This window comes from Ursus arctos, chromosome X, assembly GCF_023065955.2.
Source record: "Ursus arctos isolate Adak ecotype North America chromosome X, UrsArc2.0, whole genome shotgun sequence".
In the NCBI taxonomy this organism is placed as follows: Eukaryota; Metazoa; Chordata; class Mammalia; order Carnivora; family Ursidae; genus Ursus; species Ursus arctos.
In genome coordinates this window covers 9,732,772-9,804,860 of record NC_079873.1, presented here as the reverse complement: position 1 = coordinate 9,804,860, position 72,089 = coordinate 9,732,772, and the positions used below count along the sequence as shown (strand labels likewise).

At 41.4% G+C, this 72,089-nt stretch overlaps 3 long non-coding RNA genes and 1 pseudogene across 3 annotated transcripts; 1 reads left to right on the top strand and 3 right to left on the bottom strand.

Moving 5' to 3' along the window:
* Positions 1–28,167: 28,167 nt before the first annotated feature.
* LOC113240726 (uncharacterized) lies at positions 28,168–35,764 on the bottom strand. The gene is made up of 3 exons (XR_003311269.4): positions 29,530–35,764; positions 28,649–29,200; positions 28,168–28,365 (listed from the first exon to the last, which is right to left on the bottom strand). It is a non-coding gene; the product is annotated as an uncharacterized LOC113240726 (long non-coding RNA).
* A 2,706-nt stretch (positions 35,765–38,470) lies between these two features.
* On the bottom strand, positions 38,471–42,975 carry LOC130543108 (uncharacterized). Its single transcript, XR_008958205.1, has 4 exons — positions 41,746–42,975; positions 39,586–41,359; positions 39,415–39,477; positions 38,471–38,939 (listed from the first exon to the last, which is right to left on the bottom strand). It is a non-coding gene; the product is annotated as an uncharacterized LOC130543108 (long non-coding RNA).
* A 482-nt stretch (positions 42,976–43,457) lies between these two features.
* LOC113240800 (40S ribosomal protein S18-like) lies at positions 43,458–46,087 on the top strand (annotated as a pseudogene).
* Positions 46,088–52,490: 6,403 nt separating this feature from the next.
* On the bottom strand, positions 52,491–58,278 carry LOC125281238 (uncharacterized). The gene is made up of 3 exons (XR_007188377.2): positions 56,603–58,278; positions 55,373–55,437; positions 52,491–54,540 (listed from the first exon to the last, which is right to left on the bottom strand). It is a non-coding gene; the product is annotated as an uncharacterized LOC125281238 (long non-coding RNA).
* Positions 58,279–72,089: the final 13,811 nt, after the last annotated feature.

Genomic DNA, 72,089 nt, shown 5'->3' with positions numbered 1-72,089 from the left:
CCCCCCAAAACCTCACCGATATCCCAAAACCACATCAATAATGTCGGCTTGTAGGGTACTTAAAGTGCTGGCGGTACAGAGCCCGGGCAAGGTCTACACTCGCATCTAAGAAGCATGGAGGGGCGCCTGGTCGCTCAGTCCGTTGAGCATCTGATTGGGCTCCGGTCATGATCTCAGGGTCGTGAGAGCAACCCCACGTCTGGCTCTGCACTCAGCACGGAGTCAGCTTGGCATTCTCTCCGTGTCCCTCTGCCCCTACCCGTCCCCCTCGCTTGCACTCTCTCTCTCTCAAAATAAATAAATAAAAATAAAATCGATTAATTAAAAAGTATGCAAAACGTATATAACTTTACAGAAGTCTCTTCGACTAAGGGGATATGATTCATAGCGCACAGCCACATTTCTAAAACACCAGAATCATCCACCCCCGCAGCGTCAACTCATCACAGGGTGACAGCTCTGCACCCCGCCCCCCCCAACTCTTGAACCGCTTACCTGAAGCTCCCTGGCTCTTTTCTGCCTCAGAGTCGGTTCTTTTCGTGGTGGTTTCTTCCTGAGAGCAGCCCCAGGCTTTCTCCACAGAAACCCGCCCGGCCTTTCCTTCGTCCTGAGCGCTTCCTTTGCTTCTCCAGGTAGGAAGCGGGACGGCCCTGAGGGCTCGTTTACCTTCATAGCGCCTTCATATTTATGTACTCTGAGTATTTCGTCTGTCAGAATGCCTTAAGGGAATTCTCTCACTCCCTTGAGCAAAACTCCTTCTAAAATGATTTTTTTCACACGATACCGAAAGTTCTCCTTAAGTTTTTCTCCAAAGCAGGCTCAGCAAATGTTTTCCGTAAAGGACCTGATGGTAAATATGTCCGGCATTGCGAACGGTTATAAGGTCCCTTCGCACCCACTCGGCTCCGCCATTGTAGCAGGAAAGCAGCCACGGGCGATATGTAAATGAAGGGCGGGCGATATGTAAATGAAGGGCGGTTATGTGCCAATAAAACTTTATTTGCAAACAAAAACAAACAAAAACAAAAAAACCAACAATGCTTCTCAACTGTGGCTCTGCATCTGTATCACGTGAGGAGCCTTTTAAATTCCTGGCTCCCAGGCCACACCCCAGACCAATGAAATTAGGATCTGGGGGTGGGGGGGACCCAAGCTTCAGTATTTCACAATTCCTCAGGTGAGTCCAATGTGCAGCCAAGGTTGAAAACACCTGCTCTGATACTTCTCGGGAGCGAGCCAGCTGGAAATCGATCAGTCCTACATTCTAACCCAGAGCCCATGATTCATCTGGTCCTGAATAGGTGGCAGGGGTGCATAGGTAGGGAAATCCTCACATCTTGGGGTGACCAGACGGGGTCTCCTGTGAGCAGCCCTATCACTTTACCCCAGTGTGCCCTAAATATGTGCTCATTTTCCATTTGTGCTTTGACACAAAAGGTTGGGAAGCAGTGACTTAGGAAATAAGCAGCCACAAATGCAAACACTGTTAAAGTTATTGAAATTCCTTGCACAGGAATAAGTGGAGTATTTTTTTGGATAAAGCTAAATTTAACTATTCACTCTCTTTTAAACTGAGAAATATCAAATGCATTCAGCTGACACTTTCTCTTGGTTGTACATGCTACATTTAAAACTGTGATTTTAACAGGATTGTCTCTCTAGTGAGATTAAAAGGAACTTTGTATTTTCTGCAAGTAAATCAGAAATTCATTCCTGAGTCCACGGCTGTGCTTTTAAAATCTTCCAGAGTATGTCGGCCAGGACTAGATTAGACTAATACTTCCCTATTTTAATTGGAACCCAGGTTCAAGTAGATGAAAATGCCATTTTAAGCCATTCTAAAGTCCAATTGTCCATGACCATTTTACTTGAAGTACATCAATTTCTAGAGGCAAATTGTCCGTGGCTAAGACTTCATTGTACCTGATTTACTGCTTCCCTGCTGTCATTTAAGAAAACCCTGTAGGTGGCCTTGATGGAAACAATCAGGAGACAAATTAGCGGCTTTTTCCTTCCTTGGCAAGACTTGGACTGTCGTGTACTTTCAAGTGTCTTCAAAACATTGACCTAACAAGAAAGCACTTCGCTCAGATTTCAGAGCTAGCAAAGACACCTTAACCAGTACTGAGCTAGGATTATGAGGATCAAGGAAACAGAAAATCCCAGTGCACATCCTTTTCTCCCTCCTTTTGCTCTTCGTGGAGCTCATGTTGGCTCGTGGATGTTGGGTTGAGTCTCTGCAAAGCCAGCTCCTTGCCTCACGTATGTCTCATGAGTAGCTCATGCCACATACGCTCCCAAGGCCCCACTGGGTTGATTCCAAAAAAGGTTATATGAGTTTGTTGCAGCAGGGTTCAAGGGCTAGTAAGGATCCTTGGAGAAAAGAGAGCAAGTAAAAGGTCTTTTTAACATCTCAAAAGCTTCTTTGGAGAATTTCTCACATGGGCTATGACTCAAGGTGGTCCTCTCCGAATTTTCAGTTCTTTCTGTGGCAGCTCTAGGAGGAACATAAGAACAGTGACCTGTTTTGAGGGTTAGCAGGGCCTCAAAGCTAGGGTAGCAAAGAAATTAATATTATTGTGAGAAAACATTATTGGTACCTATAAAATTGAGGGAGGGGATGTGATGGAGATTGGGGAAGGAGATAAAGTCCTCTCACTTGTTAGCAACCTCTTCCCCCTCCCTTTGCAGTAGCTCTGCTATTGAGTCCTTTTGGATTCCCAGCCTGAGTGATCTTGTGTAGGCCTAGAATCAGGCTGGGAATCTTACAGTGGTTAGCTCTGACTTGAGTGAAGAGTTGGATAGAAATGGGAGTAGGAAAAATACGTATGCTGCAGTGGGTAACAGGTTCCATTAGTGTCTTTACCCAGACTTTTCTAGAAGACCCACTTTCTTTTGTTTGCTTAATCAAGGCCCATGTTTCCTACTAACTTCTGTCTTTACCATAAATCATTCCACAACTGTCCCAGGCCTCACTAATTGGCCCTCTTTAGGCTTTCATTTTTATTCCTGAAATGAAAACAGTTACTCTACTTAGAGAAGAAGCGAACACTCTGATTTATCTATTCTCATTTTCCCCCTGGGCTAATCCCTGCGACACCTTTGTGAAACCCCCAAGCCTTCAAAATGAAAACAAAAACCAAATTTGGAAATCACTGGCCTCTACCATTTTTCTGGCATGTAACATAGTATACTTTGTGTTGTGTTTTGTCTATGGATTTTCTGTATATCAGAAGTAATATATATTCATAATAAAAATTTGGAAGAGGGGCATCTGGGTGGCTCAGTTGGTTAAGCATCCAACTCTTGATTTCGGCTCAGGTCATGATCTCAGTGTTGTGAGACCGAGCCCCTCATCAGGCTCCACACTGGGCATGAAGCCTGCTTATGATTTTCTCTCTCCCTCTGCTCCTCCCCCGTGTGTGCATGTGTGCTCTTGCTGTCTCTCTAAAAAAAAAAAAAGGAAAGATACAGATATACAAAAAGAAAAAAATGAAAGTCAGTGTAATCCTCAGACTCTGAGATGAACACTAAAACATTTTGGACTTTATCGTTTCGATCATTAATCATGAATCTGTATGAGTATCTAGGCTCATATTGTACGTACTGTTTTAAAACTAGACTTTTTTTTAACCTAACAATTTGATATGAATCACTTCCATGTCACTAATTACTTTTATTAGAGATTATGTTTTCATCTTTAACAGCTTTATTGAGATATAATTGACATACAGTTAACCACACATATTTAAAGGGTACATTCTGGTAGATTTTAACATATGTATACACCCATGAAACCATTACTGCAATCAAGATAATAAACCCCCACAATTTCATAGTGCCTCTTTGTAATCCCATTTACCCCTTTCTACACCCCCTTTCCCCCCAGGTAACTACTGGTCTGTTTTCTGTTATTACAGATTAGTTTGCATTTTCTAGAATTTTCTATAAATAAACTCAAACACTGTGTATTCTTTTGTCTGGGTTCTTTCACCCAGCATACTTATTCTGAGGCTCATTTTGTTGTGTATGTCAATAGTTAAATTAATATTTAATCTAGCAATACTATTGCTGATAAGTATTCTATTATATGGATATACCACAATTTGTTTATTCACACATATGCTAATGGACATTTGGATTGTTCCAGTATGGGGCTATAACAAATCTGCTATGAGCATGCATGTACAAGTCTTTGTATGGTCATAGTCTTTCTTGTTGCTTGGGTCCAAGGTAATTTTAATGGCTGCATAATATTCCATTGTCTGATTGTATCATAGTTAATTTAACCCCTATTTTTGATGTTTAGATTGACTTTTTTAAAGATTTTATTTATTTATTTGACAGAGAGAGAGACAGCCAGCGAGAGAAGGAACACAAGCAGGGGGAGTGGGAGAGGAAGAAGCAGGCTCCCAGCAAAGGAGCCTGATGTGGGGCTCGATCCCAGAATGCTGGGATCATGCCCTGAGCCGAAGGCAGACACTTAACAACTGAGCCACCCAGGCGCCCCTACATTGACTTTTGATTTGAGTTCCCTGAAAGCAAGTTCTGAAATAAGGATTTGGGTTCTGGTAATTTATTTGAGAGATGATCCCAGGAAACAGAAGAGAAGGGGGACACAGAGTGAATCACGGAAAGGAGCAAAGCTAAAAAAGGTGCGTTAGTGAGCTGCTGATCACTGTGGGCAATTGAAACTCAATCCCATGGGGTCCTTTTTAGGAATCATGTAGAATAGTTCCCCAAATGGCTTCACTGGAGGAAGAAGTTGAGGCATTCATACTCTACCTCTTTCTCCCATTGGTGGAGGGTGGTTTCCTAGAAATACTAATTATCCCTCGGTTCTTTGCTATGTCTGATAGAATGGCCTTCTTATGGCATCTAAGAAAGTCCTGAAGCAGAAAAGCCTTGAGCCCCCAACGTGAGCCTGGGTGGGAGGCTGGGACAGTACATGGAACTGTCCACCAGAGGTGTGCTAAGAGCAAGGGTCTGAGGAGGGTGGCATGGAGCATACCTGTGTCTGCTTCAGTGGTTTCTTATCTTGCTGTTACATAGCATCAAACATCTTTCCACTCACACTTTGATGTATACCCTTGATCATTTCCTTTAGATAAGTCCATAGATAAGGAGTTGCTAGATCAAAGGGGATGTCCATTTGAAAGGATTGATCTTGGTCACCACATTACTCCCTGCAAAGGCCTCAGTTTACTTTCTCACAGGTTATTCATCAGATGTGGGGGTTGGAAATGAGCACATTTAAAGCACAAAGATTTGTTCATGGTGATGGGACGTCAGGCCTCCAAAAAGTGGCCTGCCACTAATTCTTGAATCATTTTTCCCAGTCTCCCCCTTGCACTGTAACTTCTAGAGTTGTGAGGTGATTGCCACTTTGGTGTTCACAAGTACTGGGCCCTGGGCAGTGTCTTCCTCAAGACACTGGTTTGGTGTTGGGTCCATACTTGTCCCTGCACCTGATCTCTGTCCTCTATGTCTCTGGCCTAGTTCCTTGTGCTTTACCTGACAGCCTGTCTTGATTGAAGCCCACCATGTAGTCAGGATGTGTAGGACTCCTTGACTGTTGGTAATCCCAGAACTCAGGCCAGTTGGCTATAGACTTAATTATGTCTGGTGTGGCTCAAGAGGCTGCCTCAAGACCCTAAATCTTAATTAAGACACGTGGGAAGAGTTGTTGTTGTTTTTGGGAGAGAGAGAGAGAGAGAGGGAGGGAGAGAGAGAGAGATGCTGGCATTTCATTTTGGACACAGAACATGACTGCATATCCCAAGCCATGACCCAATTGTGTCTCAGAGCTTGTGGGCTCTTCTCTGTCCTGGCTATCACCTGTTGGCCTGGCACTGCCTGTGGCCATGACACTTGGCGCTTGCCTTTCCTGACAGCTGTGCTCCAGCAGACGGTGTCAGCTAGCCTCATCACCCAGCTGTCTACACTGACATTTGATCACTTGAAGCTCTTCATTTGCTTCCATGTGCACATTTTGCCCTCTGTCAGCTCACCACCCAGCAGTTGTTTACAAATCTGTGAGCAGCCAGTCCCCTGACATACAAGCTTAGCTTCCCAGAGCTGACCACAATTATCCCTGCTTCAACACCCCCAGATGGCTATATTTCAGGACTTAATATGACTTACTCTTTGGCTCACTCTCAGGTAAAGGAGGTGAAGTGGTGAGTGGAGATAATTCATGGGAAGAAGATAGAAGTGGGGCCAAATCTAGAAGCTTCTGAAGAGGATGGACGGTACTTATTTGAGAAAATCAATAGTCCTGATATCAGAGACTGAGCCTACAGGGATCCCAAACATCTCCTCTTCCAAATAATCTTTCCTTAATGAACAGCAATTTTACATTTTCAAATTGTACTTTTTTTGGGGGTGGGGGGAGGACCATCACACAGACTGTGATGACAGATCCACATTCTATAGACCATGATGTGGGCTACCAAGAGAAACTGAAATTGTCTATAAGAGCATGGCCAGTAAATATGGTACTGCTGTGAGGAAAGACTATGAAAGAAGAGGTATAAAGAAAGAGAAAGAAAATTGACTTCCTTAAAAAAAAAACTGTTATTACCAATGAAGAGTCCAGAGAGAAGACAACTGTACAAAAATCTATAGCTGTTCATTAAACCAGCAGTGCCCAATAAGAAACTATAGTGGAGCCTACAGAGGAGGCCAATGCCTCACACTCTAAACATGTAGAATTACTGAATACATTCTAACAAACACACTTCTAAAATAATAGAGGAATTCAAAAAGAAGAATGTGAAATCCACAGATACCAGAAAGAGGAATCTCCAAACCAATAAAAAATAGCATAAACAATATAAGTAGCAAGAAGAAACTTGCTATATGTGACTAATAAAGATATGAACATCATTAGAAATCAGGAAAATTCACATCAAAACAAAAATGAGATTATAACCAACAGATTAATAGACATCTTTGACAATACCAACCAGAGGCAAGGATTTAGAAAAGAGAATAGAATTGGTTGCTTATGGGAGAGTGCTTCCCAAACTATTTGTGGTGAAGGATCAGGTTCTTTTATCCCTTCTTCTGATAAAAATGTATTATATTACTGACCATGTTCCACATCCAGTCATAATTACACCATATATATTTTTTCACAATATGTTAAAAATTTTTACATTTTTATACTTATCTCCAATGTTTCTTAAGAAACTTTTCCTAAAATATATTTTCACAGTGTAAAGCTTTTGATATCATACTCTGAAAACCATAAAACACTGAAGAAAGAAATTAAAGATGACACAAAGAAATGGAAAGATATTCCACACTCATGGATTGGCGGAATAAATATTGTTAAAATGTCTACACTAGGGACACCTGGGTGGTTCAGTCAGTCAAGAATCTACCTTCAGCTTGGGTCATGATCCCCGGGGTCCTGGGATCAAGCCCCACATACGGCTCCCTCTCAGCAGGGAGTCTGCTTCTCCCTCTCCCTCTGCCTGCCGCTCCTACTGATTGTGCTCTCTTTCTCCCAAATAAATAAATAAAATCTTAGAAAAAAACCCAACAGTCTAGGATCTTAATAAATAATAAAGATGACATTTAAAAAAGTCTACACTATCCAAAGTAATCTACATATTCAACACGATCCTTATCAAAATATCAACAACATTTTTCACTAGAACAATCGTAAGATTTGTATGGAAGACCCTGAACAAAAAGACCCTGAACAGCCAACGCAATGTTGAAAAAGAAAAGGAAAGCTGGAGGTATCACAATTCCAGACTTCAAGTTATATTACAAAGCTGTAGTAATCAAAACAGTATGGTACTGGCACAAAAATGGACACATAGATCAATAGAACAGAACAGAAAACCCAGAAATAAACCCATGATTATATGGTCAATTAATCTTTGACAAAGTAGGAAAGAATATACAATGGAAAAAAGACAGTCTCTTTAACAAATGATGTTTAAAAAACTAGACAGCAACATGCAAAAGAATGAAGTGGGACCATTTTCTACCACCATAAACAAAAATAAATTCAAAATGGTTTAAAGATCTAAATGTGAGACCTGAAACCATAAAAATCCTAGAAAAGAGCACAGGCAGTAATGTCTCTGAACACAGAACATTTTTCTAGATGGGTCCCCTGAGGCAAGGGAAATAAAGCAAAAGTAAACTATTGGGACTACCTCAAGATAAAAAGCTTCTTCACAGCAAAGGAAACAACCAACAAAACTAAAAGGCAACCTACAGGGTGGGAGAAGATATTTGCAAATGACATCCAATAAAGGGTTAGTATCCAAAATATATAAAGAACTTAACAACTCAACACCCCAAATACCAAATAATCCAATTAAAAACGAGCAGAAGACATGAACAGACATTTTTCCAAAGACAACACAGATGGTCAACAGACAGACGCTCAGCATCACTCCTCATCAGGGAAATGCAAATGAAAACTACAATGAGATAGCACCTCACACCTGTCAGAATGGCTAAAATCAAAACATAACATACAACAGATGTTGGCAAGGATGTGGAGAAAGGGGGACCCTCATGCACTGTTGGTGGGAATGCAAACTGGTGCAGCCGCTGTGGAAAACAGTATGGAGGTACCTCGAAAAGTTAAAAATAGAACTACCAGACAATTCAGCAATCGCTACTGGGTATTTACCCAAAGAGTATAAAAACACTAATTCGAAGGGATACGTGCACCCCGATGTTTATAGCAGCATTATTTACAATAGCCAAACTATGGAAGCAGCCCTGTGTCCACTGATTGATGAATGGAGAAAGAAGATGTGGTATATATACACAACGGAATATTACTCAGCCATTAAAAAGAATGAGATCTTGCCATTTGCAATGATATGGATGGAGCTAGAGAGTACGATGCTAAGTGAAATGAGTCAGTCCGAGAAAGACAAACACCATATGATCTCACTCATATGTGGAATTTAAGAAACAAAACAAACAAGCAAAGGGAAAAAAAGAGAGAGGGAGAAAGCTTTTGATATCATATAATCAATATTCTCCAGGGGCACCTGAGTTGCTCAGTTAAGCATCAGACTCTTGATTTTGGCTCAGGTCATGATCTCATTGTTGTGAGACTGAGCCCCGCGTTGGGCTCATGTGCAGTGCAGAGCCTGTTTGTCCCTCTCCCTCTGCTCCTCCCCATGCTCGCACTCTCTCTCTCTAAAATAAATAAATAAAATCTAAAAAAAAAAAAATCTCCAAATGGACTCTTTCCATCATTCTTTTTTGTTTTAGCATTATTATTTAAAAATAATCAGGTTTTTTTTATTCCAATATTTTTGTAAAATATAAAATCACGTGCTTAGATATCATGGAAATATCAAATTATGATAAACATTTGTAAATACTTACTCTCAAGTTCTCTTTTTATCTCATTATGGACCAGTAAGTAACTGTTCATGAAACAGACTATGAATTCATAGACAAAGGAGTGGTTGAAAGCATCTCTTAAAATTAAACTAAATTTTAAAAATATATGCTTACTTTATACTTCAACAACATATTTCTAGAAATCTATCCTAAATATATGTTGGTTCAAGATACAAGGAAACAAGCTGGAAGTCTGTATTAATAGGGGAAAGGATGTTTATAGAACAGCCATATGGTGGAGTATTATAGAGCTATTGAAAAGAACAAGCAATATGTATATGTATTGAGTTGGAAAGTAGTTACAAAAATGGACGTTATTCAAAGATGTGCATATATCTGAAAGGCACAGAACACGAGTATAGAAATACGTATATTTATATGTATGTGCATGCATAGGCACACACCCGACCCCCACCCCAAATGGTTAATGGTGTTCACCTCTTGTGACAAGACTGGTGGGAAACTCGGATCTCAAATACTTTATTTTATAACAAGTGAATTGTTCTGCTTAGAATATTTCTCAGTCTGTCAAGTGGAAACCAGCTGACACGATTGCTGCAATTTCCATTTATCGCTGAGTATGTCATCAAGGACAGACAGTAGCATGTGAGGAAAACCCAACTGTCTGCTCAGGGCTGAAGTAGAAACCCCAGGCTTCTGGGAGAGCAGAATTGTGTAGACACGCGGCCAGATCCAGAGACAAGCAGCCCCAGTCTGTTTAGGACTCCCCAGAATCCAGTACAAGTCAGATTCTCTCTGACCCTGACCAAGTTCCCTGCTCTGTGCCAGGGGCTGTGGAGACCAGACCCAGAGTATCAGACATGTTTGCACAGAATGCTGTCTTCACAAGTTGCTTACCAACAACCTAGAGAATCCAGATAAAATACAAATGAAGTCATTTCATCAGCACCTTGCATTATTTGACAAAGAACCAAAATAGGAAGCAGGATGCCATTAAAATCAGAAAGAAAACAAGGATCTCAGGGGGCCTGGGTGGCTCAGTTAGTTAAGCATCTGCCTTCAGCTCAGGTCCTGATCCCGGGGTCCTGGGGTGGAGCCCCGTGTTGGGCTCCCTGGAGTCTGCTTCTCCCTCTGCCTCCTGCTTCCCCTGCTTGTGCTCTCTTTCTCTCAATCAAATAAATAAATAATCTTTAAAAATTTTTTAAAAAAAGAAAAAGAAAACAAGGATCTCTACACCATTGTTAGTTAATCCAATTCTAGAACAGCTACAGGAACATTGTTACTGAAAATGAGAAGACAAGGGGCGCCTGGCTGGCTCAGTGGGGGGAGCAGGCGACTCTTGATCGGGGGGCTTGTGAGTTTGAGCCCCGCGCTGGGTGTGGAGGTTACTGAAAAAAACTAATAAATAGAAAGAAAAGAAAATGAGAAAACAAAATGTATTATCTGGAGTTAATGCCTATTGAGAAACCCCACGATAACTAAAAAGTGGTTATCTTTATGGAAGTTTAGTAAAATGCCTGGTTAAGGTTAAATGTAAAAATGTAACCAGTTTTCCTGTTCTCCCCAAAGTAACTAGTCAAAAAAATACGCTATGTTGGGGGAACAACACTCTACCTCAAAAAATCCAGATATAACCTTAATTTAAAAAGTGAATCTATGTAAGGAGAGTTACAAAATTTACTGAGAGGGTTCAAAGAAAACATGAATAAATTAACATATAGCCCATGTAACAGGAGAGAAGACTGAATATTATAGAGGTATGTGTTTTCCAAATTAGCATACTGATTTATAGTTTTTAAAAGATTTTATTTATTCATGGGGGGGGACAGAGAGAGAGCAAGAGAGAACACAAGCAGGGGGAGGGGCAGAAAGAGAGGGAGAAGCGGGCTTCCCACTGAGCAGAGATCCTGATGCGGGGCTCAATCCCAGGACCCTGGGACCATGACCTGAGCAGAAGGCAGATGCTTAACCAGCTGAGCCACCCAGGCGCCCCACATTAGCATACTGATTTAACACAACTCCAAGAGTAATTAAATGAGCTTCTTTGCTAGGTATAAAAGCATACTGTAAATTTTAAAAAAATTATGTCAGTGGACCCTGGTTCAATACTTCCTTTAGAAAGAGATGCATTATTGCATTGTTCTACTTTTGTGTGCGTGTACACACACACACGCACACAAAGACACATTTAAAGAATGACAGAAGTGGGAACATGGTGACACTAGCATGAAAATGCATATATTCATCAATGGAAACAAAGTGATTATAGAGAAACAGTCCCGATCTATTTGAGAAGATAATATATAATAAAGAAAGCATCACAAACTAATGGTCAAGAGACTATTCACCAAAGAGTTAACAAGAACTGACTATCTCTGGGGCAAGTGTTAAATTTAGATTTCACACCATACAAAGAACAGAATGCAAATACTTTTAAGAATTGCAAAAAATCATGGAGAAATGTTGATAGTCGAATATTGGAGTGGGGAAGGACCTTGTAAGCATAAGTCAGAGAGGGAAGCTAAAAGGGATAAGATTATTATACAATAAGGAAACCAGGTTATTTCCTTAAGAAAATAAGAAAGGGAACGATACTAGAATTAAAATAAAGAACTTAATAAAAAAATAAGAAAAGGACTAAAATTATTACATTTAACTACATAAAAATATAAAATTTACTTATGTCAAAAAGATTATATACACAACCATATAATATTTCAAGTGGGGTTTCTCTTAGCACTGAATAAATACTTTAACGTTTAGAATTCTATTAATGTTAGATATCATATTTAAAGATTAGAGTGTAAGAAGCATTTTTCCAATTAATACAAGAATTCAGCAGAAGTAATGGGACGAAAGCTTCTAGCAGACCAGTAATGGAAGGGAATTTCTTTCCCTGACAAGGTGTATCAGTTACCAGCCTTTGTAGCAGATATCGACTTCACTGGAAACTTTGGAATCATTCCCATTTCCATCAGGATCGATCCCATTTCCATCACGGGCCAATTTTGTATTGGAAGCTCTAGATAAGTCAAAACAATAAGAGGTTTAAGAATTTTTAAAAAGAAGATAAAACAGTCTTTATTTGGGGCGCCTGGGTGGCTCAGTCAGTTAAGCGTCTGCCTTCGGCTCAGGTCATGATCCCCGGGTCCTGGGTTCGAGCCCTGCATCAGGCTCTCTGTTCAGCAGCGAGCCTGCTTCTCCCTCTCCCTTTGCCTGCTGCTCTCCCTGCTTGTGTTCTCTCTTTTCCTCTTTCTCTCTGCCAAATAAATAAATAAGATCTTTAAAAAAACAAAACAAAACACCCCACCAGTCTTTATTTGTAAGCAATATGATTATCTCCATAGAAAACTCAAGAGAATCTATAACAAACTTTTAGAATGATAAGGTCTGGCCAGCCTGTGTTGGTTCATAACCCTCTCAGGAGCTTCCCGGCTGTGAACTGAAACCAGCTTCCCCTCTTGGAGGGCGAGAGAAACAGACAAGGCAGGCCACTCCGTTGGTAGGTGGCAGTTTTAATAAGCAGAGGGAACTTACATACAAGGCTTGTCCTAGGCTGCGCACCCATCCGCCAACTCTTAAAAGTTTATAAAGAGGCCTTAACTGGGTTTAGTCATGTATGCTGTGCAGGTGTTCTCACTATCACATCACTGTCTCAGGCCCATGTCCTCAGAGCAGCCTGTGGGAGCGCGAAAGGCAAATGGAACCCCCATTCTCAGGACGGGGAGGGGACAAGGAGCATACAAATGCCTGGGTCCAGCTCCTAGATCAATCCGTGGTCACATCTTTTCAATGATGTCCCTCAGTGCTGTGTTGAATACAATATCAACACATTAACATTGTTAGTATTGCTACTCACAGTAATGACCAATGGGAAACGTTGTAGAATAGAGTTCTTGTTTATCATAGCAACCAAAACTACAAAATACCTAAGAATAAATTTGCACAAAATGTGAAGAATCTGTTATGGAGAAAATTACAAAATAGCACTATAGGATATGAAAGATGATCCAGATATATGCAGAGATCGCAGGTTCCCAGCAGTAAAGATCAAGAACATGGCACTTGTGGACGCCTGGGTGGCTCAGTCAGTTAAATGTCTGCCTTCGGCTCAGGTTGTGATCTCAGGGTCCTGGGATCGAGCCCCGAGGTGGGCTTCCTGCTCAGCGGGGTGTCTGCTTCTCCCTCTGCCTCTGATCCTACTCCCTCTCGTGCTCTCTCTCTCTAATAAATAAATAAAATCTTAAGAAAAAAAAAAAGAACATGGCACTTGTCTCCAAATTAATCTATAAATGCAATGGAGTTAAAAGAAAAGTCTCAACAGGCTTTTCCATTGAATTTGACAAGCTGACCCTAACCTTTGTGCAGGAGAGAAAAGAGACCATGCTAGTCAGAATTCTCCAGAGAAGCAGGATCAATGAGATACAAAACCAGATTTATTATGAGGAATTGGGAATTGACTCACAGGACTGTGGAGGCTGAGAAGTCCTACAATCTGCTGTCTACAAGCTGGAAACCTGGGAAAGCTGGTGGCGTCATTCCAGCGCCGAGAGCCAGGGAGCCGGCGGCATAAATCCCGTGCAAAGCCTGGAGAAGATGGGCGGATGTTCCAGCTCAAACACGCAGGCAGGAAGGGAACAAATGCTCCCTTCTTCTGCCTTTTGTTCCATTTAGGCCCTCAGTGGATTAGATGATGCCCACCCAGAAATAATGTTTAATCTGGGCACCCCATGGCTCAGTCAAGTTGACCCAAAAAATTAACCATCACAATAGCTAGGACACAGCCAGAGAGCTTGTTCTGCCATATATCGAGATTTCTTAAAGAGATATAGTAATGTAGACAGTATGCTGTTTCAGTCGAACAAAACAGACCCAGGCATATACAGAGACTCTGCAGGACAGAGAAGACCCTACAAATTAGTGTGGAAAGTATGAACTCGTTAACAAGTGAGTCTGGAGAAATTAGTTATCCTTCTGGAAAGAAAATTAAGTCACTATCTTACACCTCACAAAAATAAATTCCAGACAGACTATCTAAATGTCAAAAGAAACCATGGGAACTTCTGGGAAAAAATTAAGGAAAATCACTTTATAATCTTGACTCTTAGGAAGATTCCATAGACAAGCCCAAGAAAACAAAACCTTTAATTAAGGAAAAGGTAGACAAATATAACTACACTAAAGTTATACACCTAAAGGCAAGAACAAAAAAACACCTTAAAATTTAAAAGACAAATCTTAGAAAGAAGATATCTGCAATGCACATAATCAACAAATGTTAGTATTTAAAATATGTGGACAAAAAAAGGATGAAGACCCCAAAATGGGCAAAATATATAAAGACCCCAAAATAGGCAAAACATACCAAGAAGCAAATTCACAAGAAGCAACCTGAATGTCAAATAAGTAAAAAGTGGCTCTATTTCTCTAGTTATCAGGAAAACACCATCTTACGGCCAAAAGATTGGGAAAATGAAGAAGGAGGAACTGTCCTACGTTGCTAGGGTAGGTGTGACTTGATAAATCATGATGGAATGGAATTTCTCACTCTACCCTTGTGGCTCCGTAACCTAGACAACTCTGACCTGTGCACAGGGACTCGCGCACCACATTGGCCTTTACAGCATCGTTCGTGATGGCGACAAATGGGAAGAGTACATGACATCGACAGAAGAACAGGTAAGTAGTCATACTGTGTTCGGAATATCATAGAGCAGTTCAAAAGAGGGAGCTAGAGCAGCAAGGGTAAGACTCATCAAACGATGAATGAAAAGGCAAGCTGCTGGATGACACGGATATGACACCATTTTCAAAACTATAGTCTTAACACAGATACGGGCTCATATGGTGGTAGCGTACAATGTCTAGAAGATTGATACGGGATAAGATACAGAGTAAAAACATCTTTAGAAAACTTCACTATTCTTATTTACCATAATATAAATTCTGAGCTAAAAACTGTGTATTTGCTATGCAAACACAGTTTCAAACATGTGTGCTTTCCCCTTCCCGGTGCCCAGCTCCAAACAAAATGCAGCTTCTAAGTCTGTCCTGGATTGATGTGCTGGGGCCGCCAGCACACGCGGCTTTCCAAACGCCAAGGGAACACAAGTGGTTAGGAAGCTCTGAGGCTGTCCTCCATCAGCGGCCAGAATTCTAACCGGAGAACTGCGAGCTCAACGGTACATGGAACAAAGCTACTTCTATTCTGTGTATGTTGTGCGCATAAAGCCTCTTGGACACGGTTAATGCATAGCTTCCATCTGGCATTTTTCATATTATATAAAATTGTTATGTCAGCAACAGATGGTGGAGCTAAGTGTTAGGAGATTTTACTGATGCCCAATTATCAGGTTTGCAAATCTGAACATGAAACAGTTCACAGGTCTGTGGAACAGCGTGAGCTGCTAGATTTTCTCCTGTTGAGCTGCCTTACCAAGTATTAGCTCTTGTCTGTTTCTCCTGTCCTCCTTTCTAACAGACCTTGATTTCGTTCCGACATCCTCATCTGAGCTTCTGAGCTGATTCCTCCACCATGAGTCCAGTGAGCGCTTCACACTTATTTTCAGCAAATTGAAGAAGGACTTACAATGGTTGTGTGAGTGAAGTGTTTATATCTCCTCTCTGTCTTGCGTGATCCGACCAAAGAAGATGCTAGATGTGATCTAGTCCAGCAGGCATCTAGTGATCGCGAGGAAACGTTAGCTTGTGGATGAAGCTGGTGCCGAGGACGTGGAAAGGGGAAGCAGAGAGAGCCGGAGCCTAACGTTGTTGAGCTGTCGAGTACCTGTCAATTGCCCAATTTCTGGACATGGTGTTTTGTCAGATGAAATATTCCCTCATTGTTCAAGTTTGTGTGAGCTTGGCTTTCTTTTACTTAGAGCCCAAAGCATCCTAATAGGAGATGGAGAAACTTTCATATTCATTAATTTAGAAGTCTCCTGCTATAAAATGTGTGAAATACAATGAAAAGGAACCACAGACATGGGTCAAGAGCATTTGAACTCCTGCTTCCCCACTTGGAGGTCCCTCCACTGCCATGCACTGACAAGGCAGGAGCGCCGAAATCCAGCCTAGGACAGCACACTGATTTGTAGGTCTTACATTTCTTTAGTACCTTATGGTTTTTAAAATACTTCCATATATGATTGTTTTATCAACTGTGTGAGGTAAGCTGCTTAAGCACTTTTAAAATCTTTTTAAAAGATTTAATTTATTTGAGAGAGAGCGCAAGCGAGCACGAGTGGGTGGAGGGGCACAGGGAGAGGGAGAAGCAAACTCCCCACTGAGCGGGAAGCCCAGCAAAGCAGGGCTCGATCCCAGGACCCCAGAATCATGACCCGAGCCGAAGTCAGATGCTTAACCAACTGAGCCACCCAGACGCCCCTGTTTAGGCATTTCTTAAAAGTAGAATTTCAGGGGAGTTCAGTAACATTATCAAGGGCATACAAGTAAGAAACAGATCTCCTACATTTAGGACCATTGAATTTTCTGCTGACTCCTGACAACTGTTCAAATATTATGTATGAATGTGTTTGCAGAACTACCATGCCAGCACTTAATCATGTGATGATAAATGTTTTGGAAACTGTAAGGGTCAGGATGGGATAGGTTATGCTTACAGTAATAAATTCCTCCAAATCTCAGTAGCTTCTAACAGCAAAGGATTATTTCTCCTCATCGGGAACAGCTGGGTGGGCAACACCTCTGGTTGTCCTCACTCCAGGCCCCAGACTGACGGAGCTTCTCTCTCTGAATTGTGGCTAGTCATCACGGCAGAGGGAAATGCGCTGAGAAAACCACAGGCTGACTCTAAAACCTGGGCCTAGAAGTCACACAAGTTGGGTCCACTCGTGTTCCATTGGCCACAGCAAATTCTATGGCCAAGCCTGCTGTTAATGGGGTGGGGAAGGATGACCTAGGGAGTGCTGGTGACTACGAACACAGGAGACTTCCCATATTTCAAATGAACTTCTGTTCTAATTCTGCATCCCGACATCCCAGAACACTCGGCCTTGGGAATGCACAGTTCACGGGGCTGTGATGTCACTCAGGATCAGACGTAACCCATGACTGATGTAGGAAAATGTCTCTCAAAGCATGTCCTCAAGATCACTAGTTGTGTGAGACACCCCGAAAGAACGGCTTGTGTGGTCTCATGATTTGGGAAAATGCTACATACCAGCTTCTCCCTTGTAACTTGGCAGTAGGTAGTAGTGTGTTCAAGTCTCTGAGAAGTCCTGCAAAATGCTTTCCAAATCTATTTCATCATAGAGCTTTTCATTTTCTTTCATAACTTTGTTCTGCATAACACCTACTGGCATCCCACAGCACTCCTGTTCCCTGACTACTCTTTGCTGCAGTGAACCAGGGCTTGGGGTCAGGTCTCCAGGGTTTTAGGTCCACTTCTTTTCCCAAATAGCAGTGAGAACTTGGCACATCATTCATCATTCTCTTAATTTCCACATTTGTTACACGGAAATAATGTTAGCCTGTGAGCCTCTAGTGAGATCATTAATGTGAAAACATCCTGAATGATTATAGTGTGTTATGTATGCAAGGACCCAGCCTTGGACAAACACGTCAAGATCCGTCTTTATCCGAGTCCTGACTCTTCTTTTTGCACTGCTCGCGAGCCTGTCTTTGGGCCCATGTCCGACTCGGGATAAACCCACACAGGTGCTTGATCTGAGCTGCCGTCCGTCTTTACAGGCGGGCTGTAAGCATGGAGCTCTCTTCCCCATGATGGTTAACAGATATGAGCCAGAATTGAAATAATATATAGGAAAGTACTTTATAAACTGTGAAGTGCCGTACAGATTCATCAGTTTATGAATGATACATTTCCCCTTATTTTATATTAGCTCTTTTCAAGATTTTGTTAAACAGTAAGTTGCCTTTCAAATGTTACATTTATTTTCGGGTTGGATAAGGAGTTCTCTTGGGACGTTTTGAAACTATATGTGCATGTGGGCACAGGCACGTTCTCATTCAGTTACTCTCACAGCAAACGCATGTTGAGGGGCGATTTATATGTATCTATTTTATGTACCTGGTTTTATCGCCCTCTAAATCTGAAATGGATTATAAATATCCACAAGGTGCCATAAAAGGTAAATAATTGGATTAAAAGGGGAGAAAAACTTAATTAGGGATGGAAGAGTGGAAACCGTCCAGAAGCTATTCGGCTCCACCAATAGGTTCCGTAACGTCCTGCCCTACTTTTTTAGCCTTTGGACACAAGCTTGATTTTGGGCTCTCAAGGCCAATACAAAGATTAAAACACACTCCAGTACAGATTTCCTTCCAGCAAAGCTAGAAAGTGAATGATGATTTGCTATATTCTGAGTTTTAAATGTTCACAAAGAATTTAAATTTGTTCCAAAACTGCAAGCTAAACAAAATATTTGTGAAAGCTGAATCTAGCCTGTGGGGTCCCAAGTTTGCAATCTCAAAGGCATTCACTGCAGGAGGGTGGCTTCCCTTCAGGGGGAGGCGAGGAGGCTGGGGTCCCTCTGTGAAATGGATGCAGCACAAAATCTGGGGGATGGGCGTGCTATGGACGGACTGTGCCCTCCTCAACTTCACACGCTGAAGCCCTGATCCCCAGTGTGCTTGTATTTGGAGACAGGCTTTCAGGAGGTAAGTAAGGTTACACGAGGTCATAAGGGCAGAGTCCTAATGCAATGGAATGGGGTCGGTGGCTTGTGTAGAAGAGGAAGGTCACCGTCCACACGCAGGCACCAAAGAAAGGCCATGTGAGGACACCAAGGGAAGGAGGCCATCAACAAGCCAGGAAGAACGCAATTACCAGAACCTGACCACGCTGGCACCCTGATCTAGGACTTCCAGCTTCCAGAACTGTGAGAACATCTATTTTGATTGTTCAAGCCAGCCAATCTAAGGCACCTCGTTATGGCGGCCAGAGCCGACTAACGCAGGGAGCTCAAATTTCCTGGCCCCTGTGAGGCATGGACGGCTGAGCTCAGGGCAGCCACACTAATGACACGTTTACCTCCTCAGTATTCTCCAGATAGGTTTTGGCAGGAAATGAAGAGAGAAAAAGACTTAGGAGGGGTCTCCAATTTAAAGGCTGGGATCCCGGATGAAGTGACACAGGGCTGGTCAAGATGAGCATCAATGAGCTCCTGGATTCCAGAAGATACAAGGCGCGAGGGCTCGCGTCCCTAACACATCTGCTGCTGAAGGTGTGTTGGCATAAATTGGAAGAAACTTAGCAACCTGCGTTTTTGCGTAACAGCCTTTGAAGGGCCCAATTTCCGGGCACGTCCTTCTCGTGGTTTCAAACAAGCGCAGGAGATTGTGTAAGTGATCTGTGAGAGAAACGTGTGATCCGAGAGATCTGCCGGACAGGAAAGCGATAGGAGTTCTGTAACTGCTAACGGGGAGGCAGGGCTTCTGCCGCTCTCCTTCTACGTGCGCCTCCCACGTGGGTATAAAGGGAAGCCTCACACCCTCTGACAGGAACCGTGGCTCTTTTTGTGAGTAATGTCAGCTGATTCTCAAGCTACTTGAAGAGCGGACATACTATGTGATCAGTTTGTGCGGCTGGGACTGAGTCTTTGCGGAGAGCAACTCAAGAGTTGCTCTCAGATGAGTTCCACTGAGGACACAATCAGGATTTGATAACGAATGAAAATTCGTCCATGCAAAATAAAGATACCATTTGGGAGGCTTCTAACATAGTTTCATGTTGTATGACCAGACTTTTCATACTTAAACGAACTTACCCCAACCTACACTCCAAGGCCGTCTCCCTCCTCTCTCCCCCCTTCACTTTTGGCCAGTCATGTGGCTGTCCAAATACACCTGCAAATACTACCAGATATGTTCCCGGATATGTGGAGACAGCATGTCATCGTATTTAAAACGAAGAACTCTAGATCTAGGCTTGTGGGTTCAAAGCCCAGCTATGAGAGTTCCTGTTACTTTGGGCAAGTGACTTAATACCTTTGTGGCTTAATTTCTTGATCTGCGAGGTGGAGATGGCATTAATAGGACTTACCTTGCAAGGATGCTATGAAGATAAAATGAGTTGATACTTGTAAAACTTTTGGAATGTTGCCCAGTGGATAAGTCCTATGTGCTTATTAAATAAAATGCCTCATCTTTGTATGCAATTTTCTTTCTGCTTAGGTGCTTATCTTCCACTTCAGCAGCCCCCTCCCTACTCCAATGGCTTTTTAAAAAAAAAAAAAAACAGATTTATTGAGGCATAATGGACATGCACATATTCAAAGTTTTGACATATGTGTGCATTCATGAACACATCACCATAATCAAAGTAATGAACATATCCATCACCCCTAAAGGTTTCTCATGCCCCTTCTAATTCTTTTCTTCCCTCCCTGCACCTCCTTCCCCTGCAACTGCTAGTCTGTTTCCTGTCTCTAAAGATTTGTTTGAATTATCTAGAGTTTTTTAAAAATGCAATCTTAACAGGTAGACTTCGGTGTCTGGCTTCTTTCACTTAGCGTAACGTTTCTGAGCTTCACCCATGCTGTTACTATCATCAGGAGCTAGTTCTTCTTTACTGCTAAGCAGTACTCCATTGTATGGATATACCACAACTTATCAACTACCTGTTGACAAACATTGGGATTTTGTCTACTTTGTAACAATTGTTTTTCTAGTGCTTTGAACAGGGCCTGGTGCAGAATAAGTACTCAATAAATAATTTAAGACAAATAAACAAAAGAATGGTCTGGCATGCTTCAACTTGTCCTTGAAGCTCAAGTTATTGCCGAAATGAATATTATGCAACCATGATATGCTATGTTTTCAAAGAATATTTGATCAAACGTAAAAATGCAGATTGCTGGTAAGATAGGAGGCAAAAAAGGCAAAGCCTCAGAGTGCATAAAGCAGAGTATGCATGGAGAAGGATTCTAATAAGAAATGACGGCTATGTCTTTGCCTTTACATTGAACGCTTTCCTTTTCCAAATTTTTGACAATGAAGAGATAAAATGCTCTTATTTTCAAAAGTATAATTATAAAGAATAACTTGCTTACATGTTCCTTCCTCCATGAAGCCTTTGCCATCTCTCCCAGGCGGGATCAATTGTTTCTTCTGTGAAGGACAAATCTCAACGGCTTATAACCAGAAGATCTTCTCACTCTTGGGTCTGCAGGTTGGCTAGGCGGGGTGCTTTGCTTCAGGCTGGGGTTGACTGGGTTGCTCTCATTCCTGGCCTACATCACCTTCTCATGACACGGCCTTCTCCTGGAAGAAGTGAGAGCAAACACATGATGCCCTTCAGAGCTGAGGTTCAGAACTGGCTCAGAATCCTTCACGTTCACATTCCATGGCCAAAATGAGACACACAGCCAAGCTCACACCAATGGGGCTGAGAGTAATCCTTCCCATGAAGATTAGAAGGGATGGGAGACTAAGAATTTGCCAAACAGTAATTCCATCTACCACATTATAAGGAACAAAACGCTGCTTTCGGGGTCTTTTGAACCCGGCTTTGGAAGCTGACTTGACCACTTAAGAGCTATGTGCTTTAGGAGAATTTATTTAGCTCCCCTTTTGTTAACTGGAGCTAATAAAATGCTTGGAAGAGAGGGGCGGTGAGCTTTCAGTGTAATGAGTCGGGGGTGGCCACAGAGGTGCACCAGCCAGAGCTCCTTCCAGAGAACCTGTTGCCAGGAACATAAGTGTTTCACAGCACTGGCTGCTGCCCTCTGGGTCCTTCACCCGCCTGCACTGCAGCCATGCTCCCCCTAGGCTACAGGCCGCCAGCAGCGAAGCCCAGCAGAGAAACTCTTTCAGGCCCATGGCCGGAGGATGAGGGACTCCTGTGAGAGGACACTTGAACTTGGAGATGGCCCATCAATCCGGAAACATTCCTGCCTGCACTGCAATGCCACCTGAGGCTCTTCCTCCTCAATCCCTCTCCTCCTCCTCCTCCTCCTTTCCCTTTCTGTGTGCCAGATGCACACTGCAGTGGGGAGACCCGCTGCCCTTTGTCCCACACAGGGACTCCCCCCAGGACGACTCTGGCACAGCTCACTCCTCATTTTGTCTTGCCCTTTGCTTCTTGGTGGATCCAGACTGAGATGCTTCCCAGTGCCTAAGAACAAGTAGGAAGTCAACACGTTTTGTTTCTAGATGACTGTTTCTTCTGCTTACTGTCAAGATTTTTGGCGTGGATCTCATCTACAGCCAGCATCACACTTCAGATAGTCGTGTTTTAATTGTGGGAAAACGCGTAGGACAGAACGTCTGCAATTTTAACCATTTGTAAGTGTAAAATTCAGTAACAATTACCTTCACGAAGTTGTACGACCATCACTATCAGCTGTTTCTAAAACTTTTCCATCGCCCCAGAGACTCTGTAACCATGAAGCGCTAACTCCCCTCGTCCCCTCCCCCAGTTCCTGGAAACCTCTCCTCTACTTCGAGTGTCAGAGAGCTGTTTTTATTACCTATCTCCCTGCTTAACTGAACTCAAAGAGAGGAATTTTATTCTGTAACGAGCACTTGTATTGCAGGTCATGTACTAAAGCTTGACTACAGTGGAATGAGAAATATAAACAGGCATGGTTCCCACAGCTTTCTTAACTCCAATGTAATTTTGGTTGAAATTATCAGCTCTCAACATTTTTGCTTCCTAGTAAAACTTGGAAATGAAAAAGGGGGGATGCAATGCTCATTACAGTTGAAGTTCTAGCTCTCATCTTCCTCCCTTGTGTCCTCTTTCTCTCCTCAACTGCATTTTCTAGACACTCTGGCTCCCAACCGTTTAAGCAGAATGGTCAAATGTAGTTAACAGGTAATTGTGCTACAAAGTTGTAGAAGAATACAAGCCTCCTCTTTCTCCGCATCAGCGTGGAAAATGCGGTGCTGTCGAGGTTGCGTCAAGAAGGGGCTTTCCTTGACCTGGCATTTGACCTTGTTTCTGCTCAAATGAAATAAACTGGCGGATACCATTGAGTAGCAACGCGCGTAGGTCTTCCTCATTAAAAGGACCCTGGATTTAGGATCACTTCAGAATAAAAGCACAACCGTTACCTTCTGAGAAAATCAACAGTGCAGCAGCTCGGAACACGTTAGACTAGGTTAGACTCTGTGCGCAGATGGGTTCCCAGGCCTAATGAAGGTATCAGAGAGCAAGCAGCGGCAAGGACCACCATGGCGAGCCAGTGTGGAACTGGGGGCGTTGAGGTCAATCACTACCTCCACCCGGGTGTGGCGGTTTGGAGTTACCTTGCTGACAAGGTCATGATTTAGAGCAGGGTTTCTCAACCTGGCGCTCTTGATATTTGGGGCTGGGCCTTTGCTGGTCATGGGAGCTGTCATGTGCATTGTAGGAAGTTTCTGGCAGCAGCCCTGACCGCCATACTCTAGACGCCAGTGTCCCTCCATCTGCCCCTCAAGTGAAGACAACCACAAGTATCCTCTAGACATTGTCAAAGGTCCCAGGGGGTGGGCGATGGGACAAAACCACACCTGGCTGGGCATCATTTACATAAAAATGGCCCGAATGAATCTTACCGTTGCATTCTGCCTGTATTTCTGCATTATGAATACGGAGATACTGTTTTTCCAGGTGTTTCTTTTAAAGCTTTTCTGTTTGGATTTCTGTGCCAGAATGAGGAAACGGAAGGAATGCTTTTGAGGATCTCCTATTCTCTCATATCCTTCCTTCCTTCTTACTCACACCTGCCTGGGTTTTGTTTTGTTTTCTTTCTTTCTTTCCTCTTCCTATTGTCTTACCGAATTGCTTTAGGCTCGCAGTTTACTCTATTTTCCCACTGCACTAACTCAACAGATGTACACTTTTCTATAACAATAACCAAAAAATACTTTCTGACAGGTGGTTTATACTAGCCAGACATCATTTAAGAAAGCACTTCAAGGGTTTTCGTTTGACGAAGCATCACAAAACACTTCATTTTTGGAGCTTCGCAGAAGTTCTAAAGGTGTGTTAAATCCTCTTTCAGGCAAAGGACTGTTAGGCGGAAGCCCCCGGGCCTTCTGTTTTCTTGACTCTCTGTGGCTTGAGGGAAAAGCAGTAACTCTCTCCATAAGCATTCTCTTGGCCTAAGCCCACCAGGGAGCTAAAGCATAATTAATGTTTGTAAAACATTTTTGAGATGGAAAACACCATTAACTCAAACCACTGCTATGAAAAGTGTTATTTTCAAATCCTCACCGACACACTAGCATCTGTCTTAACTAGTCCTGAGGGAGACAGAAAAGGCTAGAAGTACCAAAGGGTGACAGAGATGGAGGTCCTAACAGGACTCCTGGCGCCAGGCAAGGTGGTGCTTGAGATAATGATATATTTCTAGCTGGCACGCTGAGTACAGCGCTGCTCTCCAGAGTGGTCTGGAGCAGCTCATTATTTACATGAGTGAATAATGGAAACGCTTCTCTTTGTGTTACGCCTCAGATGTTGCTGAAACAAGAGATCAACACAGTTTCCAATCCAGAGTGAGAATCAGGGCACGGAATTAGGCAGCTGGTGAGGGTGACCCTGCTGAGAGATGCAGACAGTAAGGGTCCCGGTCAGAGGTCATAAGGGCCCCAGCGATGTCCAAAACACGGAGCTACGAGGCTCAGAGGTCTAGGTGACAGCCGCTCGGGCGTGGCGCTCTTCTGAGTCAGAGGCAGAAAGGCAGGGAGCGGATATCCACTCTACTGGCGCGGACTGCGGCACACAGACCGCGCACCTGAGCAGCTTGGAGTTCGCGAACCCCAAAGGCAGAGCGAAGCTGAACTGAAGACGTGTCCCTTCCTCTGAGCTGACCTGGTTTGGGGGGCAGAATGACCTAGAACCTGGCCCTTGCTTCAGCTTCTGCAGCCTGGCTCCCCTGAGTTGCACACAACCCACGTGGCCAAGTGCTGGGCCTGGGGACGCCGAGCACAGCGGGATGGAGGTGCGCCTCTGAGCTGGATCACTTTAAAATGCCTCAGAAGGAACATGGAGGCTTCTGGAACACCTATCAAGGACCGCTACCAGATTGTGGCATCTTGCTCCTCCCCCCCTGTCCAAACCAACTCCAAACATGGGAGTAAGTCTGCCCCAAAATGCCACTCCCTGGTGGCTCAAGACTTGTCCCGACTACTTTCAAACTGCAAAATCCTTACCAAATGGCATTAATGATGAGCGGGGAACGTGACTAAACCTACAAAAATCCATATTTGTTTGCAAGTCCGTTCTCACGTTCTAAAAGTAAACACTTTGATGTATTTTATCCTTTAATACTCTGGCAGGCGGGGGGAGAGTTGTAAATACGTTTCTTGAGAATTTCAGCTTAGTAGTAAGCTTGAAGTCCTATCATCATTGATCTTTCATTCTGGTGCTGGTAATAAATGGGTAGGATTTTTCGTTAAATCACAGTCCCTGTGGCATTACTACAGGAGCCGCGGGATTTTACCTTTGAGTGTCCTTCACCAGATACTGATTCGCTGTACTGCGGAACTGAATAAATTGGGCAAAGACACACAAATTAGGTCACTTTGTTCTCTTTCAAAGAGCACCCACTGCATTTCAAATGCAAGCCAAGCTCCTCCCCATGATCTACAAGGCCTTCCACAATCTAGCCCTCGCACATCCTTGGGCCCCTCTCCCTCTTCACGCACTGCCCTCCATCCACATTGCCTCTTTCTGTCCTCCCCACTCGTCTGCTTGCATTTGCTATTCCTAGAATGTTCACCCCTTCGATCTCCCCCTGACTGGCTCTTTCTTTTCACTGTCTTAGCTCTCCTCAGAGAGGACCTCCTTGACCACTCACACTAAAGTAGTCCCTTTCCCCAGTTAGTATCACCTTACCTTGTTTTTATAGAACTTACCACTCTAATTAAAGTATATCTTCACTTGTATATTATTATATCCAGGGTATCCATTTAATGTATTGTCCAAACTGAGACACCCTTGAGAGTGAGAGCCATTAAAAATTATGCTGGGACAACGAAATGCTGAAATAACGTGGCCACCGGATGTATGGATCACTGGAATTGTAACATACTAGAAAAGGGAATCTTCCTTAGGGCATGGACATTGTCTAGCTTCTTCACTGTTGATCCCCGGGGCATGGCAGTGTACCTACCGGTGGTGTTGAATGAGGGACTTCTACGTGCACAGATTCACGTTTAATTTTCCCTTGTCATTTTTGCAATTTTCTAGATATTAAAATATGTGCGTATATTTACAATTTGAAAAGAAATCTTCCCCAAATTATTTCAACCGTATGGTAACTATGTAAGATGTATTAATATGGATAATGACTGATAAACACTTATAATTTTCCTTGGTTCTTTATGTGTTTCAGTGGGTGGTGTAATGGTTGGCTTTTCCTTTTTCAACCTCTTATCTCTGTGACAATATGGTCTGTAAATTTTTCAAAAACTAAAAGGAGAAAAATGGGAAGATGAAAGAATGTTTCCTTAAATAGCATACTGGACCCTGAGCTACATCTCCAGCTTTGGCTTACCTGTTTTATGAATTCCAAGCTCCTCAAACACATCTGTCTAGAACCACGGGAGCCCTGCCACAATCCGTGCCAGTAAAATGGCGGTGCGCACCTTGCCCGTCTACCTCCGACTTAATTCCAGTAAAAGTTAAACATACTTTTACATCAGATGACGGAATCTGAAGCATACTCACATCCGTGTGGCCAGGAGTCCGGGAAATGGGAGTTTTTAGCACTCTTGCCTTCACACACTGGAAGAAAGAACGGCGGCTGAGTGGGCTGATCCACAACTGTCCAAACTATCAAGAAGCATTCATTTACTTTAAAAAGTACTGAGTGCCTACTATGTGCATGGCCTGAGGTGCATGGGGTGAGGGCGTCTTGTCAAGTTTGCTCAGCCTCGTCTCTTTAATTTTCTTTCTCCATCATTATCATCATCCACTGTTGCAGATTAAACCCTTTACTTCTCTTTTCCTATAAATTATACCTACCGGGTCTTGCTCTGACATTATGTTCAATGGTTTTGAAATGCAGAGAACAATGGCTGTAAATAGATCTCAGGACCGTTATATCAGAGAACAGAAGTTCATAGGAATCCCACTTGGCTGAACCGAAATTCAGAGTAGGCTGCTTCCCTTCATAGGAGACATGTGTACCTGGAGGTTTAGGATGGAGACCCGGGGCTAAGGAGAATTTTATACTGAATATATGAACAAAAAAGCAAGGTGCATGATGAATAGTCTGGCCGATTGGAAGTGCATTTCCTGAGCCGTATTGATTCGAACAAGCACTTGCCTTGCCTTATTGCTTTTTAATCGGCCTCAGGTTTTCAAACCAAGAAAACAGGATAACGGAAAGAGCACATCACAACTAGACAGCTGTGTGACCTTGATTAACCTCTCTGCACTCAGGGCTCTCTCATTCATGGTGGTGTTGGGCTAAACGATCCCCAAATTCTTATTCAGCTTTCATTTTCTATGTGTCAATGATATAATAAGCTAAATAATAATTTAATAACTGAATAATTAGACAAGAGATGTAAGTGTCCCATTAATCTCTATCATGTTTCACGTATTTTCCTAACATATCATCTAATGCCTATTCACATCAGGAGGGTGAGAGTACAGATGTTTTTTGCCCATAATATGTATACCAATATTCCTCTTTCTTGGTTCCCCCAACCCTTTAACTAAAGAATTGGGTTTATAGACTAGTTTTCTTTAGGAAATAATCACATTTCATATGAAGTCTATCTGTATTGATGGCTCCAAGATATTAACATATTTCATAAACATGGGCCTTAAGATTCCTGATGCAAATGTCATTATGGAGAAATTGAATAAACAAATGGATATAAGAAAATACGATTGTGAATAATATTTAATAGTCATTGAAAGTTAAAATTCTTTTAACAAATTATATAGCTAATCAAAAAAAGCATTCCATTTCTTTCATTTCCATAGACACCAATGTTGGTAGAGATGCCATCATCTCTTCACTGGGTATGTGCAGAATCCTGGGTCATTAGTGTTGTTAGGAACACCATCATCTCTTCTCAGAATATCTACAAAATCCAAAGAGAAATAATATGTTGTAGATACGTGACATCTTACCTGGATACCTGCAAAATCTCATGGTAACTAACATAGTTAAGGACACCCCACTCCTTGTCTACACAACTAAAATATCCCAAGGCCATTAGCATGGTAAGGGACAGATCAACTCTTACCTAGATACATATAAAATTCAAAGGTCAGCACTATAGATACAGACATAATCATCATCTGCCTGCATACCAGTAAAAGCCCCATGGTCAATAACATATTCAGACAAATACCATCTTTTACCTGAATACCTAGAAAGGCATAGGATCAAGATCACGGTAGGGACACGTCATCTCTTGCTTGGATAACTGCAAAATCCCACGGTCATTATCTTGATTAGGGATACCATCAACTCTTAGCTGGACATCTACAAATTTCCAAGAAAAACACCTTAGTTAGAGATACTTTCATAGTGTGACAGGATATCTGCAAAACTTCCCTGATCGCTGCTTACAACTTACGAACACTCACAAACATGGTCACTATGCTCGCTTCAGAACACCAACATGGTCTGCCTGATTATGTGCAAGATTTCATGAGCTCTAACTCTGGGTATAAACACCATTATCTTGTACTTAGAGCAAACGAAATTTTGCCTTCAATACCACGCGGAAGTTCTCAACAATCTCTTAACTGGAATCTACAAAAGCCAAAGAGCACAGTGTTTAACGATAATTCCATAACCTGGACACCTGAAAGTCTAATGAGCACTGCAGACTTAAAAGGAACCATAAAATCTATCCAAATACTTGCAAACATCCAGGGACAAGACATTATCTCCTCTTGAGTGGGTATCTGCAAAAATACAAATCAAGAGATGATGGTTCAACTAACAATAGAATTCATTCATTCATTCATTCAATTTTATTTTCTCACCAGCACAAGTTCAAGTTATTCAGTCATTCATATGGAGTACATTTTTCTCATTTTTTGAATTTTGAGCAAGATTTTTTTCACAGGCAGCTATTGGAAACTGAAAATATCGTTACACGACTTGAATAGGTCATTTTTCCCTGGAATTGTTTTTGAATCCCTTTATGTATTTTTAAGTTTTAATTCCAATAAACAGTGTTACAAAACTATTGAGGTGTATAATATAGTGATTCAAGAATTCCATACATTACCTGGTGCTCATCATGATTGTAGTATTTAATTTGGGATTTTTCTGGTATATTTTCTCGAAGACCTTCCATCATCTCTTCATTGGAGTCTATAAAAATTCATGGTAAAAACTGTGTTAAGAATACATGTATTACCTGAACACCTGCAACTTCCCATCAAATTTAGGAGGCCTATCAAATCTACCAGGAAACTTGCAGAAGGTCAAGGTCAACCCCCCAGTTAGAGACACAATACAGTCTTGACAAGATAACTGTAAGAAGCCATGGTCAATAAAGAGGTGATGGGCAAAATAATAACTTTCCTGGACACTCATGTAATCTCAGTCATTAATGATGTTATACAAACATTATATCTAAACTTTAAAATAACAAGGGCTAACGCTTACTAGTATTGACAATATCATCTCTTACCTGAATAACTGCAAAAACACATAGCGATACAAGATTAGGAATACCATCCACACTTACTCAGATGTTTGAATATTAGATGACCTACAGCATGGAGAAGGCTATCAACATCACATACTTAAAGGGATACAAACAAAATCCCTTTAATGACCATCATGAGGATTACCACGCTATCTTAACAGTAACCTCAAGAACACATCGTGACAGATATGTTATGACACACCTATTATTACCTGGAACCTGATAATAACCTTGTCACTAGCATCACTGCAGGACTCTTTAAATTTTTCTTTAAAGATTTTATTTATTTGTCAGAGAGAGAGCACAAGCAGGGGGAGCAGCAGAGGGAGAAGCAGGGTCCCCGCTGAGCAAGAAACCCAATGCAGGACTCGATCCCAGGACTCTGGGATCATGACCTGAGCTGAAGGCAGACGCTTAACTGACTGAGCCACCCAGGCGTCCCAGGACTCATTATATCTACCTAGAATCTTAGGTAGGCCTACCTCATTATTAGAGACACCATTATCTCTTGAATGCTCACCTGCAAGCAAACAAACACAAACACAAAAACAAACAAAAACACCCAAACCACGGTACTACTGTGATTTGTACCTTCATAATAATTAAATGGATATCTGCAAATTGCTCAACACTCACATGATTAAACATAAATTTTTTCTAAAATATGAAACAGTAGGATAACACGGTTTCTGTAACTGGTAAAACATTATCATTTCTTACCTGAAAACCTACAAAAAAAAAAAAAAATCCCACGGTCAAACAAGAACCAATATCACGTACGTCAGTATGTGAAGACTGGGTGGTCTGTGATGCGATGAAGGTGCGTATCCTCACTTACCTGGATACCAGAAATGTCTCCTGCTAATAACCATTAGGTTCACCATGATCTTGGGACATGAACCTGAAAAACATATTATATGTATAAAAGAAAACAACTTATTCTACCAGGACATCTGCAAATAATCTTTATCACTTTCATCACTGTAAAACATCAACTGTGCCAGAACCCTTGCAGCACTCCAAGGTTAAGATCACAGTCAGGTGAGACAACATTTCCTAACAGGATACCTGCAAAATTCTCATGGTCACTACTGTGGCAGGAAACATCATCCTAATTGCCCAAATATATTTATTCAACACAGAGATAAAAATTTTCTCTAAAACACAGAAAATGAAAACTCGTGGTTTCCATATAGGCAAGGGATCTATATCATTTCCTACCTGAATGCCCCTGAAGAAATCATGATAACAAGTGTTAGGGCCACCGTCATCACTTACCTAGCTATCTGGAGATGGGACAGCCTGTGCTGTGGTTTAGGCCCACATCCTCCCTTACCTGCATATCAGTAAGGTCCCTGCCACCATTAATGACCCATGTTAGGTTCACTGTGATCTCTTGATAGGAATCTGAAAAAAATGTTATGAAACGTATGTTTAAGGATACAACTTTTCCACCAGAACACCTGCAAATAACCTTGGTCAGTTCATCATTATGAGACATATCAACTCTGAATACTTACAGTACTACCTGGATACTTAACAGTACTCCAAGGTCAACACTAATGTCAGAAAACTGTCATTTCTTGACTGGACTCCTGTAAAAATCAAATGGGTAGTACTGTGGTGGAGAAAACCATGATAAATATCTGTATACCTATGATCTCTTAACATGCATAGTGTTAAACATAAAATTTATCTAGATTGTAAAAAGTAAAAATTTATAGTCTCTAGAATTGGTAAGGATTCTTACTTCTTACCTGAATCCCTGCAACACAATCATGGTAACAAGAAGTGTCAGCACATGTTACCACTTACCTAAATACTTGTGGTTTCAGCCTAGTGCGTCACTTACCTCAATACCAGCAATGTGCCCCCCCCCCACTCGTTGCTATGGATAGGCTCATGTGATCTCTCTGCATGTCCTGGAAAACATATTGTGGTTTCTGTGTTTGGTACATGTCTCATTCTACCTGTGCCCCTGTAAATTTCCTTGTCACTTGCATCATTTGGGGACCCATAAACATTACCTGGACACTTCCAGAACGCTGAGGTTAAACCCTAGTAAGGTTTACCTTCCTCTCTTGGAGGCATACCTGCAAATATCTCACAGTAATAATGCCGTCAGAACAATATGATAAAGGGCCTGGATATTTACCATTTGTCTGCCGCTATGAGTAAGAAATGCACTTTATCTCCATACAAGAGAGCAATAAAAACTACTACTTGCTAGGATTATCAGGGTCCAATTAATGGAATTTATACTTGCCAAAAACAAGGGAAGTAGGGGTCTTGAGCAAGAACATCTATAATGAGTTAGTATTACACCATGTATACACCTGTGTACTATCCAAGACCTGAGAGGGATACCTGCAAAACTGCATGGTAACACAGGTGTTAGGGCCACCATCATCACTTACTTCTGTGTATGAAGATCATATGACCTGTGCCATGGTGTAGGCCCACATCATCACTTACCTCAATATCTGATATGTGCACGTCATTAACTACCATTGATAGGCTCGCACTGAGGTCTTCACGTGAACCTGAAAAAAAATTGTGGAAAATGTGTTCGGTCCACGTCTCATTCTAGTGGGACAACAGGAAATTCCTTGGTCAACTGTATCATTTGGAGGTTCATCAGTGTTACCTGGATAATTGCAGAACTCTGAAGTTATACCCTAATAAGAGATATCTTCCTCTCTTGAAAGGATACCTACAAAAATCCCATGGTCAATAATGTGGTGATGGACAATATGAAAAATTACCTGGATCTCTGCCTATCCACCACTCTGGGTATATAAAACATACAGTCTCTGAATAAGAATACAGTAAAATCTCATACTTACTAGTACTATTTGGGTCAAACTAATTTCAGAACTGCACACATGCCAAGAACATAGTTAATACAGAGTCTTGAAAGCCTCATTCACACATGAAAAGCAAGCAGCTCTCTAATGAGTTCATGCTATGTATTCTCATACCTGTATACCAGGAAAGGCCTTAACGGGACTCTTGCCTATAGAAATCTCATTGTAAATACTGTGGTACGGAACAGATGAGCACGTTACTGCAACACCTACCTGTCCCTCAACCGCTACTGAGGTTAAATATACAGTATATCTAAACTCTAAAATAATAGACTAATGCTTACCAGCATTGGTTGGGACAACATAACTGAGTAACTGAAAAAAAAAAAAAAAAACCAGAACAAAAACATGGTAACACGAATGTTAAGAACCCCACTGACTTTAAGATCTGAAGATCAGATGGTCTGTAGGGTGCTTAAGGCACACATCATCACTTACCTGATACAAGCAATGCCCCTCTAATGATCACTAGGAGATTCACCATGATCTCTTGATAGGAACCTGGAAAACACATTGTGGCAAATGTGTCTATAGTCATACCTTCTATACCTGGACTTAGAAAATAACCTTGTTCACTGCCATCACTGCAAAACCCATCAACTCTCCCTGGAACCTTGCAATACTCTAAGACCTGTGCCATTGTTAAAGACGTCATCATCTCTTGACTGCTCTCCTGAAAAATACCAAGGTTATTACTGTAACAGCTCAGTCATAATTATGTGGATATCTGTAAATTGCTCAACAATCACATGATCAAACATGATTTTCTCTAACATGTAGAACAGCAGGATAATATGGTTGCTAGAATTTATAAGGTTTCTATAATTTCTTACCTGACTACCTGCAAAAAAGTTGTGGTAACAAGAAATGTGAGGAACACATTACCTACGTAAATATATGAATCTTAGCCAGTCTGTGCTGTGCTGTAGGCCCACAGCATCACCTACCTCCATACAACAGTGTCTGACGTTAACTACCATTGATAGGTTTACCGTGACGTGTTGACATGAATCTGAAAAACATACTGTAGTAAACATCTTGTTTTACCTCCACACCTTCAAATTTCCTTGGTCACTTGTATCATTTTGGGATCCATCAACAGTACCTGGATACTTGCTTGCAGAACACCAAGGTCAAACCCTAAGAGGAGACACCTTCCTCTCTTGCCTGGTACCTGCCATAACCCCTTCGTCAATAACACTGTGAAGGACAACATAAGTTACAATGAATACCTGCATACCCAGCTTTCATTAGCATTACTATACACGTTATCTAAAGAAGAACAGACAAATCTCACTCTTGCTAGTATTACTAGAGACAAATTAATTTCTTAACTATATAATGACAAAAAGTAGGTAAATATAAGAGTCTCAAAAACATTCATTTTATAGATACTGAGATTGAGAGTGTCTCTAATGAGTGACTGTCACATCGTCTCCTACCCATACACTAGCAAAGGCCTTAACAGGACACCTGCAAAAAGACATGGTAACACTGTGTTGAGAGACCCCATTTTCACTTACCTAGATATGTGAAGATCAAATGATGTGTATTGGGGTAAGACCCACCTTATCACATACCTGCTTACTATCGAGGTCCAACTCACAACTGTGGTTAGGTTCACTATGATGTCATGGCTTCTCGAAACTTTCAAAAACAAGTGTTTAGGGGCTGAATGACACAGTTTGTTTTACTTGTGAGAATCAAAAACTAAACAAAAAAAGGTACCAGCAAATCATCTTATGGTCACATCATTAAGGGAACCACCAACACTACCTGGATCTTTCAAAGCTTCAACGTCAACACCAGTGTTAGAGACAGACCATCTCCAAGCACCTGCAGAAGTCTCCTGGTCAATGCTGTGGTGTGGAACAGGAGGATGACTTAGTGGCACACCTTCATATCCTTCCATCATGGCTCAGGTTAAGCACACATGATACATGAACTCTAACAAACATTAGGGCTATACTTGGGACAATATCATCTCTTCACTGAATACCTGCATGAAAACGAACAGAAAAGTTAGGAACACTGTCCATCCTTCCCTACATATCTGAACATCAGACTGTGTTTAGGGTGCTAAAGGCCCATGTCATTACTTACCTAGACACAAGCAAAGTCTTATTATTGATCTTTAGGTTATTTACCATGAATTTTGATAAGAATTTAACAAATACATTATATAAAACGTATCTATAGATACACCTTTGCTGTTAGGAGACTGCAAGGAGCAGTCACTGCAGGACCCAACATCTAACTCTACCTGGATTCCTGCAGTACTCCAAAGTCTATGCCATTGTCGGAACCACCATCATCTTTTCCCTGCTCACGTGCAAAGAGACCCTGGTTACTACTGCGCTGCACAATTCCACCATCATTATGCGGATACCCACAAGATGCTCAAATCTCACATGGTATAAAATGAATTTTCTCAAAAATATAAAACAGTAGGATAACATGACTGCTAAAATTCATAAAAACACTATCATTACTTACCTGAAAACCTGAAATAAATCACATGGTAAAACAAATTTAGCCCATCATTACCACTTAACTAGGTATGTGAATGTCAGCTGGTCTCATGTGGTGAAGGTATACAACATCACTTATCTGGATACCAGAAATGTCCCCCGTTAACCATTAATTTCATCTTGATCTCTTGACAGGAATCTGAAAAACACATGATACATGTGTAAAAAAATAGAACTTGTAGCATGACACCTCAAATTAATTACCTTGGACGCTTCCTTCATTATGAGAACATCAGCTCCATCTGAATAGCTGCAGTACTCCAAGGTCAAGACCATTATCAAATATGACATTTCATCATGAAACACCTGCAAAATTTCCATGGTTACTGCTAGGGTTAGGAACATTATGATAATTACCTGAATATGGCAATCTCTCATTACTCACCAGAATAAAATAAAATTTTCTCTAAAATATAAAAAGGAAAAAAAAACACACATTGTTTCTAGAATTGGTAAGGACTATCACTTCCTACCTGATTACCTGCAAAGAAAAATGGTAACAATTATTAGGGAAACCATCACCTAGCCAGCTATATGGCGATCAGAAGGCCTGGGCTGGGCCCACGTCATCACTTACCTGCACGCTAGGAACATCCCCACTAATAAGCAGCATTAAGTTCATCATGATTTCTTAACTGAAAAGACATTGTGAATGTGTGTTAAAGGATGTAACTTTTTCCTATAGGAAACCTGCAAATAACATTGTTCACTTCATCATTATGAGACACATCAACTCTACTGGATACTTACAATAACCCAAAGTTAATACAGATAAAACTGTCAGATAAAACTGTCATTCTATGATTGGTCACCTGTAACTATCCTGTGGAAAGTACTATCACAGAGAATATCATGATAAATACCTGTATACATGCAGTCCCTCAACACTCATAGGGTTAAATGAACATTTCCAGAAATATAGCAAGTGGAGAAACATGGTCTCTGGAATTGGTGAGGATTCTATCATTTCTTACCTCATACCTTCAAAAAAAAATTTATGGTAACAAGAAGTGTAAGGACACTCATCCCTTACCTAGGTATACGAAGGCCAGATGGTATGTGCTGTGGTTTTGACCCACGGGATCACTTAACCTCCGTACCAGCAATGTCCCACATTAACTATCACTGATAAACTCACTGTGAGGTCTTAACATGAACCTGAAAAAACAACAGAAAGTATGGAAAATGTTGTTGGTACAGGAATGATTCTACCTCCACACTTGCAAATTCCCTTGGTCATTTATATCATTTCAGGACCTATCGGCACTACCTGGATACTTACTTGCAGAACTCCAAGGTCAAACCCTGGGAAGAGACATCTACTTCTCTTGAAGGGATACCTGAAAAAATCCCCAAAGTCAAGAACATGATGATGGTATAGGATAAATTCTTTGGATTATATATTATCTCTAAATAAGAACATGAAAAATCTAATTTTTACTATTAGGGTCAAATTAATGTCTTCACTGCATATATGCCAAAACAAGATAAATATGAGTCTCGAACATTAATTACATAGATACCTGAGAATAAAAAGGTCTCCAGTAAGTTAATGTCACATTATCTCATACGTGTATACTAGCAAAGAGCTGAACAAGACACGTGCAAACGAACAGGGTAACACAAGTATTAGAGACATCATCCTCACCTACATTCATACTGAAGATCGGGTGGTCTGCAATGCAATAAGATTCAGTTTATCATGTACCTGGTTAAGAGCAAGGTTCCATTAACAAACACTGTTAGGTTGACTGTGTTTTCTTGACAGGAAACTGAAGAAACACACAGGATAAATATGTTTAAGGACATGACTTATTCAACCAGAACACCTGCTAATCATCCTTTTCACTTCCTTTAGTGAAGAACTTATCGACTCTACCCTGATATTTGTATTAATTCAGGTCAACACCTTGGTCAGAAGAAAGCCATTGTGTCTTAACTGGATTCCTGCAAAAATACTGTGGTTACTACTGGGGTGGGAACTTGACAATTACAGATACAGTGAACTCACAACACTCACAGGGTTAAACAGGTTATCTCTAAAATGTAAAAAGTGTCAGGGTACAGTTGGTTAAGCATCTGACTCTTGGTTTTGCTCTGGTTGTGACCTCAGGATCGTGGGATCGAGCTCCTGCTCGAGACTCTCCCTCTGACCCTCCTGCACCCAGGCGCGCGTGCTCTCCCTCTCCCACTCTCTCTCAAATAAATAAATCTTTTAAAAAATGTAAAAAGTGTAAAGTCATGGTCACTAGATTTGGTAAGGACTATCATTTCTTACCTGAATACCTGCAACAAAATCATAGTAATGAGAGGTGTTAGGGCCACAATCCCTTACCTACATACAAGATCAGATGGTCTGTGCCGTGGTTCAGGCCCACATCATCACTTACCTCAGTACCTGCTATGTGCCTCATTTACCATGACTGATGCGCTCCCCATGATGTTTTAACGTGAACCTGAAAACACAGCATAGAAAACTTGTTCCATACACATTTTATTCTACCTGGATAACTGCAAGTTCTCTTGGTTAGTGTATTATTTTGGGACCCCCTTCAACAATCCTGGGCAATATGCAGAACTCAAAAGGTTAAATTCTAGTTAGATTTACCTTCATTTCTTGAGGAGATGCCTGCAAAGATACCACAGTCATTATCAAGAGTATGGAATATATGATAAATTACCTGGATAACGGACTATAGGTCCATTGGTAAAAACACATATTATCTCTGAACAAGGAGACAGTAAAATCTCATGCTAGTAGTGGTAGGAAAAAATTGATTTCTGAACTGTGTATATGCCAAAAAGATTAATATGAAGGTCTAGGAAACATTAATTACCTATATACCTGAAAATAAGAAACCTCTAATGATTTACTGTCACATCATCTCATATTTTTATACTAGCAAAGAACTTAATGGGACACCAGTAAAAAGCACAGTAACGCTGTGTTAGGGACACCATCCTCACACCCCTAAACATCCAAAGATCAGGTGGATCTACATTTTGGTAGAACCGATCTATCACATACCTGTTTACTAGCAAGGTCATAATGGTTGGAACCTTAAAAAAAAAAAACAACAAGTGTGTTGAAGGACATGATTTACTTTACCTGGAAAAAAAAAAGGTACCTACAAATAATCTTGGTTACTGCCATTATTAGGGAAACCATCATCATAACTGGATATTGGCAAAACTTCAAGATTAACACCATTACCAGAGACATAACCTTCTTGAGTATCTGTAGGAATCTCATAGACAAGACTGTGGTGTGGAACAGAAGGATGACTTACCTAGACACTTGTATCTGCCTCCATCACTGCTAAGTTTAAACACACATTGAATAGGAACTCTGCAGTACTAAGGGCTAATGATTACTACTAACATTGGTTGGGACAATATCATTTATTAATTGAACACATGCAGAAAAACATGCTATCACAAATGTTAGGACCATCCACACTAATCTAAATATTTGAAGATCAGATTGTTTGTAAGGTGCTTTAGGCTCATATCATCACTTACCTGGATGCAAGCAAAGTTCTGTTAATGGTCATTACGAGGTTTACCATGATTTCTTGACAGGAACCTGAAAATCACATTATGACAAAGGTGATTACAGACACGCTTTTCCTATCAGGACCCTGCAAATAACCTTGTTCAGTTTCATCATTGCTGGACCCATCAGCTCTACCTGGATTCTTGCAGTACTCCACCATCTACACCACTGTTAGAAACACCACCATCTCTTGAACGGTTATCAGCAAAAATACCATGGTTACTAGTGTGATGCACAACTCCATGATCATTACATGATACCCACAAACTGATCAACACTCAAAAGGTTAAACATAAATTTTCTCTAAAATAGATAACAGTATGATAACATGATTGTTAGAACTGGTAAAACATTATCATTTCTTACCGGCACACCTTAAAAAGAATCACATGGTAAAACAAGCTAAGGCAATCAACACCTTATACATTATTTACACACACACAGACACAGACACACACACACCATCAGAGGGTCCGATGTGGTAAAGATACACATCACTACTTACCTGCATACAAGAAACGTCCCCCATTAACGACCACTGTTAAGTGCTTCATGATCTTGAAGGAACCTGAAAAATAACATAATGATATGTGTGTAAAGGACTGTGACTTGCTGCAAGCAGAACACTTGCAAATAACCTTTGTCACTTCCACTATTATAAGAACATCAACTCTACCTGAACGCTTGCAGTACTCCAAGATCAAGACCATTGTTGTTACGTAAGACAATATTTCTTTATAGCACACCTGCAAGATTTCCGTGGTCACTGTTATGGCTGAGAACATCATGATTAATATCAGGATATGGCGATCCCTCAACACTCACAGGGTTAAACAAACACTTTCTTTTTTTTTTTCTTTTTTAAAGATTTTATTTGAGAGAGAGAGAGAGCGTGTGCGTGAGTGAGAGGGAGAGAGAATCTGAAGCAGACTCTGCACTGAGCACAGAGACTGATGTGGGGCTTGATCCCACAACCTGAGATCATGACCTGAGCTGAAACCAAGAGGCAGACGCTTAACTGACTGAGCCACCCAGGCACCCCAAACACACACCTTTTCTAAAACACAAAAAGTAAAAACTCAATGTTTCTAGAATTAGTAAGGACTATCAATTCCTACCTGAATACCTGCAAAGAAATCATGGTAACAACTCTTAGAGACACCATCATCACTTACCTAGCTGTCTAGAGATCAGATGGCCTGTGCTGTGGTTTAGGCTCACATCCTCCCTTACCTGCATACCAGCAACATCCCTGCCCCCATTAGTGACCGATGCTAAGTTCATCATGAGGTCTTGACAGGAATCTGGAAAACACATCCTGAAATTTGTGTTAATGGAAACAACTTTTTCTACCATGACACCTGCAAATAACATTGTTCACTTCATCATTATGAAACAAAGCAACTCTAGCTGGGTACTTGTAATTGAAAGTTAGCACCGATGTCAGGAAACCATCAGTGTTTGGACACTTCTAAATATCATATAGATAGTACGATAAAGGGGAATATAAGAAATACTTACATATATGTAATCCCTCAACACACTTCACAGCGTTCAGCATAAACTTTCCTGAAATATAAAAGTAAAAACTCATGTTTTCTAGAGTTGGGAAAGCCACCATTTCTTTCCTGAACACTTGCAAAAAAATCATGGTAACAAGAAGTGTGAGGACACATAATCATTTACCCACGTGTGTGAAAATCTGATAGTCTGTGCTGGGGCTCGGGCCCACATCATCACTTACCCCATACTACCAGTGTCTCACATGAACTACCCCTGAGAGACTGACCATGATGTCCTGAAATGAATCTAAAAAACACACTGTGGAAATTTTTTTGTTTACGTCTCATTTAACCCATGCACCTGCCAGTTCCCCGAGTCACTTGTATTGTTTTGGGATCCACCAACACTACCTGGGTACTTGCAGAACTCCAAGCTTAAAGCTAGGAAGAGACTGGTTCCTCTTTGAAGGGATATCTACAAAAAAGCCATGGTCAATAATGCTGTGATGGACAATAGGATACATTACCTGGATACCTGCATGTCCTTCCATCACCACCAGCTGTAAAAACACAGTAGTTCCAAACAAGGATACAAGTCTCGTTCTTACTAGTATTAGGGGAACACATTAATTTCTTAACAGAACACATGCCCAAACAATGTAAATATCAGGACCTTAAACATATTATTGCATAGGTATCTAAAAAAAAAAATGTCTCAAGTAAGTTAATGTCACATTATTCTATACCTGTGTACTAAGGAAGATCTTAAGAGAACATTTGCAAATAAACACAGTAATACAAGTGCTAGGGACACCATGCTCACTTACCTAGACACTGAAGATTAGATCGGTCTGCATTGTAGTAAGACCCACTTTAGCACTTACCTGGTTACAAGTAAGGATCCGTTAACAACCACTGTGATGTTCACTGTGTTCTCCCAACAAGAACCTGAAAAAGCACAAACAACAATATATTTGAAATGCAAATTATTCTATGGGGACACCTAAACATAACCTTTTCACTCCCATTACCATAGAACACATCAACTCTACCTAGGAAGTCTAGGGACTTCCATTACTCAGGTCAACACTGTTGTCAGTAGAGACCACCATTACTTGACTGGACATCTGCCTAATTCTGTGGTGACTACTGGGGTGTGAACTCCATGACAGCCACCTGTATGAGTGCAATCCCTTAACGCTAATAGGGTTATATCTTTTCTCTAAATATAAAAGCGAAAATTCATTGTTTTTATTACTGGTAAAGGCTACATCATTTCTTCCCTCAACACCTGCAACAATATAAGGTCACCAAGAGATTCTATCATCACTTACTCAGCGATCTGGAGATCAGATGGCTGGCCTGGGGTTCAGGGCCACAGCCTCTACTATCTGCATATTGGCATCATGCTCCCCGCTAATGCGCACTGCTGGGGTCATCGTGATGTCTTGACAGGAAGCTGGAAAACACACTGTGGCAAATGTGATTGGTACAAGTCCATTCTCACAGCCAGCTGCAAATTCCCTCGGTCCTTTGTATTACTTCGGGACCCATCAACAATGCCTGAATACTTGCAAAACTCCAAGGTCAGCCCCGAGTAAGAGAATCTCCCTCTCTTGAAGGAATGCCTGCAGAAATGCCATGGTCAGGAACACAGTGATGGACAATACAGTAAAGGGCCTGGATATCTGAAAGTCCCTCGATCAGTCCAAAACTCTCTATCTCTAAACAGTCATAAATTCTCAGGCATACTAACTAATTGTTAGGGACAACTTAATTTCTTAACTGCATACATGCCTAACACTAAGTTATTGTTAGAGCCTGAACAATATCACTAATCACACAGACTTCTGAAGATAATATCTCCCCGAGTTAATGTCACGTCATCTCACATCTGGTTACTAGAACCTTAACAGTTTATCTGCAAAAAGACGGTAACACAAATGTTAGCGACATCATTCTCACTTGCTTTGATAATCTGAAGATTAGATGGTCTTACCTGTAGTAAAACTCTCTTTAGCACTTAACTGGTTCCTAACAAGATTTTCTTAATGACCATTATTATGTCCAGATTGCTTGACAGGAACCTAAAAAAAAGACGTGCAGCAAATGTGTGTAAAGTAATGACCTGTCCTGCCAGGGCGTCTGTAGGTAATCTTGGTCCATTCCCTCCCTGTGGGAACCATCGACATTACCTGGATCCTGGCAGAACTTCAAGGTCAACACAGATATGAGACATATCATCACCTCTTGACCGACCACCTGGAAAAATCTTATAGGCAACACTGTGGTGTGGAACCTAGATGATTCACCTGCATGGATCTCGGTCACTACTGCTGTTAGACACACATTATATATAAACTCTGGGGGGGTTTAAATTTTTTTTTAAGTAAGCTCTAGGCCCAACGTGGGGCTTCAACTCGCAACCCAAGATCAAGGGTCACATGCTCCACCCACTGAGCCTTAATCCTGTAAGAGCTAATGCTTACTAGCATTGTTTGAGATACTACTTTTTACATGAATGCCTACCCAAAAAAACCCAAAACAAAACCATGGTTATACAAATGTTAGTGATGCTATCAACACTTACCTAGAAATCTCCAGATCAGAAGGTCTGGAGGGATGGTTGAGGCATATCAGCACTTACAGCAATACAAGCAATGTCGCTGATCAAAATCATTATGAAGTTCGCCACGATCTCCTGACAGGAACCTGAAAACCACACTGTGACAAGCCTGTCTATGGACACATATTTCCCACCAGGACACCTGCAAATAACCTCATCTCTGCCTGGATACCTGCGGTACTCCAAGGTCTGCACCACTGTTAAAAACACCGTCACCTTCTAACTGTTGTCAAGTAACGCACGGCTGCTACTGTGACACGGAACTCTGTAATCATTATGCAGATACCCAGAAATCACTCAGAACTCCCAGAGTTAAACAAATTTTCTCTGCAATAAGGAAAAGTACATGGTTACTGGTGTTGATAAGGATACTGTCGTTTCTAAACTTAAATACCTAAACAAACAGCAAGTGAGAAAAATATGGCGACCAAAAGTTTTGGCAAGCTAATATGACTTACTTATATGTGTATGAAAGTTAGATGGCTTGTGCTGTACTTTAGGCCCACTTCATCACTGACCTTGACACCAGCAATGTCCCATGCTACCTACCAATAATGGGCTTATCATAATGTTCTGACATGAACCTGAAAACCACATTGTGGAGAGTAAATCCTTCTTCTGCTATACCTGCAATTTCTCTTGGTTACTTGTGGAACTCTCAGGTGAAAGCTGAGGACATACCTTCCTCTCTTGATGGATACCTGCAAACATTCCATGGTCAATAACACTATGATAGACTACATAACAGAATACCTGGATCCCTCTGTCACCCCAAGTGTTAAACACACAGTATCTCTAAACAAGAATACAGAAAATCACATTCTTACTAGTGTTATTAGGGACACATTAATTTCTTAACAGAATACATCCCCAAAATAACATAAATATCACAGTCTCAAATGTTAATTACACAGATACCTGGGAATAAGAATGTCTCTAATAACATAATGTCATATCTCCTCATACCTGTATACTAACAAAGACCTTAACAGGATACCTGCAAACAAACGTGTTAACACCAATGTTAGTGACACCACCCTCACCTACCTTCATACTGAAAATCAGATGGTCTGGATTGTGGTAGAACCCACTTTACCACTTACCAGGTTAAGAGCAATGTTCCATTAACGAAAACTGTTAGGTTCACTGGGTTTTCTTGACAAGAACCTGAAGAAACACATAGGACAACTGTGTTTAAGTACACAACTTGTTCTACCAGAACACCTGCTAATAATCCTTTTCACTTCCATTATTATGGAACACATCAACTCTACTTTGATACTTGCATTACTTCAGGTCAACGCCTTTGTCACAAGAGACCATCATGTTTTAACTGGACTCCTGCAAAAATACCATGGTTACTATTGGCATGGGAACTCCTTGACAATTATAGATACAATCAAACGTCAACACTCACAGAGTTAAACATAAGCTATCTCTAAATGTGAGAAGTGTAAAGTCATAGTCACTAGATTTGGTAAGGACTCTATCATTTCTTACCTGAACACCAGCAACAAAATCACGGTAACAAGAAGTGTCAGGGACACAACCACTTACCTACATAATAGGATCAGAAAGAGTGAGCTGGGGGGCGCCTGGGTAGCGTAGTCGTTAAGCGTCTGCCTTCGGCTCAGGGCGTGATCTTGGCGTTATGGGATCGAGTCCCACATCGGGCTCCTCTGCTGGGAGCCTGCTTCTTCCTCTCCCACTCCCCCTGCTTGTGTTCCCTCTCTCACTGGCTGTCTCTCTGTCAAATAAATAAATAAAATCTTTAAAAAAAAAAAAAAAGAAAGAAAGAGTGAGCTGTGGTTTAGGCCCACATCATCACTTGCCTTGACAGCCCTATATGTCCCATTAAATATGACAGGGGAGCCTATTAATCAGGAGGTCTGCACGTAAACCTGAAAAACGCAATGTGGAAAATGTGTTCAGGACTTGCCTTGTTCTACCTGGTCTACTGCAGTTTCCATTGGTCAAGGGCATCCTTTTAAGACTCATCACCACCATCTGGATACTTGCAGCAGTCCAAGACTAAACCCTGGTAAGAGATACCTTCTTCTCTTAAAAGAGATACCTGCAAAAATTCCATGTTTAATATTGTGAAGATGGATGATATGATAGAATATCTGGATACCTGCTTATCCTTTTATCAGTACGAGTGTACAAAACACAATCTCTGAATAAGAATACAGTAAAATGTTGTGCTTACTCGTATTGTGAGGGACAAATTAATCTTACTGCATACAAGCCAAAAATATTGATAAGACTATTCAAAACATCATTAATGACATACATACCTGAGAATACGAAGGTCTATGAGTTAATGTGACGTCATCTCATACCTGTATAACAGCAAAGACTTTAGCATGATACCTGCAGAAAAAACACGCTAATGCTGTTCGGGACACCACCCTCACTTACCTGACATCAGAACATCTCAACCATGGTGCAACATCCACAATATCACATACCAGGTTACGAGCATTTCTAGGTTCACTGTAGCAGGACTAACTACCACAACCTGAAAAAACACAATTGACAAGTATATGACAAAAGTTGTTTTACTCTTCCACAGGAGGCCTACACGCCGCCTTCAGGGCTGCCGCCACATCTCTAGTGATCCCTGAGAAGTTTTGGCACGTTTTCTGAGTACTCAACACCAATATCGATGCGCGGCAGAAAGCACTGCAATTAAGGCTGTGGGGTGAAGATATGCTCATGTGGTGTTGAGGAAAGCAGACATCGATCTCCCCAGGAGCGCAGGAGAGCTCACTGAGGATGAGGCGGAATGTGTGATCACCATTATGCAAATCCGTGCCAGTAAGATCCCAGACTGGTTTTTGAACAGACAAAAGGACATGAAGGATGGAAAATATAGCCAGGTCCTGGCCAATGGTCTGGACAACGAACTTCGTGAAGACCTGGGGGGACTGAAGAAGATTTGGGCCCACAGAGGGCTGTGCCACTTCTGGGGACTTCGTGCCCGAGGCCAGCACACCAAGACCACAGGCTGCCACAGCCGCACTGTGGGGGTGTTCAAGAAGACATAAATCTGTAGGCCTTGTCTGTTAATAGTTTATACATAAAAAAAAAAAAAGCAAAAGTTGTTTCACCTGGGGAAAAAAAAAAGAATATAATTAACACTGGTTATTTCCATCATTAGAAAACCCACCAACACTACTTAGATCTTGGCAGAACTAGAACTTCAAGGTCAACACCACTGTTAGAGAAAGCATCATCTCCTGAGTACCTGTAAAAAATTTCATGCTCAATACTGTGGTGTGGAGCAGTACGATATCTTACCTGGACACCTGCATATCCCCATCACCACTAGGGTTAAAGACACATTACATCTAAACTTTAATTAATAGCGTGATTACTAGCATTTGTTGGGACCATGTCATTTCTTACCTGAATACCTGTAAATACAAAAACAAAAACATAGTCACAAAAAAGTTGGGAAATCCATCCACACTTACCCACATATCACATGGTTAGACTGTTTCTAGGGTGCTTGAGGCCAACACCATCACTTACCTGGATAAAAGCAAAGTCCTATTATTGATCATTATGGGGTTCACCATGATTTCTTGACAGGAACTTGAAAAAAATAAAGCAAAAAACACTGTGACAAATGGGTCTGTGGATTACCCTCTCTACCAGGACAAGGGAAATAATCTCGTGCACTTACATCATTGTAGGACCCATCAACTCTACTTGGGATCTTGCAGTACCCCAAGGTCTATGCCATCGTCAGACACCATCATGTTTTGATTGCTCACCTACAAAATACCATGGTAACTTGTGTGACCCACAACTGTTTATTCCATGAATAGCCATGAATCGCTAAATATTCACATAGTTATATGTAAATTTCCTCTAAAATACAAAAAAGTAGGATAATAGGTTTGCTAGAATTGGTAAAAACACTATCATTTCTGCCTGAATGCCTTAAAAATAAAATCCCCAAATGGTAAAACAAGTTCAAGCAATCAACAAAATTTAATGGAAATAGACTCATGAAGATCAGAGGGTCTGACGTAGTGAAAGTACACCTCATCAGATACCTGAATACCAGAAATGTCCCCCGACCCCCTTAACGACCATCATCAGATTCACTGAAGTCTTTTGACAGGAACCTGAAAAACACATGATATATGTGTAAAGGGACACAACTTGTTCTACCAGGATACCTGTAAATAACCTTGGTCACTTTACATTATGAGACATATCAACTCTACCTGAACACTTGTAGTACTCCAAGGTCAAAATCATCACTAGATAAGATAATATTTCTTCACGGGAGACCTGGAAAATTTTCATGGTTATTGCTGCGGTTGAGGACATAATGTTAATTACCTGGGTATGGCAATCCCTCATCACTCACAAGGTTAAGCAAAAATCTTTCCTAAAACACAAAAAGTAAAAACTCATGGTTTCTAGAATTAGTAAGGACTATCAATTCCTACCTGAATACCTGCAAAGAAATCATGGTAACAACTTTTAGAGACACCATCATCACTTACCTAGCTGTCTAGAGATCAGACGGCCTGCGCTATGGTTTAGGCCCACAATCTCGCTTACCCGGAAACATACCAGCAATGTCTGCCATTAACATCAATGCTAAGTGCATAGCGAAATCTTTTTCAGGTTGCTGTCCAGACATGATGAGATCTACGTTAAAGGTCAACACCACTGTTAGAGAAAGCATCATCTCCTGAGTACCTGTAAAAAATTTCATGCTCAATACTGTGGTGTGGAGCAGTAGGATATCTTACCTGGACACCTGCATATCCCTGTCACCACTAGGGTTAAACACACAGTATGTCTAAACTTCAAATAATTAATAGCATGGTTACTAGCATTTGTTGGGACTGTGTCATTTTATGACCTTTTTCTAGCAAGGTATCTGCAAATAAGCTGGTCGCACCATCATTATGGGACACACCAACTTTACCTGGGTATTTTCGGTAATCAAAGATCAACACTGATGTCAGATAAAATCAGCCCTACTTCACTGGACACCAACAGAAAACCCATGGGTAGTACTGTGGTGGAAGACACCATGATAAATAGCTGGATATGTGCTATCCTTCAACACTCACAGGGCCAAACAAACTTTTTCTAATATGAAAAGTGAATGTATCTAATGAGTTAATGTCACATCATCCCATATCTGTAAACTAGTGAAGAACTTAACAGGAAACTTACAAAAAAGTATGGTACGCTGTGTTAGAGACACCGTCCTCACTCACCCAGATAGCTGATGATCAGATTTCCGTCCTGAGATAAGACTCACTTTCTCACATGCCTGGTTACCAGCAAGCTCCTCCTGACAACCACTGTCTGCTTCACTGTGATGTCATGACTGCACAGAACTTTGAGAAACATGCTCAACAAATGTGTTGTTGCAGGACACAACTTGTCTACCCACGGAAAGAAATAGTACATTTGCAAATAATCTTGGTCACTTCCATCATTAGGGGAAGCATAACACAGCATGGATTTTGGCAGAACTTTAAGGTCAACACCACTGTTACACACACTAACTGTCTTCTAGGAGTACTCGTAGAAATCTCATGGTCTATACTTGATGTGCAACAGCAGAAGTTACCTGGACCTGCATATCCCTTTATCACTACTAACATTAAACACACATTGTATCTAAATCTAAAAAATAAATAAAAAGGGCATATACTTACTAGCACTGGTTGGGACAGTATCATTTTTTAACTGGATACCTGCAGGGAAACATGGTAACAGAACAGTCAGGAACACCACCCACAGTTACCTACATATCTGAAAATCAGTTTGTGGGACCCTGAAGGCCCATATCATCACTTACCTGAATACAAGCAAAGTCCCATCAATGATCACTTTGAAATTTACCATGACCTCTTGATGGTAATTTAAACAACACTCTGAAAAATGTGCCTATGGGCCCTCCTTTGCTACTAGAAGGACAGTGCAAATAATCCTGTTCATTGCCATCACTGCAGGACCCATCAGATCTTTCTGGATTGTTGCAATACTTCAAGGTCCATGCCAAAGGTAAGATACACCATCATCTCTCCCTGCTCACATGCAAAAACACTAACATTACTACCATACCACACCACTCCACGATTATGGGTATTCACGGCATAATTCGCCTAATACTCACATGACTAAATACAAATTTTCTCTGAAACAGAAACAGTGGAACAGCATGGTTACTACAACTGGTAAAATGCCATCATTTCTTACCTGATTATCTGAAAAAACAAAAACAAAAACAAAAACAAAACAACACCCATGGCAAGTTTAGTCAATCAACAACACTTATCTAGGTATGTGAAGGTCAGATGACTTGAAATGGTGTAGGTGGACATCATCACTTACCTGGGGAACAGAAATGTCCGCAGAGAGTGACTAGTGCTAGGTTCATCATCATCTCTTGACAGGAACCTAAAAAAGACATTATGATATATGTGTAAAGGACACAGCTCATTCTAACAGGACACCTATGAATAAGCGTGGTCATTTCCATCATTATGAAAGCATCAACTCCACCTGAATATCTGTAGTACCCCAAGTTCAAGACCATTGTCAGGTAATACAACTTTTACAGGACACCTACAAAATTCCCATGATCACTACTGTGGTTGAGATAGAATGACCAATACCTGATACATATAATCCCTCATTACTCAGAGTTAGACAAGAATTTTCTCTAAAAACTGAAAACTCATGGTTTCAAGAATTAGTAAGGAATCTATCATTTCTTACCTGAAGTCATGGTAATAACATGTATTAGGGACAAAGAAGTCATGGTAATAACATGTATTAGGGACACCATCATCACTTACCTAGCTATCTGAAGATCAGATGGTCTGCACTGTGACTTAGGCCCACATCATCACTTATTGTGACATCAGCAATGTCCCCACCATTGATAGGCTCACTGTGATGTATTGATAGGAGTCTGAAAAAAAAACACTATAGAAAATATTTTTGGTGCATATCTCATTCTACCTCTATACATGCAGATTCCCTTGATCACTGTATCATTTCAGGAACCATCAACACTACCTAGATACTTAGAGAACTCCAAGGTCAATCCTTGAAGAGACACCTCCTTCTCTTCCAGGTATACCTGCGACAATTCCACAGTCAATGAAGTAGTGAAGGACAATATGATAAATTACCTGGGTATCTGCAAATCTGTCTACTATGTTAAGTACACATTAACTCTAAACAAGAACACACTCACACAAAGTCTTATTCTTATCAGTATTATAAGGGACAAATTAAACTCTTAACTAAATACATGCCAAAAACAAAGTAAATTTAAGAGACTTGAAATCATAAATTTGTAGATATCTTAATATAGAAAGGTCCTTAGGGGAACCTAGCTGGCTCAGTTGGTGGACCATGTGACTCTTGATATCAGGGTTCTAAGTTCGAGCCCCACGTTGGGTGCAGAGATTACTTAAAAAATAAAATCTTTAAAAAAGGGACGCCTGGGTGTCTCCATTGGTTAAGCAGCTGCCTTCAGCTCGGGTCATGATCCTGGGGTCCTGGGATTAAGCTCCATGTCGGGCTCCCTGCTCAGCAGGGAGTCTGCTTCTCCCTTTGCCTCTGCCCCTCCCCCCTGCTCATGTCCACGTGCTCTCTCTCAAATAAATAAAATCTTTAAAAAAAAAAAAAACTTAAAAAAAAAATAAATAAATAAAGGCCCATGGCACCTGGGTGGCTCAGTCAGTTAAGCGTCTGACTCTTGATTTCTGCTCAGGTCATGATTTCGGGATCATGGGATTAAGCCCTAAGTGGGGCTCCATACCCAGGGGGCTCTGTGCTTGAGATTCTCTCTCTACCTCTGCCCCTCCCTCCCCCACTCACACGCTCTAAAACAAATAAGTAAATCTAAAAAAAAAAGTCTTTAATCAGTTAATATCACATCATCTCATACCTGCATGCTAGTAAAGATCTTAACCTGATACCCACAAAAATCTAAAAAAAATACACATTAACACAAATGTTAAGGATATCATCCTCACTTACCTAGATGCTCAAGTTCTGACGGTCTTTATTGTAGTAGCATTCACTTTAACACTTACCTGGTTACTGGCAAGATTGTGTTAAAAACCATTTTAAGTTCACCCTGTTTTCTTAACAGGAACCTGAAGAAACACATACAAATGAGTTTAAGATACAATATGTTCTACCAAGACACCTGCACCTATCCTTGTTTACTTCCATTATTATGGAACACATCAACTCCACCCACATTTTCACACCAATTCAAAGTCAACAGTGTTGTCAGCAGAGACTAACATTACTTGACTGGATACCTGGAAAAATCCTGTGGTTACCACTGTGGTGACACTCCACTAGTTACCTAGATAGTATCGACTCCTCAATACTTACAGGATTAAACATAGATTTTCTCTAAAATGTGGGAAGTGTAAACTCATGTTTATAAGAATTGGTAAGGACTCTACCATTTCTTACCTGAACACCTGCAACAAAATCACGGTAACAAGAAGTGTTAAGGACACCATCATCACTTACCTAATTGTGTGACGATCAGATGGTCTGTGTTTGTGGTTTAGGCCCACATCACTTACCTCATTACCTGCTATGTGCCTCCTTCACTACCACTGACAGGCTCACAATCACGGTCTTAACAGGAACCTAAAAAACATGCTATGGAAAGTGTTCAGTACACATCCTATTTTACCTGGACACCCACAGAATTCCCTTGGTCATCTGTATCATTTTGCAACTCACCAAGGTCACCTGAATAACTGTAGAACTCTGAGGTTAAAGTCTCATATGAGATACCTTCCTTTCTTGAAGGGATAGCTGCAAAAAACAAATTTGTTGGGGACACCATCTTTATCTAGATACTGAAAATCAGATGGTCTGCATTGTAATAAGACCCACTTTATCACTTACCTGGTTACTAGCAATGTCGAATAATGACCATTGCTAGATTCACTGTGATTTCTTGACTGGAACCTGAAAAACACGTGCAATGATTATGTTTAAGAACACAACTTCTGGGGCGCCTGGCTGGCTCAGTTCGTTGGGCATCTGACTCTTGATTTTGCTCAGGTCATGATCTCAGGGTCATGGGATTGGCCTCACATCAGGCTCTGTGCTCATTGTGGAGTCTAGTTGAGATTCTCTCTTTCCCTCTGCCCCTCCACTCCTCTCTCTCTCTCAAAATAAATAAATCTTAAAAAAACAAAACAAAAACACAACTTGTTTGAGGTGCCTGGGTGGCTCAACCAGTTAAGCATCCAACCCTTGATCTCAGCTCAGGACTTGATCTCAGGGTCGCAAGTTCAAGTCCTGTGTTGGGCTCCACACTCCCCCCCCACCCCCAAAAAAGAACACAACTTGTTCTACAATGACTCCTACAAATAATCTTGGTCACCTTCATTACTGGGGAAGTTTCAACAGTACCTCAATCTTGGCAGAACTTCAAAGTTGACACTGTTAGAGACGCCATCATTTCTTTACCAAGTACCTGTAGAAACCTCCTGGTCAGTAGCATTTGGTATTGACTAGTAGGATAACCTGAACGCTTGTTTATCCCTGTCCCTTCTATATATAAACATACATTATATCCAAACTCTAAAATACCAAAGACTAATGCTTACTAGCATCAGTTGGGACAGTATCATTTCTTACCTGAATACCTGCCCCCCCCCAAAAAAGTAACACAAATATTAGGGACATCGTCCTCATTGACCTCAATATCTGAAGATCACCTGATCTTTAAGAGGCTTAAGGCCCGTATCAGTACTTACTGAGATACATGCAAAGTCTCTGTTAATGATGATGACCAGGTTCACTATGATCTCTTGACTGGAACCTGAGAAACACATTGTGAGAAATGTTTATCTAAGGACACACATCTTCCATATGGACACCTGCAAATAACCACCTTCACCTCCATCATGGCAGGATCCATCACCTAACTGGGTTTTTGCAATATTCAAGGTCTACCTATATTGAAAGACACCATCATCTCCTGACTACACACCTATAAAATACCATGGCTACAATTGTGAGGCAAAATTTCAGGGTAATTACCTGGATGAATGCAAATTACTCAATACTCACATGATTTCACGTACATCTTCTGTACAATATGACAGCAGGATAACATGGCTGTTAACACTGACAAAACATTATTATTGCTTAAGAACTCGCATGATAAAACAGGTCTGGGCAATCCAACATCATTCAGCCAGATATATAAAGATCAGATGGTCTGTGAGGTGTATATCATCACTTACCTACATACCAGAGATGTCCCCGTTACTGACTTATGATTCATCATGGTATCTTGATAAGAACCTGAAAAACACTTTGTGAAGTATGTATTATGGGATACAACTTTTTTTTTTTTTTTTTGCCAGAACATCTGCAAATAACCATGGACACTCTACCAAGCACATCATGTCTACCTGGATACTTGGATTAATTCAAGGTCAACACCACAGTCAGGTAACACCATCATTTCATAACATAAAAACTGTAAAAATCCCACGGTTACTAATTGGGGGCAGGACACCATGACATTTACCTGGATACACACAATCCCTCAACACTCACAGAGTTAAATTTTTCTCTTAAAAATAAAATGTGAAAACCAACGGTTACAAGAATTGGTTTGGAACCTATCCTCTATTAATTGAATACTTGCAAGCATTATGTTAACAAGAACTGTTAGAGATACCCATCCCTTCTTACCTATGTATATGAAGATCAAATGATCTGTGCTGTGGTTTCGGCCCACATTGTCACTTACCTTGATAACAGCAATATCCCCTGTAAACTCATCATTGATAAGCTCACCGTGAGGTCTTGACATGAATCTGAAAAACATATTGTGAAAAATGTGTTTGGTGTGTGACTCATTCTATCTCTATACCTACAAATTCCTTTGGTCATTTGTATCATTCAGGACCCACCAAGGTTACCTGGTTACTTGCAGAAGTCCAAAGTCCAAGGTTAAACTTTAGAAAAAGACATCTTCCACTTCTGGAGAGATGCCTGCAAAAGTCCCATGGTCATTGAGGTGTGATGGAGAATAGGATAAATTACCTGGATGCCTATGTATCTCCTTACAAATGTTAACTACACATTAGTTCCAAAGAGAATACTGTAAAATCTCATGCTTACTAATATTGTTACGAACAAATTTCTTAATAGCATACATAATAAGAGAAATTAATATGCATTTCTACATCAATTGTCTAGATGCCTGAAATAAAGAAGGTCTCAATGTCACATAGTACGATACTTGTATACTAGCAAAAACATTAATGCGATACTTGCAAAAAACATGGTAATACAAGGGTTATGAACATTATCCTCACTTACCTTGGTATTCGAAGGTCAGATGGTCTGTACTGTGCTCAGACCCACATTATCACTTACCCGGTTAAGAGCAAAGTCCTGTTAATATCCACTGAGAGCTTAACTGTGATCTCTTGACTGAAACCTGAAAAAAAAACATGTAACAAAAGTGTTTAAGGACACAACTACTTCTACCAGGATACCTGCAAATAACCTTGATCACTTCTATCATTATGGGACACATCAACTCCCTCTAGACACTTACAGTACTCCCAGATTAATAACCACTGTCAGATTAAGACCATCATCTGGTGACTTTATACCCGCAGAATTCCCATGGTTACCTGTGTTGTGGAACACCATGATTGTTACCTCACTCTCAGGGTTAAATGTAAATTTTCTCTCAAATATCAAAAGTGAAAACTTGGGGCACCTGTGTGGCTCAGATGGTTACGCATCTGCCTTTGGCTCAGGTCATGATCTCCTGGTCCTGGCATTGAGCCCCATATTGGGCTCCCAGCTCAGCAGGGAGTCTGCTTCTCCCTCTCCCTTTGCCTCTCCCTCTGCTTGTGCTCTCTCTCTCAAAATGAGTAAATAAAATCTTTTTTTTTAAGTGAAAACTTGTAGTTTCTAGAATGTAAAGACTCTACATTTTCATACCTGAATTGCATACAATCAAAATATGATAAATATTACTGAAACCATCATTGCTTACCTACATTTCTTTTCTTTTTTTTTTTTTAAGATTTTATTTATTTGTCAGAGAGAGCGAGAGCACAAGCAGGGGGAGCAGCAGGCAGAGGGAGAAGCAGGCTCCTCACTGAGCAAGGAGCCCAAAGCGGGCCCAGGACTCTGGGATCATGACCTAAGCCGAAGGCAGAGGCTTAACCAACTGAGCCACCCAGGTGTCCCAACTTACCTACATTTCTGAAGGTCAGCTGGTCTGTGCTGTGGTTTAGGCCCACATCATCACTTACCTGGACATCAGCAATGTCCTCATTAATGAGCACTGTTAGGGTCATTGTGAGGTCTTGACAGGAACCTAGAAAACATAAAGTATGTGTCAAAGGATACCGTTTATTCCATCGGGATACCTGTAAATAACCTTGTTGACTTCCATCATTATGGGACATATTAACTCTACCTGGATACTAGCAGTATTCCAAGGTCAACATTTTTAGGTAAGACCATTATTTCCTAATTGTACACTTGCAAAAATCGCATGGTTCCTGCTGTGGTGAGGAACACCATCATTATCTGTATACCTGCCATCTCCTAACACTTGGTCCATTGTTTAGGGACCCATCAATGACACCTGGATTTTGCAGAATTTCTAGGTCAAATCCTAGTAAAAGACATCTTCCTCTCATGGAGGCATACCTGTAGAAATCCCATGGTTAATAACATAATGTTGAAGAATATGATAAATTAACTGGATACCTGCATATCTATCTACCACTAGGCAAATTAAATACATGTTACCCTTAAACAAGAATTCAGTAAAATTTCATGCTTACTAGTACTGTTAGGAACAAATTCTTTTTTTTTTTTAAAGATTTTATTTATTTGAGTGGAAGGGGGGGAGAGTGCGTGCATGAGCAGGGGGAGGGGCAGAGGGAGAGGGAGAAGCAGATTCCCCTGCTGAGCAGGGAGCCTGACTCAGGGCTCCATCCAGGACCTGGGGACCACAATGCAAGCCAAAGGCAGATGCTCAACGGACTGAGCCACCCAGGTGCCAGGACAAATTCATTTTTAACTACATACATGCCCATAATGGTTTTAACATAAGAGTCTTGACAACATCATTAATTAGATTCTGGAAATAAGAATGTCTTTGGTGAGGGGCACCTGAATGGCTCAGTTGGTCGAGCAGCTGACTTGATTTCAGCTCAGGGTTGCGAGATCAAGTCCCATGTTGGGCTCCATGCTCAGCGGGGAGTCTGCTTAAGATTCTCTCTCCCTCTCCTTCTGCCCCTCTCCTCTCCTCTAAAATAAATAAATAAATCTTTAAAAAATAAAAAAGAACATCTTCAATGAGTAAATATTATATCATCCCATACCTGTATTCACTAAGGAAGACCTTAATGGGAAACCCTCAAAGAAACAAAACCCAAAAAACATGGGGATACAAGTGTTAGGGTTGCAATCCTAATTTCCTGATTTCTGATTATTAGCTGGTCTGTAGCACAACATACATCATCACTTACCTGGATACCTGGAAAGCCCCGTTAATGAACACTTTTACATGCCCCATGATCTCTACCCTGGAACCTAAAAAACAAAAAAAAAACAAAAAAAAAAAACAAAACATGTGGCAAGTGTGCTTAAGGATGCAATTTGTTCTACAGGATCATGACATATAAATAATCTTGGGCACTTCCATCACTAGGGAACTATCAGCACTACTTGGTTCTTGGCCTAACTCCAAGGTCAACAACATTCTTAAAAGACACCATTATCTCTTGACTGAGCATCTCTAAAAATCTCATGGTCATTACTGTGGTGAGAAACAGCAGAATATCTTCATGCAAAAAAACCATGACACAAATTTTAGGGACTCCATCCTTACTTACAGAGATAACTAAAGATCTGGTCTGTTGTGTGCTTAAGGCCTGTACGGCCACTGGACACCAGCAAGATCCCTGTAAACAACCTTGGTGAACTTCACCATGTTGTCTTGATTGAAACTTGAAAAACACATTGTTACAGATATTTCTGCCTATACATCTTTTCCCTCTTGGACACGTGTAAATTAAACAGGTGGCTTCCTTCATCGCAGGATCCGTCAGTTCTACCTGGATACTTGTTCTATATTCCATTGTCTATACCTTTGTGAGCAGCAATATCTTTGTCCCCTGGACACTTGCAAAAATCCCATGATTACTACTATGGTGGAGAACACATTGTAAGTACTTGGATACAGCAATCCTTCAACACTCTGATACACATCTCTACACACGAATACAGCAAAATCGCATGCTTACTATTAGGGACAAGTTTGTTACCTACCTACCTGTCAAATATGTCAGTATAAGAGTTCTTGATGCCATTATTAATTACCTAGATATCTGAAAATAAGAAGGTCTCTAATGTGTACCTCTCATGTTATCTCTTACCCATATACTAGAAAAGTTCTTACCTGATACCTGAAAAAATCAAAACATGGTAACGCAAGTGTTAGGAACAGCATCGCTGACCTAGATTTGTGAAGATCAGATGGTTTGTAGTGTGGAGGACCCACGTCATTACTTACCTGAATTATCACCAAAACCCCAGGTTTTAGACCATTATTATGATCTCTTGACAGGAGTTTGAAAAACACATTATGAAACGTGTTAAAGGAGACTTTGTCTTCAGGAGATCCGCAAATAACCTGGGTCACTTCTATCATTATAGGACATAAAAACTCTACCTGCTATTGGTAGTACTCCAAGATCAACACCATTGTCAGATAAAACCATTATTTCTTGACCAGACGCCTACAAAAATCCCATGGTTTGTATTGTGGTGAGGAACACCATGATAATCACCTAGATATGGTAGTTAAACAACAATTAACACCCATAGCTTTAAACATACATTTTCTCAAAAATGTAGAAAGAATTCATGATTTCTAACATTGGTAAGGATTCTATTATTTCTTACCTCAATACCTGCAAAACAAACATAGTAACAACAATGGTTAAGTCATCACTGAACTTTTCCCCCCACCCCTTGATTGTTGCCAATTTTGTTTTGCGCATTTGTGTCGATGTTTAGTTTACAAGTTTGGGGGCCCTGTAGTTACATAATTTGCTTTGAGAAGTGCACTTAAAACACAATTTTCTATTGTTTAAGGCTGCATTCACCCCAAAATTACCTCAGGTAATTTTTGATGTTGTATCTGTGGACAAAGCGAATAGTGGCTTTTTATTTTTATTTTATTTTTTTTTTTTAAAGATTTTATTTATTTATGTGACAGAGAGACAGCCAGCGAGAGAGGGAACACAGCAGGGGGAGTGGGAGAGGAAGAAGCAGGCTCCCAGCGGAGGAGCCCGATGTGGGACTCGATCCCGGAACCCCGGGATCACGCCCTGAGCCGAAGGCAGACGCTTTAACGACTGCGCTACCCAGGCGCCCCGAATAGTGGCTTTTTAAAACAGCACCTTGCCTGAACAGGACTTTAAAGAAATGAGCATTCGGAGGGGGGTGTATATATATATTTGAACCCTTGATTACTTTAATTGCAACATTAAAACATTTGACTTAAATTATTTGATCATTCCAGTCAGTGTACTATTCTAATTTCTCATTGTATAGGCTGATTTGTTGGTCAGTCCGTAGGTCTTGTTCACTGGGCTTTATAATTTTTGTGCAACTAAAGGCGAGGGACTAAATGCACTGCTGTATAAAGAGATCACATATGACTATCCTATTACACTTCAAATAGTATGTGGGGATTTATAACTGCTTGCATTATTTCACAAAATGAATACCTCATGTCAAATACCTGATAAGCATCTAGGTTATTTCTACTGAATCTTGGTGAGATAGGGACAGAACAAACAGTGGGTACAGGGCACTTGGGCACTCGGCGCCAAGTGCAGCTTCCACTACCCGGGTGATCACTGGACAGGTCCTCTTCAAGACTGCAAGGAGTCCTCACCACACCCTGACAAGAGAGGACATAGGTGCTATTATCCTCAACCCTCATTAAAAACCCGAGGGAAGGGGCGCCTGGGTGGCGCAGTCGTTAAGCGTCTGCCTTCGGCTCAGGGCGTGATCCCAGCGTTCTGGGATCGAGCCCCACATCAGGCTCCTCCGCTGGGAGACTGCTTCTTCCTCTCCCGCTCCCCCTGCTTGTGTTCCCTCTCTCGCTGGCTGCTTCTCTGTCAAATAAGTAAATAAAATCTTAAAAAAAAAAAACAAAAAAAAACCCGAGGGAAACAGTCTTGCTTCTGAGCTGGAACTTTGCACCCTTGAGTGCCTAGTAATCCTGTTAACTTGGGGGCCCCCTCCCGTTATGAAGTGTCAGAGCCTATTAGTCACTGCACCTGTGCATCCGTGGAGTCAGAATACTTCCCCCTAAACCCAGGTGAGAGAGCGTTCATCACCTAATCCAGATCAGGGAGTGTGCCTTTATTTATGTGCCTATGTTGGGCCAGCAACACGTAAAATCAAATTTCATTTTCGCAATTCTCCTGTTTTTGTGAGCTGTTTGGGCGAGCTGGGACACATTAAATTGACCAAAGCTTTTAGTGTACGCTTCACACACAGTATCCAAATAAGCAGTTGACCCTACACGGGAGTTTTCGAAGTAGGTCGCAGCTACCCCTTAGCAAGACGACTTAAATTCATGCAGTTCAAGACTGAAGCCAGTTCCCATCAAGTATACCTCTGCTGCTCAAGGCTTCTCGCACGGCCCCTCCCTTCAGACACCCATCATGGCTCGGTTACCTGAACCTGCACGTATCCCTGATCACCACGGAGAGGGCAGTTGACCCTTAAAGGAAAGGCACAGGAATGTGCCGGGTACTAAGTCGCTGATGTCTCCCTAGGGTACTTCAACCCAGGCTTTAACGGCTGAAGCACGAGTCTCGCAATCCCTGGAACACTTCACATCCTGCGCAGCAGAGCGCAGCCACGTCACTGGTATTTAAATTCAAAATGGCGGGGGTGGGGAGGGGGAGTTCAGCACGCAGTCCAGTACGCAAGCGCGTGCTATGGCGTCACGTCCTGACCCCTGGTCCCATGCGCAGGCGTGGCTGGTACTCCAAGGCAGTGCGGTCACTTGCTTTCCTAAGTGAAGATCAAATGGTTTTCTGCTCCGGTTTAACCTTACATCATCACTTACCTGGATACCGGCACTGTCCCACATTAATGATGACTATTGTTAGGCTAATCATGGTCTTTTGAACAGAAAAAGCACATTGTGAAAATTTTCTTTAGTACTGGTCTTATACTAACTGGACACCTATTTCCTTGATCATTTCTATGTTTGCTGTTCATCAGTTCTACCTGGTTACTTGCAGAGCTGTGAAGCTAAGCCCTAATAAAAGATACCTTCCTCTCTTGAAAGGTTACCTGCAAAAATCCCATGGTCAATAACACAGTGATGGGTGATATGATAAATCACCTGGATTCCTGCTAATTGATACATCACTGTGAGTATTAAAAAAACAAAACAAAACAAAACAACGTATCACATCATCTCAGAACAAGAATATATAGCATTTCATGCTTACTAATATGGTGGGGCAAATTAATTTCTTCCTTGCATCCCTGCCAAAAAACAGGTTATCAGAGTTATGATCACCACCAGTAATTACCTAGATATCTGAAATTTTGAAGGTCTCAAATGTGAAAATGTCATATCACTTCTTACCTGTATATTAGCAAAGTCCTCGCCTGAAAACCTAACAAAACCAAAACAAAGCACACCCTTGTTTATAGGGGTATAGTATTATAGGAATCATAATCTCTTACCTAGATATTGGGAAATCTGAAGATCTCTAACATGTAAATGTTCACATCTCTTTCCTGCCTACCAGCAAAGTCCCATATTTGCTGTCATTGTCGATTTCATGGTCATCTGGACCTTTATTTTATTTTAAAGATTTTATTTATTTATTTGACAGAGAGAGAGAGAGAGACAGTCAGCGAGAGAGGGAACACAAGCAGGGGGAGTGGGAGAGGAAGAAGCAGGCTCATAGCGGAGGAGCCTGATGTGGGGCTCGATCCCATAACTCCAGGATCACGCCCTGAGCCGAAGGCAGATGCCCAATGACTGAGCCACCCAGGTGCCCCTCATCTGGAGCTTTAAAACCCACGGTGGCAACCACAGCTAGGGACACATCTTTTTCAACCTATACCATGCCAGATCTCATGGGAACTACCAGCATTAGAGGAACCATCAGCTTTATCTGCATACTTGAATATTAAGGTCAAAGCCATTGAGATACCATCATCTCTTGACTGGATACCTATAAAAATCCCATCGTCAATAGTGAGATGAAAAACACCACGATAACTTACCTGGAAACTTGCAAACCCTTGGGTCTTGACCAGGGTTCAAAACATGTTATCTCTAAACTAGTAAACAGTAAGGGCAAATCCTTAGTAATTGTGGGAACTCTGTCATTTGTTATTGGAGTATCTGCAAAACAAAACAAAACATGGTAACACAAATGTTGGGGATACCATCATCATTTACCTAGATGTCTGAAAATCAGAAGGTCTATAGTGTAAGACTCACATAATCACTTACTAGATACCAGGAAAGTCCTATTAACCACCATTGTTAGTGACTCTGTGATCTCTTGACTGAAACCTGAAAAAACATTGTGACAAATTTATTTAAGGACCTAAATTTTCCTACTGGGGCAGTGGCAAATAACTTTTGTCACTTTCATCTTTATGGGCCCATTAACGCCACCTGGACACTGGTAAAACTTCAAGGTTAACACTGCTGTTACAGACACCATTATCCCTTGACTGTGTACCTGTAAATATCTCCTGGTCACACGGTGATGAAGAAAATTGTGCTCACTTACCCAGATGCCTGTCAATCCCTCATTCATTCCTCAGCTTAAACACACACAATCTCTAAACTAGAAAACTGGTTAAACTACATCTCATTGTTATTAGTATTTATAGGCCCAGTATCATTTTTTTACCTGAATACCTGCAAAAAAACATGGTACTGACACATCTTAGGGACACCATCATCATGCGCTAGACTTCTGAAGACCAGATGGTCTGTACCATGCTTAAGGCCTACATCATCACTTACCTGATTTCATGATCTTCATCAGTATCTCTCGATTAGAACATGTTAAAATGCGCAGTGGTGACTGTAAGCAGGCATACAGCTTCTACATGGGCCTCAAAAAATTCCATGATCACTACTGTTGTTAGGGGAACCATGAACTCTACCTGGATTCTTTAGTTCTAAGGTCCACATTGTAGTTAATGAGATCATCATCTCTTGAATGGGAACTGAAAAAAGATGTTGGAAACCCTGGTTAGGGATACATGTTCATCCATCTGGACCCCTGCTGGTTCCATCTCTAAGTCTACGTGGATACTTGGAGATTCTAAGGTCAACACTGTAGTTTCAGACACCATCATGTATTCACTAGACACCTGCGAAAATCACATGGTTACTAATGTAGTGAGGAGTTTAATATATTGCTGGGGTACCTGCAAATATCTTTGTCACTACTAAGTTTTAAGACAAATCATCTCTGAATTAAAAAAAAAAAAAAAACAGAAAAGGGGCGCCTGGGTGGCACAGCAGTTAAGCGTCTGCCTTCAGCTTAGGGCGTGATCCCGGCGTTCTGGGATCGAGCCCCACATCAGGCTCCTCCGCTATGAGCCTGCTTCTTCCTCTCCCACTCCCCCTGCTTGTGTTCCCTCTCTCGCTGGCTGTCTCTGTCTCTGTCAAATAAATAAATAAATAAAATCTTTAAAAAAAAAAAAACAGAGTAAAATCTGACGGTTACTACTTCTGTTAGGGACATTGATTTCTTACCTGAATACCTGCAAAAACACATGGTAATAGTAAGAGTTTGGGACAGCATCATGACTTTTCTAGATATTTGGAAATCATATGGTCTCTAATGTGTTTAAGGCCCACATCATTTCCTATCTGGATATTAACAAAGTCCCACATTTACTCCCATTGTTAGGTTCACCATCATTTACTGATTGAAACCTGCAAAATCCCATGGTCTACAGTAGTGAGTGACACTGTGATAACTTATTTGAACAATTCCAAAATAGCACAGTGTCCACCTGGTTAATGCCTACATTATTTCTTGCCTTATTATTTAGCAAATCTGATGGTCACTACCGTGGGTAATTTCACCTTCATTTCTCTACTGCAACCTGCAAAAAAACATGATGACAACTGTAATTAGAGACACGTCTTCTCTTACCAGGACACCCAAAAATCCCACAGTCGTTACCATGGTTTAGGTCACCATCATTAGTTAACAGATACTGAAAGGTGGCAGAATATGCCTCTTTGGCCTAAGAATTATTTTGAACTGATTATTTTGAGCAACTGCAGACACCGGAAAAGCTCTGGAAGCTCAGTGGAAGTTACGCTTTTGTAAGGGAAATTTATATCAGAAAGGGGCCTGTATCAAGAAGAGCGTTATTACCAGGAAGTCCCTCAGGTGAAAAAAATCATCTGCATGGCAGAGCAAACTGTTAACCATACATTTCTTCTTTCCCAGGCCCCTGTCCCTTTCCTCAGCTCAGGACAGAATATAAGCCTCAACTGCCTGGCCGCCTTTTTGAGTTTCATATCTTTGTGGGATTCCCTTATGTACATATGAGCATAAGTATCTAAAATTGTTTTTCTCTTGTTGATTGGTCTTTTGTTACTGAAGGGTCTCAACCAAGAACCTAAAAGGGTAAAGGAAAAATTATTTTTTCTCCCCTACAATACCTTCAAAGTCCCATATTTACTTGAGGTTTACCATCAGTTCTTAACTAAATACCTGTAAAATACTTTGGTCACCACAGTGATTTGGGACACATCATCTTTACTTGGTTATCTACAGAAGCCTATGGTCTCTGCTAGGTTTAGAAAAATCTATCTTACATGGAGATCTACAAATTATCCAGATAAACGTCAATGTTAGGGACACTTCGTCTCTAACCTGGGTAACTATAAAATACCTTGGTACTCCCATTATTAGTTACACATCATTTCTTACCTGGATACCTTCAAATGTTATGGTCACCACGTTTTTAGGGACATCGACATCTCTTACCTGGATACTTGGAAAATTTCTTGTTCACTGTTGTGATTAGGAGTGCCATCGTCTTAGGTATGCCATGACTGCATACCTGCAAAATCCCATCATCTTTTTCATGGTTAAGAACACCATCATCACTTTACTAGACCTCTGAAAAATCCCACGGTTGCTTCTGTGGTTAGATTTCCCATCATACCTGGAAAACCACGAAATGTCACGTTCACTAATGTAATAAAGGATACCATCAGCTTCTACCTGCCTACTTGAGAAACCCCAATTTCAGTACTGTAGTTAAAGCCCCCATCTCTGAACTGGGTATCTACAAAATACCATGGTCACGCCCATGGTTAAATTGATCATTTCTTACCTATAGAACTTCTATATTCTATGTTTACCACCTCATTTCCTGCCTGGATATTTACAAACTCCCACAGACATTACCATGGTTAGGTCTCAGTCATCTGTTCATGCTAGATCTACAAAATCCCATGGGTACTACCATGGTTAGGGACACCATTATCTCTTCCCTGGATTCCTTTAAAAACTGTGGTCACTGTAACGGTGAGAGCCTCTATCATCTCTTACCTGAGTATCTGTCAAATCTCATGGTCACTGAATCTCTTGAATAGACAGTCAAGGCACTTCATGCTCTGACCTCCGCCTGTCTCATCAGCTTCAGCCCCTGCCATCCCTTCTCAACCTTTATAATGTGAACATTCTGAGTAGTCGAACTTCCCTGAAAATTCCTTTCTCTCCTGGTTACAGGTAGTAGAATGCTCAGGCCAGCCCTTATCATCTACTGGGAGCTGATTATTGGCACCTCTTTGCAACTCACTGTTCCGTGGCCTGGAAATTGGCCATGGTGGAGGTATTTATGCCACAGAAATCGGCAAATGCTACACATCAGGGCTTTTCTTTAAGGCATTTACCAGGATGTGCTGATGAATAAAATAATAAATGAACAGGGAGAGGCACTACTGAATAATGACAACTCAGTCTTGCTTTCTCATGAATTTGATGGGACTTCTGTGAATGAAGCAATGTGTCAGTTTGTTCTACAGATGCCTTAAAATAATGTTTTCCCAAATGTTTGCAGTTAATGAAAAAAATGGATAAATGCTTTTATTATAAATTACTTAATACAATACTAATGCTGATCAGGGCTTATGTAATTTCAGTGTGTCCGAAGTTTATAAATTCACTAAAAAAAACCCAAAAAACAAAAAATAAAAAAACCCAATAGTTAAACATTAACTAGACCTAGCCAAAAAAATATTTATATATATATATATATATATATCTCATCCATTTACCAGAGCAAATCTTTTCTTTTCCTCACTCTATAAATTTCTTATTGTGCTTTTGGTGACAATCTAAATTTCTATCAGTAACCATATTTAGATTTCATGAGGTTCTTAGTCACTCTTCTTTCGAAAAACAAGAAAATGTCAAGTGAGAGAAGCATCACCCTACATCCCTGCTTTTTGGGTCTACAGTGTGGGAGCCAATTTTATGGTGATTCTGGTGGGGGGGAACAAAGAAAAGGAAAGGAAAGGAAGCTCCAGTTGGCTGCAGTTCTGAGGGCTGTGTCCTTCCGGACGCCCAGAGACTAGCAGAAACGGAATGCAATAAATAAGGGCTTTTTTTTTTCCATGTTGGGATTGGTTTCAGCTTCTAACTTCATTTCTCCTTGCATCTTCACTTTCCGTAACGCTTCCCCATCACAGAATCCCCCTAAATTAAGTCAACAATGGAGATTATAAATACAAAACTGATAATACCACTGGGCAATTCTTTTTTTTTTTTTTAAAGATAATGTTCTATTTCTTAATGCTTCTTGGTAGCTACTCCCCACTTCTACTCACCAAGGTCAGCCATCAGCCACGAGAAACAGTGAATGAGTGCACCACCAGGGACGTGACCCATTCCTGAGGATCAATGCTGTCTCCTGAACCAGCTGCTCGCCCACCTTGCCCCTGACATTTTCTAGGTGAAAAAGATTATCTTCTTTGCTAGTACTGATCTTGTTACAGGGACTGGTTGAATTCACGTGGAATTATATACTTTCTTGCAGGGAATTAAATGTGCATTACAATTATAATGGGCTACCAACTGGGTTTTTAAGTTCCAAAGCCCCCAGGGTCAGGTTCACGTGGGGCTTTCCCTTTATATTTTGACTTTAGTGGAGAAAATGTTTTCACAGTCTTCTCTGTTAGCCATTTGGTTAGAGTAACTGAAGAGCGTTCCTCTGTGTTTATCAACAGCTATCTGGCAACAAGTGACAGCTGGGCCCTGCTTTCGGCTGAAGAGAGGGCAAAGTCTGGCATTTGGGGTTCCAGCTAAGGCATGCCCTGACTCAGCAAGGTTCCTTGTCTTTAGCAGCCTTGCTCTCCCCCAGGACATGACTGAGAGATGCCTTCTAAAATTAATTCTGAGATCGTAGCTACACTTGCGGTGAGCACAGCATAACTTAGAGACGTTGAATCACTATGTTGTACACCTGAAACTACGGAACATCACGCGTCAACTCATTTAATTTTAAATTCTGTAATTTACATATCTCATGTCTTGACTATTATGTCTGAATACAGTCACAGTACCATATAGCTGTTATGTATATGATCTATAGGATACATATATGTTAGTATAGATACTACTACTAATTTTAAGTAATAAATTCGGAAATCCTGGGATTGATACTAAAATTACTACTTTGGCGCTTAAGAGTTCTAATCCCCATTACAATGTGTGGAGGGGAGGTTTTCCCCACACCACCAATTCTCAGACACCAGCTGGGTGTTCCTCAAATTTAACTCAATTCTGACACTGTCTACCTAAAGATAGCATCAGCTCCTACGGGTTCAGGGCTCAATCCCACAAGACCGCCCCCCTCCTTCAGATGTCAGTTGCAAGCCCAGGTTGTTAGCTGAGCTTTGTGTGGGGCATCCCGATTGGATGATCGGATGGGGGTGCCCGGCAGCGGCAGCGTGGGCGGTGAAAGATTCACCCCAGGCAGAACAAAAGAGATAGAAGTGTATTGGCTACACCGCAAGGGAGCGGCGGGCAGCTCAGCAGAGAGCCTGTCTGCCAGGAGGTGGTGCGGAGGGGCTGCAGTTACAGGGCAGAGTAAGGGAGTATGGGAACATATGGAATTTTCCCTTTTTTGGTACCTGTGCCTGGTTGTAAGCGAGGGCCTATGGTTATTTCGAGGTGTGCAGCTTAATGAGCCCATTTGCATTCAGCCCAGCGGTCGCTGTGGCCATTTTACCTTACTCAGGTCTCCATCGCTCAAGCCTGCTGCCCAAAAGCGGCCTCTACGCTTTCGACAAAGCCGCTTAGGAATCAGATGTCCCCACGACTCCCTCCTTGGCTTTGGTTCACTCGCTGGAGCAGCTCATCAAACTGAGAAACGTTTTACTTACTAGATTACCAGTTCATGACAAAAGGATGTAACTCAGCCACAGCCAGATGGAAGAGAGGCAGAGGGCAGGGTATGGGGAAAGAGTGGGGGACTTCCAGGGCCCCCTCCAAGTGTGCCATTCTCCCCAAACCTCCGCGAGCTCACCAACCCGGAAGCTCTCCACCAACCCTCCTCTGGGTTTTTATGGAGACTTCGCCTGGCAGCCGTGCTTAATTGAATCACTGACTTTTGGTGATTGATTCAACCTCCAGCCCCCGCCCCCTCCCCCTCCCCCTCCCGGAGATGGGGGATGGGACTGAAAGTTTCAACAAGGCTGAAAGGTTTCAACAAGGTTTGAGCCAGGTTGGTTTCCCTGGCGACCAGCTCCCACCCTTAAGCACTTTGCAAAAGTCACCCCATTAATATAAACCCCATTGTGGTGGAAGGGAGTTGGTTATGAATAAACACAGACCAATTACACCTTTATGGCTCTGCGGGGATTTCAGAACTGAGGACAAGGGACCAAATACAACAAAAGATGATCTCTTTGCTCTTATCACTCAGGAAATGCCAAGGGTTTTAGGAGCTGTAAACCACTAACCATGGATGGAAACCAAAAATATATGAGAAATAAATTTTGATAATCTGACTCACCAAATATATAATTCTTATAAATCACAATATTGCAGTACTTTAAAAAAAAATCAAGAAAAATCACACACACACACACACACACACAGGCTGCCACTTTTTTTTTTTTTTTAAGAGTTTATTTATTTATTTGACAGAGAGAGACAGCCAGCGAGAGAGGGAACACAAGCAGGGGGAGAGGGAGAAGAAGAAGCAGGCTTCCAGCGGAGCAGGGAGCCTGATGCGGGGCTTGATCCCAGGACCTAGAACACTGGGATCATGCCCTGAGCTGAAGGCTGACGCTTAACGACTGAGCCACCCAGGCGCCCCCCAGGCTGCCACTTCTAAGCATACTATTTATATTAACAGTGAAACCCTACTTACAAATTCTGATTATTTAACTTCACTCTCTTCTCCCTTTTCTGTAAGCAGACAGCAAACACTCAGATTTTCTGGGCACAGTGAAAAATATCAACATCCACGCACACAGATTCGTGTATCATTAAACAGGTATTTATAAAATCCAGCGTTGTCAGTGTCCAATGAAAAAAACAATTTAGTAACCAGTTTGATGTTCTTTATTCAAGGGAAAACAATCCATGGGTTGGGGAAGTACAGCCCCTCACCAGCAGCACAGCTCCCTTCCTGGGGGGGTTGGGGCAAGAGGGAGTTTTGTAAAGAGGAGCGCCAATGCAGAAACGGCATGACTGGCCAGGTGCTCAAGGATTTTCACGTCAGGCTAACAGTCCTATTTCCTAGGATAAGGGAAGCTAGCTAAAGCTGAGGTGGGAGGACTGTGACTGGTCCGTGTTAGGTTCCCCTGACAACTGTTCCCATAGGCGCAGGCTGACTTAGGTTTAGCTTTGCAGCACGGGGCCTGGCCACTGGGGCGGCCTCCAATTTGCGGGTCTTGATTTATGGATTAGCTTTATCATTAGACACAATGGAAAGTCAAAGATTTGTTTATCCTCTGTAGTCTGCTGTTTGGTGCTATTCAGCCACTTGTGTTCTCTTTCCTGTTTTTGTTTTCTTATATAGAAAAATGTTGCTACACATCAAAAAGAAACATTAACTACATGAAGTAGTCAGATGGTAAAGTCGTACACAGCCATGAGTGTACTTTACGTGGGGCGCCTGGGTGGCTCAGTCGGGTAAGCGTCAGACTCTTGCTTTTGGTTCAGGTCACGGTCTCGGGGTTGTGGGATGGATCTCCGTGTCAGACTCCGTGCTCTGTGTGGAGTCTGCCTGTCCCTCTTCCTCTCCTCCCCCCCCCAAACCTTGCTTGCTCTCTCTCTCTCAAATAAATAAATAAATAAATAAATAAATAAATAAATAAAATCTTTTTTTTTTAAAAAAAAGAACATACTTTATGTGGGGCATCCTGGATCAGGTGAAGGCCAGTGGTGTGGGCGGTGAAAGAATTCACCTGAGGCTTTGTCATGACACATCTCCAAAGGCAAGAGAAACAAAAGATAAAATGAACTCGTGGGACTTCATCAAGATAAAAAGCTTCTGCACAGCCAAGGAAACAGTCAAAAAAACTAAGAGGCAGCCCATGGAATGGGAGAATATATTTGCAAATGACACTACAGATAAAAGACTGGTGTCCAAGATCTACAAAGAACTTCTCAAACTCAATACACGAGAAACAAATAAACAAATCATAAAATGGGCAGAAGATATGAACAGACACTTTTCCAATGAAGATAAATGGCTAACAGACACATGAAAAAATGTTCAAAATCATTAGCCATCAGGGAAATTCAAATCAAAACCACACTAAGATACCACCTTACGCCAGTTAGGATGGCAAAAATTGACAAGGCAAGAAACAACAATTGTTGGAGAGGATGTGGAGAAAGGGGATCCCTCCTACATTGTTGGTGGGAATGCAAGTTGGTACAGCCACTTTGGAAAACAGTGTGGAGGTCCCTTAAAAAGTTAAAAATTGAGCTACCCTATGACCCAGCCATTGCACTACTGGGTATTTACCCCAAAGATACAGACGTAGTGAAGAGAAGGGCCATATGCACCCCAATGTTCATAGCAGCATTGTCCACAATAGCTAAATTGTGGAAGGAGCCGAGATGCCCTTCAACAGATGACTGGATTAAGAAGATGTGGTCCATATATACAATGGAATATTACTCAGCCATCAGAAAGAACAATTACCCAACATTTGCTGCAACGTGGACGGCACTGGAGGAGATAATGCTAAGTGAAATAAGTCAAGCAGAGAAAGACAATTATCATATGGTTTCACTCATTTATGGAACATAAGAACTAGGAAGATCGGTAGGGGAAGAAAGGGATAAAGAAAGGGGGGGTATTCAGAGGGGGGAATGAAGCATGAGAGACTATGGACTCTGAGAAACAAACTGAGGGCTTCAGAGGGGAGGGGGGTGGGGGAATGGGATAGGCTGGTGATGGGTAGTAAGGAGGGCACGTATTGCATGGTGCACTGGGTGTTATACGCAACTAATGAATCATGGAACTTTACATCAAAAACCAGGGATGTACTGTATGGTGACTAACATAATATAATAAAAAATATTATTATAAAAAAAAAAAGAATTCACCTGAGGCAGAATAAAGGCGATAGAAGTTTATTGAATACACCGCAAGGGAGCAGCGAGCAGGACAGCGGAGGAGAGACTGCCAGGAGGCGTGGGGAGGGACCACAGTTACAGGGCGGAGTGAGGGAATATGGGAACGTAGGGAATTGTCCTCTGTTTTAGTACTCTTAGAAACTGTGCCTGGGTCTAAGTAGCCCATTGGTCAGTTAGGGCCTATGGCTCTTTTGAGGTGGGCAGCCTCATGAGCCTGTTTCTGTCAGCTCGGTAGTCACTGTGGCACTTTTGCCTTAGGTTTCCAGTGCTCAAGCCTGCTGCCTACAAGTGGCCTTTATGGGACACCTGGGTGACTCAGTCCGTTAGGCATCCAATTCGATTTCGGTTCAGGTTATGATCTCAGGGTTGTGAGATCGAGCTCTGCATTGGGCTCCACACTCAGCATGGAGTCTGATTGAGATTCTCTCTCTGCCTCTGCCTCTGCCCCTCCCCTGGCACGTGTGCACACTCTCTCTCAAATACATAAATCTTTAAAAAAAATAAATAAGTGATCTCTACACTTTAGAAAGTATCAACTAACCTATAAAAATGCTCATAAATAATGTTGTAGGAAGAGGAAAAGATACATGATATACATATATATAATAAAGTCAATTACATTTAAAATAACATTATTCATGCAAAAAAAATTTGCAACGTCATGCACTGAACAGTTATCTCTGAGAATGGAATAATGGGTGAGTTTTATGTTCCCCTGTAGACAGTTTGTAGCTTGTAAATTCCTACAAGGCCTGTATTTGAGTTATTAACAGGAAGGGGACAAACCATCTTGAAGGTATCTGCTTTCTTCTTGACTGCTTTATTTGATGAGAGCAAGACTGTCTGATGGGACTTCTGTGAGGCTTAACTAGAACATCTGTAAACCACAACCGCAGCTCAGTACCTCTAAAGATGCTGGTCCTTGTCTCCCCACCAAGGCTATTTCTGCAATTTTATTTGTACTTTGGAAACCGCTTAAAAGTTTAAAGTTCAACAAAAATCAAAATGGCTGCACTAATGCTTCAGTGAAGCTCAATTTTAAAGTAACCTTTTTCCTCACTTCTGTAAACTTCTCCTCCTCCCTTCGTAGCCTTCTGTTTCAGGAACCTGGCCCCACCCTAAAGACACGATCCACGAGCCTGGCAGCACAATCCCTATTAAAACTGGCTAGATCCTGCATTTCCCTGTAATCGCACCCCCCTAGCCCTCCCCCAGCCCAGCCGCCCCCCGCGGCTGGCAGTGGTTGAAGGCCATAGCCTGCCCTAGCCTCCTTTGCCGGCAAAGCAGTAAAGGTATTGTTCCTCTT